The following is a 72,089-nucleotide window of genomic DNA, read 5'->3' as shown; positions in this document are numbered from 1 at the left end:
TGCGCCACAGTTTTTAAATTCGTAATAAAATTACCAACTCAACTTTTGTATATTTTTTATAAAAATACGGTTTTCTAAAAAATTAAGAGTCCCTTACTACAATACTTTAATAAAAATACTTTTCAATGCAGAGATAATAATTTATTTTAAACAAAAATGTTTAACAAAAAAATTTAGTTTGTGATTACACATCTCAACTATTATTCGCTAACTTTGTAGAATATCTTTTGCTAAAAAATTTAAAAATATTTTTAAAGTACAAATTGAAATCCGTTTTATTTTTATTTAATCACAAACTATTTTTTTAAAGTAGAAACCATTATACACTTTTTTTCATTTTTAGACGACTAGCTCGGCATATAAACGTACGGTTAAATCAATGGTAAGCGGTTATCGTAGCCTACGAACGCCTTGCAACACCAGAAGCATTGCAAGCATATTGTCAACCCTATTCCTGACCCTCCTTAGGAACTCTGGCTACCTTACTCACCACAGGAACAACTATGATCTTCTGTAAAGTTGAGGTACTTTCTCAGTGAGCTGCTCCAGATTTTGAACAAGATGTATCCAACCCAAATAAAACATATCCTATCATCATCTTCCTATGTTTTTTATTCTTTTGTCCCCTTTCAAGTACTCTTTGATCATTCTTCAATCATTCATTCATAATTTCTGTATATTTTATTAACTTTCTTATCTATGTCTATATTTACACTTATTTGATAGTTGTCATATATGTACATACACTTATGTTCTACTGACAATATACTGTTAGTAAGGGTTTTTTTTAAATATATTTAATTATATATAGTTATTATTAATATTTATCTATTTATTATTTATTTATTTCTGTTATTTACTTACATTCTACTACATTAAATAAACTTATATAATTATATGTCTATATCTACTTTATTTGTATATCAAATGTCGCACTGTGTCACTAATTCATAGGCCCGGACCCCACGCCCGAGCATCTTGAGCAGAGCCCTTGCCAGCGACATATCACGCTTCTAGATGGTTATTTCAAGGTTGTGTTCCAAGATGGTTTTCGTAAAGGCACCCAGCGCTCGGCTAACGAACCTGCCGATTGCGTTATCACCATCGTCAGTGTAGTCACTTTTCTATGCTAAACCAATTTAATTTATTTGTAACTTTACCTCATTTGGTGACAATCTAGAAAAAATCACAATAGAAAACTATAGTAAGAGTTTGAAAATTATAAAAAAGAAAAATATACAGTTATTTTTTGTTCAAATACTGTGTAACATTTATACACATTTAAAAGGTTTATAAATTATATTATTTTAATTACTTGCCTGATCGCTTGTTGAACAATACGACTTCGTTGTAAAATTAAAGTCATTATTTTTGACTTATATATAAAATTCTCTTGTCACAATGTTAGTTGCCATACTCCTCCGAAATAGCTGGACCGATTTTTATGAAATTTTGTGTGCATATCGGGTAGGTCTGAGAATAGGCCAACATCTATTTTTCATAGCTCTAAGCTTCATAGCTTTGGGATGGGGGGGGGGGGGGGATTAAGGAGGTTAATAACATATATGGCATAACAACGATTGATACAGCTAGTATTACATAATTTTTTTTTAAATGCTTGAAACTGAATACAAAGACAACAATCTGATCAAGTAAGATGAAATTCTTTGTAGTAGATATCTGTAGAAACAACTAAAAAAAATATTCACAAGCGAAGATTGAACTTACAACCATTAGTGTATCCGTCTACGTCCAACGTTTACTCATCGTTAAATTACTTTGTTTGCAAAAGGGTTTTAATTCATTAACTGTGATTAAGAAAATGTATTCCATTGCTTAACTAAAAGGTCGAATATCAGGACCTTAAGATGACACGATATCTTTTAGCGTGACCCTCCTTAAAGTTGTGCTGCAATATTTGTTATGCAAAGCTAGCTTACGCGCCAGTACACGGTCCCGGCTGCTTTATTCCGGGTAAGCCAGGATTAGCATGCGACCATTTGATTAACGCTGTAGAGCAAGTCGAGTGTACAAAGTGGTCTGTTTCCTACAATTGCAGATTAAGACGCTATAAATAAACTAGATTTTCATCTTTGCTTACTTAGAAATTAGTGTTCTCTGTGATTAATGCTATTGTTATGAAGCGGAAGATATATGTTTATTTCTTAATTATTTAATGAATTGTATTTATTTTAGAAAACTTTTTTACTACTGTTTAAGATTGTTATGAATTTTTTTTATTATGATCTGTGCAGAACGACGTCGACTATTTAACAAAGAAAAAATATTACTTTATCTTGTCCTATCAAAGTTGTATAGACCTATCTATTACAGAATTATCAAAGTTTTTAAATTTTCTTACAGCTGTAATATTAAAATACTAACGAAAATTTTTCGTTTAATTTATTACGAGAGTAAAGTATTAGTTTTGTTTATAAATATTGTTTTAGGTTCAGGGAAACAAAATTTTCAGTAGCTTTGTTTGTGTTATAAATCTCGCTTAGTATTATTATAATATGCTGTAGTTCAAATTCATATAACATTATTTTTATGTCTGTAACTAGTCGCCTATATGATATTAAAACGCATTTAAATAGCTAAAGTATATTATTCAATATTCTGGTCAAGATATAACTATTGATAATGATGTGCGAGTACTCGCTGTTCTACTATCTACATTCCGAGTCGGTAGTAGATTCTTATTAATTACAATTTTTAAAATGGTGCTTAAAAATCCCCCATTTTTCGAGGTCTTAACACCGATGGCGAAACTCATTTGATAGACCAACTTAATCGTGCCCGTCGCGGTCACTATGATTATTACTTTTACTTATACAGGACTTACCATAATTTGAAACTGCCGATAATTCGGCGACGTTGTAGACGAAATGACCACGTGCGACACAGAGCGAAGTCGGTGCGAAATGCTAGTACTAGATAAATTGTGTGTGGGATATAAGCTTTATAATAAAATCAGCGTAAACTACGTATTCATTTTAATTAGCATTCATTTCGCTTTTAAATTTAAATTATCACCAATTCATCGGCGCCAATTATTTTAAATTGTATATAATATTATTTGACACGGAGTTTATAAGCTTGTAATTTATCGTGTTGTATTTTGACGTAAAAGCTTCATTAATACCCTTTCATTAAACCTGATAATTATATCATTAGATCAATATTTCCTTTAAAACAATACGTTAACAGGTGTGCGGTTTGATTTTTGCAATGTATTGCGTTGTTTGCTGGATAATTGTTTTATAATTGCAAATTGATGGCTATTATATAGCTGGTCAATTTATTACTTTTAATTTGTCACCGTATACTTTTAAAACAGAACCTCATAATTAACAATGACATAACTTGTATTCTTAAAATAATTCAAGTGGTTTTTTTTAAGTAACGCATTCACATAAAAAGTGAATTATTTTAATTATAAATGTTTATGTCTTCGAGTTTCTTTCATAAAACAAAACTTCAATTGCTTAGAATGTATTAATATAATATTAAATTACTACATGAATTACTATATATATAAATACTTACCTATCATAACATCTTTTCTTGCGTATAATATTATTTCTTAGGAAAGTTTTGTCTTGGAAGTGGTGATATTACTCTTCTAAGGAAAAGTAGACGATTTTAGTATAATCTGCGGGGCGTTCAATCCGAGAGCACATTTATTTAGACCATCCATTCTGTTTAAGACGTGTGGAAAGCCGTCTTGGACACAATGTTAATAAAGGCGAATTACAACAAATCTTATACATTATTCAGGTTTAGTTGCACATATAGCTTCATCAATTAATATCAATGTTAATACTATTTAAATAATTTCAATCAATTTGTATACTTGTATTGTATATACATAAGCTTCAGTCTGTAATATCCCACTGCTGAAATAGGCCTCTTTACCCATGTAAGAGAAGGATCAGAGTTTAATCCATGACGCTGCTTTAAAATAAAACAACAAAAAACAAAAGAAAAATGATGAATAATAATAATCATAACATAATTACATAAAAACAACTACCATTTTATTTATTACTAGGAATGATCTCGGTTAGGACAGTCCAACTAACACTTTTCTCAAATTGTGTTATGTTCCTGTGGTAACGTAGACAATGCCCCTGAAGAGGGTCCTGGGGAGGCGGAAAAAAAAATAATAACTTCTATATACTCGTATTTTAAGTACATAGTATTAAGGGATAACTTGTGCCTAATCGAATAATTTATAATCAGTTAGTAAGGTAAATAACAAATTATAAGTTTGTTTAGATATAATCTACTTAACGTCAATGCTCGAAGCAAGAGTTGTAATCGGTTTTGATGACTATTACCGGAAATTCGTAGTCGATTAAGAAAATTATAAATTGGCTGATTTTAGAGACAAATAAAAAGTGGATATTCTATGTTCGTCTGTACGTAAATGTGTATTTTGTTTACGCAATGAATGGCGAATACGAGTATATAAAATATGTTTATGTCTATCACTGAATATTGCAAATATCCTCGCCGCGTCTGTCAGTCTATCAGTGTGTGATTTTTTTTAAGCGTAATTCATTTTTTTTATACAAAACTGTTACTAACAAGTTGTACCTGGTTTCGAGTTGCTAAAAAACAGATCCGTCTACTGAGAACTGTTCGATTTAAAAACAACTGACATTCGTAACAAAATTAAAATCTATCAAATGGACGCAATTTTAGAGTTGATGGAGCTGTCCTCTCTTCAAGTGATTAACCAGTCATGTTAAACATACTTATAAAGTATTTTGATTAGAAGAAATTTTATCAACTAACAATTTTAGTTTTAATTTTGAATTCACGATGCAGGTCAGGTCGCGCCGGCAGCCGCAGGTTAAGATCCTGCTTATGTCTAACATTTGTATACACCATACAAGTTTAGTATTTTTTATTATATGAGCGCGTATTATGAGCATTGTTATTGTTCCTGAACCTTGACGCAGGAGTAAAATTCCAGTGGAGAGATTGAGTGTTAGGCATTTCTTCAAAAGAAACTTCATGGCTAAAATTCAAATTATTATTATTTTAAATCATTATGAACATTTAATTATGTTTTAATATAAGTGATGTCTTCTTTTTTATGTTGACTGCATTATTTACCGCAATAGGTTTTGTATTTAGTTACTAGTAGCTTGTATGTAATGTGTATACCATTATATTCAGCGAATCTAAATAAAAAAGTAGCTAATCAGATAAAATATAAGAAATTGCAACAGAAATCATGAGTTAGTTTGAGATAAGATTTCTCCATCTACGTCCTTTAGGTACATTTTAGTGGATTACATTTAGGTAATTGGTTTTAAGATGTATCTTATTCTGCAGTTTATTTTAAAAATAATTTAATTATTTTAATAATATTTGTATGTTGAATTTTTAACGTTTTATTTTTATGAAGTTTTAAATATACTAAGGTTTCGTAGGTTTAGACGAGGATTTCGAATTATGTTTGAATAGTAGTCGCTGGACTTGACACGAATAGGTATTTGATTTAACCTAACCTAAATTTATTACTTACATGAATTTTAATTTACATTTACGTCAGTAACTTTGGTATAAATTTTTTAAACAGAAAATTGTATTTGATTCATGACTTCTACTTTAAAAATATTTATAAAGAAAAATAAATGTTATAATCGCATTTAGTGAAAGCTAAAATGATTCTTTCTTCTGTCTTATGTCAAAGGGAGCAATAAAAACAACAAATTATGCGATTCAAATTATATATAAAATAAAACGTTTAATTGATTGTTTGATGTAAATCCTTCCAAAGTGGTGTGAAAAAAACTATAATTATTATATTCTATTGAGTGAAAAGTCTAGTATGTTAAGGTGACCTTTTTATCCTGTTTTAATTGGCGATTCTTCCTCCACCTTTCTAATATCCGCGTCCCTTGTCACAATATAATATAACACATATGTTAATTATGTCGATATATTAATGGTAAAAAAATAGTGACTCTGTCGTTACTTTTTGTATATTTTCTGTTGTATCAGAATCACTGTCTGAAGGGCTTAATTCAACTTCGGTTTGAACGCGGTGGTTTTAATTGTAACGATTTCATTAATCAAGGAGCGTACCTAAGTGACAGCGCATAAACTATAATTGCATATTAAATACGTTTTCTGTTAAATGAATAAAAAAAAAACGTTCCCATTAATTGTTAAAACGAAATTTTGGTTTACTAAAAACTCCACAAAACTACCGTCAGCGCAGCACATGCGTTTTATTCCGTCGGCTTAAAATTTCTCCGAATGACGCTGTGAAAAAAAAAACAGTCTACGTTTCAGTTAGTGCTCGGCCTGAATGTGTTAAAAAAAGATTTTTACAATTTACGGAATATTTGTGTTCAAAGATAACTTTACATAAAAAAAAGAATTGATGTACTAATAATACTCTTTATTGTATACCTCTAATAAACCAGAATTTTTTATAAGGCGGATAGAAAAAGAGAAACTCAAAGGAAGTGTACAAAGAGTCGATCTCATTATTAGAGTGGTATTAGAATAAATGACAATATTAAAAGTATAACATTAAAAGTCTAAAACCACATACATACAGCTGCTATAACGGTGTCGAAGACAGCAACAAACAATTATCGACTTCATTATATATTACGTTACAATTATCAGGTTACCCAAAAAATAAAAATATTTTAGTAAACAAAAAGTTTGTATATTTTCGGAGTTTCTGTGAGAATTCATAAATTGTGTATGTCTAAATGAGCGTTAAAAGCTAATATAAGATAGGCCCAAATCCTCTTTAATATTATATTAAGCCTGATAGATGTCTCGGCGATTTATTAGGAATTTCATTAATGTATATGATATGGTATCGTATAAGATATCGTCTGTTTTTTTTATCTTTTTTTTTTGTTTTATTTTACTTTAATATTTCTTACGTTATGAAGATATATCTTTTGTGTTGATTATTTGCAATTGTTCCGCTACTGTGATTATGCCACGCTAATGAGTTACAATTATAGCAGATAATATTGGTAGTAACTCTAAGTACTCGTATCTTTCTAACGGAGAATGTATTATTAACAATAACATTTTTAATTATGTCAGAATTCAGATTCCAGACTGTATTACTTCAGTAACTATATAGTTAAAGTTATGCTAATGTTGAAATAGCTGAAAGATTTATTATTATGCTGATTACTATTAAATTATGTAAGCACTAAGTTATATCGCAAAAGAAAATATATTTGATAAAACATTTATGTTTCAAATTTATATTTAATACGAGAAAACAGAAATGCTAAATGTGTCTTCAAATCAGATTAAATTGCGGGACTTATTTGAAGTTTTCATTTTATATTAGCTCGCTTTCATATTTTATTTTTATAATCGTTATGAATTGTATAATCAATATTTTTTCTGAGTAACAAATACATAAATTGGTCGTATAAAAATGATTATATCTACAAAGAGGTGCTGAAGTTTCGTTTCAGCTTGTAATATCCCACTGCTGGGCGTAGACCTCTTTCCCCGTGTAAATAATAGATGAAACATCAGACTTAATCTACCATACTGCTCCAATGCGGGTTGCCGGATATATTATCTACTTAACGATATAAGTAACGATTGATATTAGGTGTATATAATAAAAACCGGGACCGACGGCTTAACGTGCGCTCCGAGGCACGGTGGGGGGACGCACGAGGACTGCACAATCATCTGTATGGCCAATTTTTTAATATGTAGGTACTTATTAAAATTTTATATTTATTTGATTCTACCCCACACTTTACAAAATTATGGCTACGCCCATTTATATACTGAATGTGGTTAAACTTATGCCTCACGCCTGTATTCAACATGTACATTAAATATAAGTACATAAATGCAGAAGTTTTGTAGGTTAACTGTCAAACTTTAATGAGCTAACTAACATGTAGTTGAATGAACTCTGTGATATTGTTTTGATATTGCCATGTGAGAATTTTCGTAATTAATTCAGGTTTAATATTGCTGTGTCAGAAATTAATAGTAGTGGGTATTAGAGGTTCACAAGTTTGAGTTGGCAATACTGCATTATTTGACAACCCATTTAACAGCTGATAGTTACTTCCACCCGAAACGTGACATTGGCGGAACCAATCTTGCTCCACTCTGGCACAACTGAAAGCCATTCAACCAATCAGTCAGTCAATCTTACTCGCAAATTGTTGAATTATTTTATTAAAATAAGGGTTCTTTTTAAAAAATTTTTTTTTTTTAATTCAATGAAATAAAGGAAAATAATTTTGTTGAACAGTAAGCTGCCATCTCCCAAATTAATAGCATTATTTTGCATAGATCAACTCAATAATCGGTGCTCGTCGAAAAATTTTCATCATTCGAGGAGCATATACTAGATAAAGTTACATTTTTATATAAACAGCGATATTTATGGATCATTTTCATATTTGGTTATTGAAACCTGACCTTACTTTCACCAATTTATTCGAAGCGGCTTAATTCAATATTCTCCGCGACAGATTTTTTTAACTGTCTTTTACCTTTTTCTTTTTAATTCTATTATAATGCCCCTTAATAAATAATAGACAAAGCCTGTAATAATGCAAAAATTAAGATAAAATGAAAAAATAATAATAAATTTTAAATCGTTTAATAGTCCGTTTGAAGGTTCGATTTCCACCCGGGATGGATATTCATGTATATGTATATATATATATATATATACAAATATTTCTTCCTGGTTTGGATGAGCTCGGTTGGAGAGCACGTTAAGCCGTTGGTTCCGGTTGTTATCATCAATACCTGATAGCGATTGTTACTCATAGTAAAGAACATATTCGCCAGCCCACAGTGGAGCAGCGTGAGGAAACAGAAAGAGGAATTTGCCCAGCAGTGAGTTGGTACAGGCTGATTGCGATATATATTATGAATATTTACCGTTAATCGTTGTTGGTTTGTTAACATTAGTAAAACCGCAACCCGCATCAAATTTATAGTGACTTTATAGTGATAGTGAATGCATTACGACTGCTACTGGGTGGTTATACCCTCCTATTCCCCTATTCCTATTTCCCTCCTATTCCCTTTAGACTTCATAATAAATGAATACAAACATTTCACTATTCTCAAGTATAGTATTCATACCGTTTAATATATAGACTAATATAGTAGTCTTCGTATTTTTATAATAAGTTGTTTTTTTTGTTAAAATATACTTTTATTAACTTTTTTTTATCAGTGTTTCGTATTAATTAAAATTTTAATTGCCTTAAGTCTGCAAGATTTTTTCAGCGGTAATACATTTTTTAAATGATTTCTCTCGTGGGTCCACATTTCAATCATTTATCATATAAATGCAGCGAACTTCATTTAATATTACAGGTGCAGTATATTCCAGAAGCTTAGTGCTTGTCTGGCACTAAGAACGTAAGTGCCTTATCAAAATTTCATATGAAAACGCTACGTGTTGACGTAATCTGCGTGCCAGCAATATGAGATTACTTAACTTACTATGAAATACATTTAAAATATAAAATTAATTAATATGGGAAGAAATTTCGTCGCTAAAAAAATAGTCATTAATTTAGGATATAAAACACATAATATAACACATTAAATACACAGGAGGGTATTTGATAAAAAAGAGAAACAAAATTGTAATCACATAATTGTAAGGGTAGTGATTTTATGATTGTGACTCGGTGTTGAGTCATATTAAAAGAAATTAGATCAAATTTGAAAGCTGTAGAATCGATAAAATTTCTTACCCCTTGGTTCTGCTCTAAATGAGATCGGAATCTTTTTTTTTTCATGTAATTTTCTTCCGTTATCTTTTGTCGTTAAACTTCTACAAGACTTTTTTAAAACCACTATGAAACAAGCCCTTGATTCAGCTGTTTTTTACAACATGGCTAACAAAATTTTTTCCGCTTACGCGAGAATAAAACTACTTAGCTATGATTTTCTGTAAAGTTAAGGTCCCCATTCAGGCTGTTCCATATTTTAAGTAAGACATTTCCTGTAATGCAGTATTATTTTATTAATTTCTAAGTAATTTGTACTCAATGTGCATTTTCAGTGATATTTTTGACGTGACAACGTCCAATAAATCGATGAACGCCGACTGCATGCACGAAAAAAGATGACTCATTGTAGCGTTACGCTCATTGTAAGCTAGCGTCGCATCTACCTCTCGTCTACTCGATTGGCCTATGCGTCCAAGATGTTTTGTTATGACGTTGTCACGTCAAACAATCTTCCGTAAACCAAGTTTACAGACAGCCAATTTTTTTGAGTTCAAATGGCTTCATATGTTGAGATTAAAATTGAAATGTAGGACTAATGAAAATATTACAACCAAATTAATTTTTTCCACCTTTAGATAATAAATGATGATGCCTGATTAATATTAAATTTACAAAAAAATCTTACTGCTTCATCAGTATTTATTTCTTTGCAAAAGAGATACAAAAGCCTAACAGCGCAGTTTTAAACGCAACAAATGTTAAATGTACAATAACGTTCGTCACGGTTAGTAGCGTATTGGCATTCAAGCTTGCAGGCAATGAAATGGTCGATAGCTCTCATCAACAAGTGGCTATACTTCTTGCGGATGTAAAAATAAACAGATCTGTCTAATTTTGCCAAGATGATGGATGTTGTTGTATACCTATATTGTTATAAATATGATGAACTTTTCTATATTATTTTGTCTAAAAAATATTTTTTGCAATAGATAACTTATTTACTGTAAAATATAATAGGTATTATGTGAGATAAATTAAAACTTATATTATTGATACGATAACCAATCTAACGAATATAGAAAAGAAAACATCGGATACATAACACGGTTGCGAGTTGGAGACTAGGAAATCGTAAGAAGACATGCGTGTTTTGAGAGAAATTCTGAGTAATGCATGTACAGCATTCCATTGTTCACCGCATCCCAGCCTGTCCTGATTGATACATTATTGTATTATAGTAAAATTTAAATAAATTATATCAGTTCGCTAATACTTACAATTGTGTTTGCTGGCAAACGAAAAAAACTGACTTCATTTACATCGACAAGTAATACAACATTGGTAGACGAAAAAATAGTCAAGTAAATACGCATTATCAAAGATTACTCCAAAAGTTGTAATCAAATCTCAACCAACATCGGCTTTCGATTAAATTCAAAATCATCAAAATCGGTACACCCAGTAAAAAGTTGAGCGGATTTTCAAGCGTTTCCCTCGATTTCTCTGAGATCACATCATCAGATCCTGGTTTCCTTATCATCGTACCACATCTGGGATATTTCCTTTCCAACAAAAAAAAAAAGAATTATCAAAATCGGTTCATAAAAGACGAAGTTATCCCCGAACATACATAACATATATATATTCGGTCGAATTGAGTAACCTCCTTGTTCCGTTACCAAAATAAATTACTAGCAGAAACGATGTTCACACAAGTACGTACATACGAACGTAGCAGTTAAAGTTCACAACTGTCATGTATGACGTATTTGTTATCTGTGGAGCAATGCATGAATCGGTGACAGCCGCCGGCAGTCAAACGCGCTCGACAGATTCTCTCTGCTTGTAAAACCGTTGCCTTTGAAAATTCGCTAATAACCGTTAATCGCTTATAATTCACCAACGTGCTTCAAGATTATTAGAATTGCTGCCCCCGAGAAAGGCTGGATCATCGTGCAGTTGCAGACCCAGGTACGTTATACATTGTACTTCGTTTGTGCTGCTTGTCGTGAACATCGTTAACACTTTATGTATGTGACTCCGCCACCGCTCAGGTGCAATTTCCATACATAAAATTTGGTGCCGAAACCCGGGACCCGGCCTATTTCACAATTCGAGCTAGGTATATATGGTATTTTCTGGTGAAATCGTATCAATAATCGTAATAACCTAACCTGAAACATAATTTAACATCGCAGTTTTGGTTACTCCGTCATCGCCAGGTTGTCCATTTTCGTGCCTAGTATCAAGTAATTTTAATAATTGTCACTATCGAAAAGGCGTTTTTTCAATTTCGTATCGCAAATAACGGAAATATTCAGTGTAAAATCGTAGGAACAAAGTTATGCAATCACAAAAGATCGGTGCTTAATTTCTTATCGGCTTACATTTTACACTAAATTCATAATACTTTCTTTAATTTGCATCATTATACATCAAATAATTATTATTTTGTTTTGAATATCACAGCGAATTCATCTAAATAACATTTAAATTAGAAACAAAGGAGTACACGCGGCGACACAGATTACAACATAATTTGTTCGATTTTCATACAATTCGCAAACGAACTTGTGCCGCTCGCTGTACGTATTTACGTTTTAGCATTCCACCTTGTATCCCAGTATATGTTATAGTAAATACAAAACAATACAATATATGTTAGTAGTAAATTGTTAGAACTTACTAATTGAAACGAACTAAAATTCTATTATCTATTTAAAATTATATTTCATTAGGAATTATTTTATATCTACCTACATAAGTAATTGTTATTTTATCGAACTTTTAATATGTCGTATTTATTAAGTAAACATTCTACACGTAAAATGAGTGCGTTTAAAAAAGGTAAACCGAAGTCTATCGATGTTGAATATACAACAAAAGATTTACCTATGTTACGTAGAAAACGAACTATTGCTCATAATCGCTTACAAAAGGCGTTGGAACTCGGAAATTTATCATTAACGGATCATTCTCAACGTGATATGTTTCTATCTTATTACCAAGAAATAAAAGATATTGCAGCAACTTTTGAACATGCGCATCTTAATATTTTACAAATTTTAGAACCTTCGGATTCTGATGACCTTGATGACACTTATGAACGATTCGACGAGATGTATTATAATGTATTAGCTATCCATCGGTCAATAACAAGGGGACAATCGGAAAGTTCATCACGCGTTTCTTCTAATTCGAATATTCGGTTACCAAAAATCGTACTTCCTCATTTTTCTGGTGACATAAAACGGTGGCCTGAGTATTTTGATACTTTTAATGAATTAATTCACAATTGCCCTTCCTTAAGCGATGTCGAAAAGTTTCATTATTTGACTTCATCTTTGAGCGGTGAAGCGTTATTCGTTGTCAAGGCGTTCCCTCTCTCACACGAACATTACGAACATGCGTATCAAGCGCTCATCGCTCGGTATAAGTGTAAACGCGCCTTAACATTTACATGTTGGAAGGATCTTTTAGCTATTGAGTTTAAATGTACTAACGGAATTGAATTTAGGAAATCGCTAGATTTATTTGAAGAAAATTTAAGTATTTTAAAAACTGCTGAGTTACCTATTCAACATTGGGATTTTATTTTGGTTTATCACATACTATCGAAACTTGATTCAACCTTACGTCGTGGTTTTGAGGAAAAATATTCAGATGTTGACCTCCCTACATATAAACAATTAATTGGTTTTCTTAGAACTAAATGTGAGGCTTTGTTGCGCGATACACATTTTACTGAAAATAAACTGAGTAAACAGGTCATCAAGCCTACTTCATCGACACCTTTTCAAAAACCTTTCAACAAAACGAATGCCTTGATAGCTTCAGCTGACGTACAACAAAATAGTAAAAATGTTGTCGTATCGAATAAATGTCCTTTTTGCGCGCAGACGCATACGATCTTATCTTGTTCTGAATTTCTTAAAAAACCCGTAGAAGAACGTATCAAAATAACCACCGAGAAGAATTGGTGTTACAACTGTCTTAAGTCGTCTCATCAATTAAAAAACTGCAATTCCGTTTTTTCGTGCCGTGTTTGCAAACGTAAGCATCACAGCCTACTCCACCGTGAGAAAGCTATCGAAAACAATAATACGTCGTCGTTAGTGACAAACACTAAATCTAATACTGCAGTTTTACTTGCAACTGCGATTGTGCAGGTCAAGGATGCGTCCGGATGTATGCAATCGTTTCGAGCCTTGTTCGACAGTGGAAGTCAAAATAACTTTATAACCACAGCAGCAGTAAATCGTTTGCAACTGCAAATATTTCCATCCTCTTCTCACATAAGCGGTATAGGTGAAACACAGACTTCAATCGTAGGGCATGTTCGTTGTCAGATCGGTCATCATGATAAAATTCTATTCAACTTAGATATGCATGTCATTGATTCAATTTGTGGGGACCAACCCATCGCTAAATTAAAAACAACCGAGTGGTCACATATCGAATCACTACCTTTGGCAGATGCAGGATTCGATATCCCTGGTCCGATTGATATTTTGTTTGCTGCGGATGTATTTACCGAATCGTTACTGAATAAAACAATTAAAGGTGGTCCTAATCAACCTACCGCATTTAATTCCGTCTTTGGCTGGCTACTGCTTGGCAAATCACAGCTAGCCTCCTATTCATTGTTAAATACATCATTGCAAGATGACAATGAATTAAATTCATTAGTTAAGCAGTTTTGGGAACTGGACTCATTACCACAAGCGTCATCCTTAACTCCAGAAGAATCATTGTGCGAGCATAAATTCAAAACAACTCATACACGAGATGAATCGGGCCGATATATCGTGACGTTACCGTTTAAACATGATTCGGAGCCAACCTTTGAGGGTTCTCGTGATGTTGCTTTACGACGATTCAGTGCGATCGAACGGAGGCTTTCTCGTGATCCAGAATTGCGTCGTCAATACTCCGAATTTATGGAAGAGTATCAACACAGTGGCCATATGTCGCTCGTTCCCATAGACGAAATGGGGAGAGGTAAATATTACATCCCTCATCATTGCGTTTTGCGTCCTGATTCTGTAACTACTCGTCTCCGTGTCGTTTTTGACGCTTCGGCTAGGGATCTCCGTTCTCGTTCTCTAAATGATTCACAGCTTATCGGTCCAAAATTACAACCAAATCTTTTGGAAATTCTATTGCGTTTTAGAGAACATGAAATCGTATTTATCGCTGATGTTCGCGCCATGTATCGTCAAATCCTAATATCACCTGAACACCGCGACTATCAGCGTATTCTTTGGAGATTTTCCCCTGCCGACCCACTTCGTGAGTATCGCCTAAATACAGTAACCTATGGAGTCTCTTCATCTCCTTTCCTTGCTTGTCGCACGGTCAGACAGCTTGCTGAGGATTCAGGTGATGGATTTCCTTTGGCAAAACAAATCGCGCTCTCTGATGTATATATTGATGACGTTATTAGTGGCCAATCTTCATTGGACGAAGCTCTAGAAGCTAAATCGCAAATTATTGCTCTTTTTGAGTTGGGGTGTTTTCATCTCCGCAAATGGATGAGTAACGACCCACAATTATTAGCTGATCTGCCTCCGAAGGATTGTTTAACTGAATCGGTTTCTTTTGATGATTCTGAAACTCTTGCTTTGAAAGTTCTTGGTTTGAAATGGGATCCTAAATCAGATGCATTTTTGTTTGAAGTTAAACCATCAAGCCAGTCGTGTACCAAACGATCAATTCTTAGTGAAATCGCGCGAATCTTTGATCCTCTGGGATTTTTATCTCCTATTACGATAAAGGCAAAATGTCTCATCCAAAGATTGTGGATACTTGGCGTCGGGTGGGATCAGACTCCCCCTGAAGAGATTGTTAAGATCTGGGACATTTATCGAGCTAACCTTTCTTGTCTAGCTGATGTCAAAATTCCTCGAAAAATCACTAGTTCGATTGCTACCTCATACGAACTTCACGGATTTTGTGATAGTTCCGAAATCGCGTATGGGGCCGTTATTTATTTACGTTTCACAGATCACAATGGAGAGATTCAAGTCCGTTTAATTTGTTCAAAGGCTCGTGTAGCACCTTTAAAGCGAATATCATTACCCCGCTTAGAACTTTGCGCTGCAGTCCTTCTGTCAGATCTATTCAGATTCGTACGGGATACTTATGTGGATCGAATCTCTTTGAACGCAGCTTATATGTGGTCCGATTCTACAATTGTATTATCGTGGGTAAGGTCTCATTCATCACGCTGGGTTACATTTGTAGCAAACCGGGTGAGCCACATTCATGATATAATACCGACTGAATGCTGGCATCACGTGCCCTCGGAGGAAAATCCAGCCGATGTTTGTTCAAGAGGACAGTTTCCGGATGAAATCGTTCACAATTCCCTTTGGTGGGCGGGGCCATCCTGGCTATCAAAGGATCGAACTACGTGGCCAAATTCATTTGAAAGTCTCTCTCCATCTGACGAGGCAGTCGTAAAATCCGAGTCTAAATTATCGTCAGCTCTTTTAATTGAAAAGAAATTAACCGAATCTCATCAAAGTACTTTCGAAATGCTATTATCTAAATTCTCAAGTTTACAAAAATTGTTGAACGTTCTGGCATACATAAATCGCTTTATCAGAAACGCAAAAAATTCTAATCGCCCTAATTGTAACCTATATATCACTAACGTCGAGCGACATAATGCGCTTATGCAGATCGTAAAACACGTCCAACAAATTGCATTCTCTCAAGAAATCTTAAATATTAAAGCTAAGAGACCGATTCTTAAACAGTTTAAAAAACTTAACCCTTTTTTGGACGATTACGGTATTCTTCGTGTTGGAGGTAGAATCTCGCGATCAGAGCTTGAATATGAACATAAGCATCCTGCATTGTTACCACCTGACCATCCACTAACCATTTTAATAATAGACTTTATTCATCGTAACTACTGCCATACGGGCATAAATACAACCCATTTTTTATTACTGCAGCAGTTTTGGATTATTTCAGCAAAACGTGTCGTTCGTAGTCGTTTATCGAAATGTGTCCAATGTTATCGAACAAATCCAAAACCGTTGCAGCCTTTTATGAGTGACCTACCATCCTGTCGCGTTAACCAAATAAAACCCTTCTCAGTAGTAGGTGTAGATTTCGGGGGACCCTTTCGCATTAAACTCGGTTCTCATCGTGGAGCAAAAATTGATAAGGCATATTTATGCTTGTTTGTCTGTCTTGCTACGAAGGCCGTTCATCTTGAAGTAGTGTCTACGTTATCTGCAGAAGGATTTATTGCCGCACTACGCCGTTTTATTGGAAGACGCGGTCGGTGTAATGTGATTCATGCTGATTGTGGCACCAATTTCGTTGGTGCTAGTAATCAACTGTCAGCTCTTATGGAGAGGGCTTCTGTTGCTGAGAAAATTGATTTTAAATTTAACCCGCCCTCGGCACCTCACTTCGGTGGCGTTTGGGAAATCCAGATTAAAGCTGCAAAATCACACTTATATCGAGTTGTAGGCGATCAAGTACTCACCTTTGAGGAATTGACCACACTCTTCGTTCAGATCGAGTCAATTCTGAATTCGCGTCCGTTATATCCCCTCAGTTCTGATCCTAACGATCTGACTGTGCTCACGCCCGGACATTTTCTCACCCTAGAACCTTTAACTGCTGTCCCCGATGAGGATCACACTAACACTAAACTTCATCGGCTTAATCGGTGGCAGCTGTTACAATCTTTTCATCAGAATTTCTGGTCTAGATGGAAACATGAGTACCTTAATTCATTGACCGAACGCGCTAAATGGACTAAAGAATCTAAACCGTTATCAGTGGGTTCAATGGTGATAATTAAAGATGATAATCGTATACCACTTCAATGGTCACTAGGTAGAGTGGTTGATCTACACTTCGGTGCTGATGGGATAGCTCGAAGTGCTGTTGTTAAAACTTCGCAAAATCATCTGACTCATCGTCCATTGGTTAAGTTATGCCCTCTTCCAATCGAACAATAAGTTAATTATATATATAATTTTTTTTGTTTCTTCTTCTTCATATTGGTTATGTCATAGGTTAAATTAATATTTTCATTCTATTCCAATGTTGTCTCTATTCAATTTACTCTTATCGTGATACATGTTTATTTCAACCTTGCTAACATCGTATCTTTCATTTTCATTTTGTTATCATCGTATCGTATTCGTTATTTTGTCTCTTTTAATTCAATCTTATTGTGCCAGAAAATACCATAGGTATTTTGGTGGGCGGGATGTTCCGTTACCAAAATAAATTACTAGCAGAAACGATGTTCACACAAGTACGTACATACGAACGTAGCAGTTAAAGTTCACAACTGTCATGTATGACGTATTTGTTATCTGTGGAGCAATGCATGAATCGGTGACAGCCGCCGGCAGTCAAACGCGCTCGACAGATTCTCTCTGCTTGTAAAACCGTTGCCTTTAAAATTCGCTAATAACCGTTAATCGCTTATAATTCACCAACGTGCTTCAAGATTATTAGAATTGCTGACCCCGAGAAAGGCTGGATCATCGTGCAGTTGCAGACCCAGGTACGTTATACATTGTACTTCGTTTGTGCTGCTTGTCGTGAACATCGTTAACACTTTATGTATGTGACTCCGCCACCGCTCAGGTGCAATTTCCATACACTCTTCCTTTTTTGAAGGTTAAAAACACAGGCATTGAGTTGCCTACTTAGGAACACAGGACCTTGAGTACATGTCAAATATATTTATTTAATTAATAAATAAACAATGCAATTTGAATTAAACATTCTCGGAAATCGCTTACAAATACGTTGATTAAATTTTAGTAGTTTACACTAAAGTTCCCAAAAACATTGAATTCACCTCATTTATATGCCGTGTTTATACGTCGCGAGTTTTGATAAATGTTTGTGAATGTTAGTGTTTATACAGTTTAGTAGTAACAAACTTTAAATGAGACATACATAAGTGTATATATTTTTAGATTTATGACGTCTATTATATATTTTATGGAATAAAATCTCTACCCAATTTTGTCCTTATATTCTGAGCACTAGATTTTGATAGGGTTTTTTTTTTTGAGAATATTTTGTGTGAACGATGAATTACATGAATCTTTGAATCAAGCACAGTTACTCGGGGTAACTTTGATTGACCAGGTAACTTTGACAGTCAAATCGCAAAAATATTTTTTAACTTTTACGTTGTCCAACTTTAGTGCATAACATTATATTTACAAATTTTTTTTACTTAACAAGCTGCTTAAACGAACTCTCTACAAAAAAAAAGGCTTTAAACGAAGTTTATGTCAAAAACTTTGCTAAAAGTTCGGCGCACAATTTTTGTATTTTTTTCAGTGGTAAACTTTTTTGATAACTCGACAGTTTTGCTACTTTCAAGATATGTAAAAATATAATACACCCGTTAATATGTTCTATGGCATACATTGGCGAAATCATCTGTACTCATTAGGCACTATTGAAAGCCATCAACCCACAAGAAGAAGAAGAAGAAACTTTAATATGTCTATTTTAAAATATCATCTGTTATTTTACTGTTAGCATTTAAATTTATAATTCTGGCAATTATTAAAATATTGGATTTTATGTCAGTAAAAAGATGGTCACGCCATCTACCGAATGGTTAATACCTATTAATTTATGATTAGTCAGTCACTATCTTATTTGTTTTGCAGGGTAATTAAACAGTAAATACTGTTATCATATTTTAAATGTTCTTATTCTGATTATTATTTGTTGAAGTACCGGAAGAGCATAAAGATGGAGACACCATTTTCCGAATAGTTAATACTAATTTTCTGATTAGTCAGTGGCCATCTTTGTCATGTATTGGCGGGATTTTTGTTCTATTAATATGATAAATTGTAAGTGAAGAAGCAGTTATTGTGCGACTAGCGTTGCTGCTCGATAAGTGGTTAGTGTGATAACGTATTCAATGTAGTTAAAAGTGTGTATTGTTAATGAATAACTATAGATTTGATGTAAGCAATAAATGTTTCGTTGAGTGTTCTCAGTCGTGTTCTACAATACGTATCTAGCCTATTACTTACTTAGACACAAATATAAATACAAATATTCTTTATTGTACAGTAACAGAGAAAATTTTTACATCGAAAGGAAAATATAAACATGTACAAAAGGCAGTCTTATCGCTAAAAGAGCGTTCAGATAGATATTGACGAAATCTTATTGAAATAATGTTATGATGATGATGTTAAAATATATTAGTTAGATGATTTTCTTAGGGAAGGTAGATGATAATTATTACTAACTGGAATTCGCATGTCTACAAACAAACACGCGTACCCTTGTTCAAATTTAACACTGTCACTTACATGATTATTTTCACATACATATGCTATAATACAAGAATTATTTAGTTTTAAGTATGTTATTTAATTAATTATCAATTATTATTTAATTTCGCTTGCCATGAAAAAAATAGGGATACATACTGATACGGATTTTTTTAAACAAAGCCTTATTTGATTATATATATATATATAACAGTATAGGTTAAAATTTTTCGTAACATAAAAAATAATTCATATATTTATATTCAATAATTAATATATTGTTTTTTTTTGTTCTAGTGATAGCAACGGCACACAACATTACCTATTTAGAGGTACCACAGTATGGAGACCCGCGTCGGGACGCTGACCTCATATGCCACTACGTCAGCGAGAGAGGTGACCCGCCCCTACACTCCGTTAAATGGTACCGCGACAACAATGAAATATTTCGATACACGCCAGGACAACAGGTTAGTCAGTAAAGCGAACGAAAAATGGTCAATAATCATTCATACGCAAAATGAATCGTTTTATTATGAATATAGGAAACAGACTTATCATATCATATATCATAGTTTAGTAAACGTTCATCAAATGAGTCGTTCTAATATCTGATGTATTACGTTAGACAATAATTCTGATGTCAGAGAATTTTCTGATAATTTATTCACTTCAGCCTAATACAGTCCACTGCTGCACATAGGCTTCCACAAGTTCGCGCCATTGTTGGCACGAACTTATGTGTTTTGCCCATAGTCACCACCCTGGGCAGGCGGGTTGGTAACCGGAGGGCTGGCTTTGTCGCACCGAAGACGCTGCTGCCCGTCTTCGGCCTGTGTATTTCAAAGCCAGCAGTTGGATGGTTACCCACCATCAATCGGCTTTTTAAGTTCCAAGATGATAGGATGATAGGAACTGTGTTATCCCTTAGTCTATATTCTTACTGCCGTAACTTCACAGCAAATCTATTTGCCTAAATCAATTTTATAGTTATTGCTCTGAATTTATCCCCTAACATTTGTATAAGTTATGGAAATTAATTTATTCCAAAGTATGAAAACTGTATTTGTTCAAAAGTAACAAGTTATACTTTAATCATAAATTAACATTAAGTAACAAAAAAGAACCATCAAAAGTAGTTCTCAGGATTTCACTTGAAATTACTTTATTATACTCCACCAGAAGGATTTTGAAGAAATTTTTTTTCAAATTCAACGGCATTGCGCTGAAAATCTGTCAGTTTGATTAAACATAAAAGTTTATGTTCGTTGTTTTAGTGTCTCATAAAATATAAACTATTTGATAGTATTATTAGCAAAAAACATTACCGATCCTTTATAATAAGACGCTACAGATTCACTTTTATGAATAGTATTATCTATTTTTTAACTAATGTACCCAACAACGATCATATTTCTAAATCAAGCCTTACAAAATCAGACCTGAAACTCCCAAGAAAATTATTCCAACTTGATTTTAGATATTTTCCGTTTTAAGGAAAAATAAACGATGAAATTTTCCTGTTACTGTTACATTATAAATTTAAGTCAACTAAAGTTAAGTTTTATAACTTAAGTCAGTTTTCTAATGACGTGTATATTTTTTTTTATATTCTTAGCCACCAACTAGAACGTTCAATACGACAGCCGGTGGCGTTACCCGCGGCTCTTGCAACATGAATAGCTGTTCCATCAGCGTGGTTCTTCCAAGAAGGTACAACACTAGAGTCTCCTTCACCTGCGAGGTTTCCACCGAAGGCCCGAGATTTGCAGTCGTCAACCAGACGAAATATTTGACGGTTGCTGGTAAGTATTAATCAAATGTATTAAAATATTGAAATATATAAATGAAATATAGGATATGTAACAGTGGAATTTAGGTTATTCACGCAAATTATTATAGCTTGAGACTTTACAAACTTTGACTTTTACAAATACCTTAATGTAAAAAAACCGACTTCATTTTAAATCGAAAAGTAATAAAATGTGAAGTTAAATAAAAGGCGTATTACGGTATTAATAAGATATATTAACGATAACTCAAAAACCACTCGTTAGATTTCGATTGACTACATGACAAATACAAGGTTTGTATTAAAAAAAAAAAAAAAAAAAACTAAAACATAATAAAATATAGAGTGGAATTGAAAACCTCCTACTTTTTTAATTTAAGAAACTCACAACTATAACTTGTTTCAACATCATTCATGACCTTTTTTTATAATATGGTGCAGCTGTTTGCATAAATCTACAATTGAATTAAACACGTTTGCTAATTTTATCGATGTGCGTAGCGTCGTTTGGTAATGAAAGATACTACGTTATCAAGCAGAAACTTTACTCCAGAAATGCGTCACTTTTAGATGTGATACAGCGTTTAGCAGGTATTCTGCTCGATAAAGACCAGTAATAGTCGTTATGGCCATGCCGTGTAATATTGATGATTGATTAAATCTAATTTTAAATTCTTTTTAAAATATGAACTGAAATCAATCTTAAGGTACTCAAAAATATTTAATAACGTAGTCATAACAAATATATAACATACGAGCATTGTTAAAAATATAAATAAATATTATTAGTACTTATGCGTTATCTGAAAAATATAAATTTAATTTAAAACGAAAAATATATAAGTAGTCATTATACAACAAAATTTAAAATACTTTATAAAATAACGTTTTGCAAATGGCTCTACTTGTACTGCAGCAATAATAGTTCTCCACGGCTTACCCTTATAAATCTGTAGTATAAAAGGATTATATGCAAACTAAAGTAATTAATAAGATGACCTGATTATTTAATCTGATATGATATCCTGATATTCATTTTAAAGAATATCCTTTCAATCCGTCGCAATGTAATATTATTGTTTTTAATGTATTTTCATCTTTATTTAGTAACACTGAAGGAAGACCCGGTGATAACTGGTGCATCTGGTAACGTCCAGTTGGGGGAAGATGTCCTGCTTAATTGTTCGACAAAACCAGCGATGCCAACAGCAAATATTGTGTGGTACGTGGACGGAAGACCAGAAAAGGTATTATGCAATTCTCGACTCAATTATACATACTAGAGATTGTGCTAAGTACTTGATGACATTTATTGTATATAGTAATAAATAATGAATTTGACGTGTCTTTTTAAGTTAACCATTCTAAACAATTCCTGAATAAATTTCCTTATTGAGGAGCAGATTATTAGTGTTCGCCGTAGAATTATTAGTGTAGTTAAAAGCAAATACTTGTAAATACATGTAATAAATATTATTATTATTATTCAATATTCACTATTAGTTGACACTCAAATTACGTCTGCAACAATCAGTAGGTTGAAAAAAAAACGAATAATTATTAATTATTTATTAATATAAATACAATAATTATTTTATAACTAAAGACTAATCTAGTCGAAGTGGGACTAAAGAGTGATCAAAATTATATTACTATTAATAAAGTTAGAAATTAAAACAATGGGACATTGAAAGGCTTATACGGGGAACTAGTGAGACGGTCGCCTGGGAAGCTTCTATCAGTCTGGAACGTCAGCATATTCGTGGGATTAGGGTTCCGTAACTCTCACGTACATGTATTCATTTATATAAGTATCTTAATTAAATGGCAATCGTAAATACAATACTATCTGATCATTTACTCAAGTTTAGATACAGTTTTTTTTTATATAAATTAGAATAAATATAAATTAAAATGGATGACACTTGACGGTTAATACATGTGTTAATTTAAATCAAAATAAAATTTAACTCTGTTGACCTAAGGAGGAATAGGCATTAGTTTTATTTTTTATTTCTTTATGAAGTAGTATATTTTTTAAATAAATTCTTTTCAAAATCAGTTTTGCATAATTTTAACCATAATGTTAACTGAAGATTCTTTATGCAATTATATTTAACACTCATAAATTCAAAAATGAGGAATTGCACAACACTTGTTTGTTGTAAATTTTTTTTTTTTTTTAATTAAGTACTGTATTGACTTGACGCAGAGGACCGCAAAATATTGCTACAAACTTATTAGCCAGACATTATTATACTAAAAATGGAGGCTCATGTGATTGTAACAAAAGGAGAATTTCACAATTTTAATCGTGGTCGTAAAACTAAACGATAATGAACGAAAAAATTAAAAAGGCAAAACCTTCAGGTTCCACTTATCTCTTTAACGAAAGGTTTCCTAAAAGAACAAACTAATTACGAAGCTAATTAGTTTAAAAAAGTTAAATTTACGTTTTTATGTATTTTTATTTTTCTATTTTTGGTGAAGGCTTTCTAGATATTAATTTTATGTTCCACTAGCTTATGTCTTCCGAAATGTCAAACGCGTGAAATAATAATCTTTTCGATTTCTTCAATAACAATAGTTGACAATGTCAAGAAAACTTAAAAATATATAGTTCAAATAATAGTTAGCGATACATTTCTTATATAAATTTATTTGATTTATGCAGTTATTTTAAATTTTAAGTGAAATATAAAAATTAATATCTATTTTTTAACTATGAAACAATAAAAAGCAGGAGCTAATAATTAAAATATTGAAATGTTAACGAATATAAAAAAATAAAAATACTGAGAGAACAAATATAATTTTATAACATGATAAATCAAATAGTTTGTCCGATTTTAATAAAATACGTGCTGTATTGCAGTTGATTTTTATTTTCCTAAAAATCAGTCGCTAGACAAATCTTAGAATTTAGAACAATTAACTTCTTCTTTTTTCGCTCTCGCAGTCGATCGCTGGTTATAGACTTTGCACGTATATTCAATCTTTGCAGCATTTTATTTTCAACGTTTTAAATTTATTGTGAAACAATTTATTAAAAATGATACTAAGACTCCTGGCTAGATTGAGAAAAACAACGCATTAACAGATACTAATAGGTGTTAATTGTCTTGTATAAGCTTAAGTAAATCATCCTCTTTCTCTAGACGGAACCCTGGATGAGTGACAACACAGAAGTATCATCTGCTGACGATTTCGGTCTGCGATCGAGCTGGCGCCCTCTCCGCGTCAGAGTGGCAACGGCGAGAGGATTCATCGTTGTTCGTTGCGAAGCCAATCAGCCCACGAGACCTCCTTACATTAGGTCCTCGAATGCAACGTTAACCGTGGCGCGATCGCCACACCTGTCTATGTATACCGCATCCGGTGAGAATTTTGGATTTAAATAGATTTTTAGACGGATTTTTTTTTAAATATGATACAGTGAGATCAAATAGTAATTGTGTTTTATTCGGTCATTTCAGAATTGTTTGTTTATCTTTTTTAGTCGAAGTATTAAGCATTGAGAGAGAAAATTGTAAAACCATTATACTTGGGTCATTATTATTCAGTCTATAATGTCACAAGTATAATGGTTGCAATCACCTTTTTTGCTTAAGTGATTAAAGACATTAATGTAAATGTCGACTTCTTGATGACATGATTTGAGATTTTTTTTTTTTTTGTTATGCGTAAGTTTATTGCTCGTCGCTGCAAACTCGTCTGATTATTTCTTTTAGTTTTTCCTGTTACTATTTTAATATTAATAAAACTTACTGTCCTCAGGTTCGAGTTCCGCGGAAGTTATTATGGTGTTGGCGACGTGCATCTCCATACATATATTTTCTAAATACAGTGCCTTGAGTGAAGTCTAACGAAGTTGGATAGAAAATTGGTATTTGTATAAACAAAGATAGTATTTAGGTAGTTAATTTTTCCATCCGCTCTTATCAAACAAGGTTCGAAAAATACTTGGTCTGCAAGACTTTTATCGAACGTGTCGTCGAAATGTTATTGCTGTTCTTTTTTAAAGTGACTTCGTAAAATATCGTCTTAATGAGTAATTATTATTTATCGTCTTATGAGAAGGTTTAATTTTTAAAACTATACTTTTTTATAAGAATATTAAAAAAACCTACATAAGTCTAAGAAATTTTAGTCGAGAGGCTTTAAATATTCACGAAAAGAATCATGTTTAACCAGCTTTTTCACGTGAAATATTAAAGCATCAGAATGTATTGCTTAATATTATCTTCATATCAAAAGTGATTCGACGTCACTCCCTACGTGATGCGTGACGTTTCTGAGTTTTTTAGACGCATTTTTGTTTTCTTTTATTACGATCACACACAGCTTTGTTCTGTCTCTTCTGTTAAAGACAAAAGCCTTTATCAAACACGAACTCGATGTGACTGATGTCAAATTTGAGGATAAATCTCTTTTCGAATTTGTTACTTTGCGTTTTTTTTTTTATATTCAGTAATTGAGTATGTTTTTGTATTATTATTTTTTTCATTAGGGTTTGCAGAGTGGATGGAAATATATACGTATGTCATCAGAAGAAGTATATGAAAAAAAAATTAAATTTAATCTATTAATATAGCAAGCACTGAATTTCGATGTTTTATTACACGTAAAATTTGTAATTATATTTACATATGTTGCGACGGGAGCCGGATAAAATAAATAAATTTAAATCTGTAAATTGAAATTAAAAAATATAAATGTTATTAAAGAATGGTAAGGTTTTGCTTTGCAACGAAACTTAAAGTATCTTCTCTAAGGCCTATGTTTTAGCATTTGTAATAGTTTCTTCATAATTCCCATTTTTTGTTTGTGTATGTTGAATACTTTTATGTATAAGATTATTATTTTAAGATGTGATTTTGTACTAAGTGTTAATTACTTAGGGGTCTCCATATTGCGTTATTATAGTGCAATCTAAACATTTAATTAAATAACTTCCGCTAAATTCTTCATCTTAGGATAAATTATCAAACTTGACTCAAGTTTCAGGTTCGGCATAAGATAAAATACTCAATAATAGCCATATACAAAATAATATTCGAAAATGTTAGTCCGTCCGTTATTCGTTTTATGAAATTTAATTTTTTATCAATGACTAAAAATTTATGTATTGTTTAAAAAAAAGTCATGAACCGACGCTAAATAATACATATTTGTATTTTAAATTTGATTAAATAGATTTTATAGATTAGATTTATATATACTAACAATTTTTAATACTCATATTGATATACATTATATTTTTTTTTAATATTGTCAAATAACGGAACCCCCATCAATTCCAGTATTTCCATAAAACCCAACCCTTTTTTAATATGGAAACCTTTGTTCGACAGTTGGACTTATATCGTTTACTGTTTAATCGTTACATATTTCAAAAATCAAATTTTAATTCCATCTATTAAGCAAATATATATCGACCGTAAGCTGCCAATACCTCCTAAGTGCTTTGAGGTCAACTTTACAGGAGACTATAAAAACTAAATATTAACAAAATTACGGATGGTATTTGCAAACCCTTAATCCAAGTTTATTATTTTTACAGTAGTTTTATATTGCTAATAAGAAAATATTCAAATCATGTTTCTTTAGGGCTGTAAGTAAGTTAGAAGGTTCCATAAAAAAATATTGACAAAATAATCAGTTAGATGTTATTTCTTCTTGGTGTAAGTTGTTAAAAATAAAACAAATTACATTTTTAAATTATATATTATTAGAAAACTGCAAATAAAAACTTCACATATTCTCATTACTCACTAACAAACATTTTGGTCTCAATAAGAACATTATTTATTTAAAAGTTAATATCAAATTCAACTTTAAAAGTAAAAAAATAAAATACTTTTGTTATACCTATTATTGTAAGATTATTATTATTATTTTTTTGTTAAGGATATTCAGTCTTAATCAGCTACACAAATAAACTATTAAACTCTTTATAATCATTGTATTCTTATCTTCTAAAAACATGAAACCTTTACTTATTTTAAAACAAAAAATTAGAGCTAAACGTGCGGCAAGTTATCGTATAAGGCGTGACAATCTACTGGGATCACGCTTTTCAATTCTTGCAAATGCTTGAATTTAGTATCCGTAATCGGTATTTTATTTTGACGTAGTTGTGTGTAACTCTGTATAATGTCTATATTATTGGTCCTTTGTGGCAAATCTTGCCAAAGCTCATCAAAATCCATCTTAAATTTGATGAACCTGGCTGGATCATACAAGATTGCCTTGATGTCGGTTACCTTAGGATCTCCAGGTTTACGGCCTGGTCTGATAGAATTATAACGCCAAGTTGACGGATTGGCAAAATCCTGTACATAGTCATGTTCAATCAGAACGGCCTCGTAAGGAAAGGGCTTTTGTCTTGCTTCAATAGTGGCTGATATGTAGTCACTGGGGAGATGTATCAAACGGTTCCTTAATTTACGCTCAATGGCACTGTGGACAGAGTCTCCTTCCATTTGCGTATGTCCGACTTCTAAGTACTTCTGCATTATGAGGACATTATGTTGCGCTGCAAGATTTAGGAGTGCATTGCTCAAAACATTATTACGATTTTGGCCCGTGCATCCGTCTGTGTATATAATAATAGGTAAGTTTTTCTCCAAGCAGTGCTTCATAATGTAGTCCATCAATAAAGTAGCGTAGGTTGATGCTGTAAGGTCAGCATCAACTTCGGAAAACCAGTAGCATGTGACATGGTGACTGGCCAAATTGTACACAGAATAATTATGTAGTGCCAGCTTTGTTTTGTAGTAAATCGCACTCGCTGTTACATAAGGACACACTTTGACCGCTTGTAGATCTGCGTTCAAAACTATACATTTCCCATTTTCTGCATCTTTTTTGTCTTTAGCCTTTTCTTTTCTAGCTCTCTCCTTTCTTCTCATATGTTCAGTATACGTTATTTCACTGATGTTACCCGTTTTATAGCCCACACATATATCACACATGTCTTTTTTTAATTTATGTATAGACAGATTTTTTTCTTTAAACATAGTTGTAAATACCTTAAGAGAAAATGGAGGTGCATCATGTTCGCAGCAATATTTTTTATAAACTCGATACAAATCTGATAATGAACTGAATACTGGCTCTAAGAACACTTTACTGGTATTCATTCTATTATAATGCGAAGGCATCTTGGGCAATAAATCCAAAAATTCGTGCATCTTTGCTATTCTTTCAATTTTCGTAGTGTCAATATGCCGAGTTCGAGATAATATTGCATTATCCCCCGATTCTTGCATTCCATACTTGCTACATTTTACCCACGATCTAACAGAAAATGATCCGATACATAAAGTATTTAAAAACATATTTTTACATACAATTTTTACATTAGAGTTTCCATCATCATCAGTTATAGTCAGCGAATACTGAAATGTTCCTGTCCGTCTAGAATCATTTTGAACAGTCACTCTTTTTTTTTGTATGTAAGACACATGATTGGCCACAAACACCTTTCGCTGATCCCAATTCATCGAACCACAAAACTTGTCGAAAATAGAATTTCGTTGCTCTTCAGTTATGTCGTTGCATTGTCTAACTTTAACTTTTCTACAAAATTCAGACTCGCATCGTGATCCTAGTTTTCTTTCTTCTCTATTTTTGTTCTGCAGCATTTTTTCACCCTTTTGGCGCGTATATCCTAAATAAGCCTTTCCCTCCATCCGTAAACGTTTATTTAAAATTTTTTTCCATAATTTTTTATTTGCTTTGCGACGCCGTCTTACGCCTTCATTAATATTACCATAAAAAACCTTCTGACTAGTAGAGGGTACTGACAATTCAGATAGATCAATTTTAGCATCTGATCTTCTTGGTGAAATACTCTGAACTACTCCCGGGCGAGTCGAAGATTCTGGTAAGTCGCTTACCTCAGGTTCCATTTCAGTACATAATATTCCTGATGTAATTATCTTATCCGTGTCAGATGAATCCGTAACAGCTGAAGACAAGCCAATTGAATCTGAACTGTCCGATGGGGATGAAGATTTGGCCGATGTCGATTGTGCCGTTTCGTACTGCGATGTTGTTAAAAAAACATTCGACGTCGTGGACATCCCTCCTGGTACAGTTTCACAATTATTTTGATTTTGACTAGGTTCAGTATCAACTCGGCACAATTGCATTATCCTGTCTATTCGATTTCTACGCATTTTGCTAAAAAAAAAAACAGTAAAAAATAAAGTTCAGTAGTCACAATAACACCTACATCATCTAAACCAATAACTCGCATCTCCTATATTGGCAAAATAAAATTAATGGAAATAACTCCTAAGTGAAATGACAATATTTCAGTCAAGTTTTTATAGTGAATTAAAGTATTTAGTACAAGTAAATATAAAATAATTAAAGTGTTATACCTAATAATTAGTTACAATAATAGATTTTAACACAATATGCATAAAAAAATAACAAAATACTCACTTTTATTGAGAAGGCCACAAAAAAACACGTTACTCGATTCAAAATCACTCGTCAAACTGTAGATAGGAGGTATTGCCGCCCAAACACTATTTCGCTGTAGATAGTAGGTATTTGTGTAACGACTTTTTGGATACTTAGTGCATTTTGACGGTTAAAATAAGTTGCCAGTTCTATCATTACGATATAAGCTAACACATGGCGCAAAAAAACAATTTCAGTAAAAATGTGAGTTATTGGCAGCATACGGTCGATATACGTTTTTAACATATATTAGTTTCTGATAAATAAAACTTGCTTTCAAAATAGTCTAACAACTTTGTATTTTATATAGCTGGTAATTCATATGACACTTGAGGAAAATTTGTGTACATATAGTACGTACATGTGTGTCTTTGAACGCTTCCAACTGTTCCAAGTAATTGCTTACTGAAAAGGAAATACGAAAAGTCATGTTTAGAAAATAGTTCAAATATTTGAACCTTATCGAATCTTAATCGAAGAGTTTTCTTATATAACTAGGTCGGCAAACAAGCGTACAGCTCACCTGATGTAAGCGATTACCGTAGCTTTTATAGTCTGTAACACCAGAAGCATTGCAAGCGTGTTGTCGACCCTATCTCCAATCCCCCCCCCCCCCCTCCCCCGAACTCTGATCACCTTACTCCCCAACAGGAACACAACACTGCTTGAAAGCAGTATTATTTAGCTGTGATCTTCTGTAAGGTCGAGTTACTGCCCCAGTCGGGCTGCTCGATATTTTGAGCAGGAAATTTCTTGTTGTGCCCTACCTCAGTTAAAGAGTTCTGTAAGTAGATTGATTGAATTAAGTCAAATTAGTGAATAACAAACCAAAATTTTCATAATTACTCTTACACACTATATTTGCTATTAAACATGCTATTAAAAATTTTTTTTTTAACTTACTATGGATGATTCTTTTAATTGTTGATGTACCCATACATCGATTGCATTAAAATGTCGAAAATAATAATTTTTGTTAATTCCATAACTTAAATAAAATTTTCATAGACCTTTCATAGTCATTGTTCTTTACAATGCTTACTTTAAAAAATAAAATCATTTTCGTTGTTAATTGGAAATAAACCAAGATAACACATATACGTTAAAGATATTTGTTTTAGGAACATAATATGGTGTAATGTTCGTGAAACTTGGGCCAAGTTATGCGTTTTTGTGCCAAAATCTATAATAACGCTAATATAATTTATCAAATGTGTATATATATGTATGTAAACTTGATAAATTTAGGTACAAATGTGTCTAAACTAAATTAAGGATAAAGTGTTTTATTGTTAATGAGTTTTATTTGTTGGTGTTTGAGGATGAATTACTAGAAACTGCTCTTCTTAGTGAAAATGTTATCTGTAAAATATGTATTGGTTTTATTTATGTTTTTCTTCTTACTAGTTAAAATCTAAAAAAAATATAGTTGTAAATAAAATTAAACAAATAATCAAAATATCATAAAGGACTTGAATGGCAAATAACTTAATGTATTAATTTCAGTCTATATTTTATCAACTGACTATATATATATATATATATATATATATATATATATATATATATATATATATATATTATGTATGTTCGGGGATAACTTCGTCGTTTATGAACCGATTTTGATAATTCTTTTTTTTTTTGTTGTTAAAAAGAAGATAACCCAAGGGTGGTATCATGATAAGGAAACCAGGATCTGATGATGGGATCCCAGAGAAATCGAGGGAAACCCTCGAAAATCGTAGTGTTTGTTAATTTTTTTCGTCAACTTATGTTGCATTCACTTTTTTACTTGTCTATGTAATTGAAGTTGGTTTTATTTCGTTTGCGAGCAAACACAATTATTATTTATTTATAGAAAAAAATACAAATAACGTAATAAACAGTGCAGAAGAAACAACTAACAGTTAAACAGTGTACACCATTTCAGCCTATATTTCAGTCCACTGCTGGACATAGGCATCTACGGACAAGTTCGCGCCAAAAATGACGTGAATTCACGTGTGTTGCCCATAGTCACCACGCTGGGCAGGCGGGTTGGTGACCGCAGGGCTAGCTTTGTCGCACCGAAGACGCTGCTGCCCGTCTTCAGTTTAACAGTGTACTATGTATTATTATAAATCTAAATTATAGACTATTTTTCTGAAATGTGGCAGTATTAGGTCACAGCTTTGATTCTAAAAATTCACTTTACGCCTATGTTCTACTTACTATGTAAACTATGTTGCATACGCTTTGTATAAACGTAAAATTCGTGAGAGCTATGACGTAAGAATACTAATTATGAAATCATCACATCACATCACAGCAGCCTTTCGTAGTCCACTATTGGAAGCCTCCACAAGTTCACGCCAAAAATGGCGTGAACTCATGTGTTTTGCCCATAGTCACCACGCTGGGCAGGCGGGTTAGTGACCGCAGGGCTGGCTTTGTCGCACCGAAGACGCTGCTGCTCGTCTTCGGCCTATGTATCTCAAGGCCAGCAGTTGGATGATTATCCTGCTATCGGTCGGCTTTTTAAGTTCCAAGGTAGTAGTAGAACTGTGTTATCCCTTAGTCGCCTCTTACGACACTCACGGGAAGAGAGAGGGTGGGTATATTCTTAATACTAATTATACGCTGATAAAATTCAAAAAACATTTAATATTTATAATCAATTAAGTTTGATGTACGAAGTGATCAAGAACGCACAAGAGCTTACGCCATAGATAATAGATATAGTTTCGAATATCGCTGGCAGACTTTATCACACAGAATGTTGTGACAATATTGACCATCTTACCTCCTAGGTCTTGACCTCTGTGACTAAATATTTGCAAGGCAAACATTAGTTTTGGAATAGCCCTCACAAAGCTCATAGGAGTTGTAATTTACGTCAGCGACTTTGCAATGATAATCGATGAATTAGGCCATTTGGCGAAACGACGTTAGCTTGTCAATTTATAGACTCGATATTAAATTTGTTGTGTATTAAAATTTATTTTTATTTTCAGATTTATTATCACAGATATATAATTTTACTTTTTCCGCATTTTTTTTTAAATTTTCTTATAAAACTTTATTCGCTTTCTTATTGTTAATAAGCCCGAATAAAAAAAACCAACAAAAGTTAAAGTAATAATTAAATATTATTTTAACAGTAATAACGTAAGAGAGTGGATTAATTGATTTTTTTTTCTAAAATAAAGTCTGTAACAGCATACACTAAGATGCTAGTAAAAGAACCATTCCAAATAATAACACATTGAAATTGTAGTTAAACATTGATATACTTAAATGCATTTATATATATAAGATAGAGGTAATATTAAATATATACATACTAATTTATGTGTTCTTGTGTGCTATGTATGTGAATGTGTATTTGTGTGGTTTACATGTGGATATATTCGTAAACTTATTTATAGTTTCACTATGACTGTAAAGCTACGAGATCCCGATTTAAAAATTTTGCGTGGAATATTCGAAATACTTTCGTTCCTGTCCTTTCTTCAAGATGATACTTAGTTACATTGTAGAGAAAGGAAGATAGAGTAGGGGTGATTAAGAGAAGAGTATGAGATACAGTGAAATATTTTGTAAAAGTTTATGCCTGTAATGTTAAAACCTCTTGTACCACTGCACGTTTGTATTGCAACGTTTAAAACTTACACCATTTGTAGTATATATGTATATATATTATATACTCGTATAATGTCAAACTATCTAAGAAAGGAGAAATAAAACAAGTCTAAATCACTTGAAACTGTGAAGGAAGATTGGTTGCTTTGCAAATTTATGTTGGTAGATAGTAATCAATATATTTATAAAGGAGATTTTGTAAATATTATCAAAAGCACTTAGTAATTCATCTTCATGATTAAATGTAATTCTTTCTTTTCGTGTGTCCCGTCATTTGATTCTTTGAAAATTGTGATCGTCCACCTTTTAAAGTATGGTCAATTTCTAGCACTATCAAATTATTCTGTGATACATGTGTTTATTAGTTCTTATTATTAATAATTATTGTAATAAAAATCGAACGATATATTCAGACGTCGTACGAGTGTGTCTGATTTCTCGTTTGATTGATATTATGTATTGTCATTGGGTGTCGAGTTCTTAATGGCGGAAAATAAACGTAAATTAAACATGTTGTTTTATTTATACCCATATGTATAATGTATACTTGGTTTATAATTTTATGATTCAAATTCGTATGAATATTTTAAATATATTTATTCCTTGTAAAAATGGTTGAAAACATCGTATATTTTGACGATATTTCTAAAAGTTGTCCAGACCCAATCATCTCTCTTACGAATGTACTGTTTTAAAATTCGAATAATTTAATAACGCTGGTGACTAATAATAATAAAAAAATAAAATTAAAAGAGAGATGTAGAAAAATGTGCTTAGTAATAATAGAAATAATAATAAAATCAACTAAAAGATTATTCGTTTTACAGTTTTTTTTTTGTATTAGTTTAAATGTTAATGTTGATTGATAATTTTAAATACAATTAATAGACCAGCATAAACCGAAAATTCTTAAAATATTTCCTTATACTTACTATATACATGACAAACGAATTTATTGTATATTTTTAACTAAATTCTACTGAAAAAAAATATTATATATCACTAGACGTCATAATTATATCTAACGACTTTGTAAATAATAGAGTAGTTTGTATGACATAATTACTATGGTTCCCAAGTAAATTGAAGGTAAAAAATATTACTGTTATTAAAAAATTACAATTATTATAGAATGCTTAAAATTACAAGACTACAGCTTTACTCGGACTGTCCGATTTTCTATAGTGCTACATTTATTCAAACCTAGAATAAAGATAACAATGGCAGCCTCGACGAATTCTCTTGGGTTTGGTTATTGCGTCTTTGTTGAGAGGTTGTTACGAATAAGTTATTAAACCATTTTTTCAAAGTTTTAAATTATGATCGAAGCCACTTACTCGTATATTCAACTAATTAAGTATTTAAATAAGTATAATTATATAATTTTATAACAAAAACTCATTATTATGTCGCACGTCATTATACGATAGTTTTAATGACGCTGTAATGAAAGGGCTCGCCTTTCAGTCGAACGGCTATTTCAATCTGTTGGCTGCAACATACCCATAAAATGAGTAGCACACGATAATAAGAGTTTAATGGAGTCCATTAGTTACTCTGATCACAATAATTTATAACTATAAAAAAAACGTCGCATTTTGCTAATAAAAAAAGAATTGAGAAAAATTCGAGTAATTGAAATGGAAAAAAAACTCGCTATGAAATGTTTTATCAAAGGCAATGTAAAATTTTTTTAATAAATTATGAACATGAAAGATTAATTTTTTTTTTTTTTTTTTTTTTTAGTTATGTGATATATCCACAGGCTTATTATGCCCGTGCTTTTGTTATTCCATAAATTGTTATTATTATTATTTTTTTTTTTTAACATGCATCGGTACTTCACCGCAACTTAGAATCTAGAAGCCTTAATAACTAGCCTTAAAATTTCAAATTTCTAAAAGTCGACGCGAGTCCACTGACCAAGACTATTCTACATATTGCTTATTTTATATTCTTATATACTAATTATTTTTATTATATTTACACTTATTTGCTAACTACAATATATGTACACTTATTTTCTAACTACAATATATGTACACTTATTTGCTACTTACAATGTACACTTAACCTATGTTATTGTTAGTAGTTAGGTACTTTTTTTTTTTTTTTTTTTGTGGTTAGGAATCGTTTTGTCCATTTAAATTTAATTTTTTTTTTTTTTTTTTTAATTTTTATTAATATATTATATGACTAATCCTATCTTATTAAGTAAATATATAAAGCCTTATCATTACATTACGGAGATGACGGACAAGAAAATCCTTGAGCATAGTCTCAAGATGGCCATTCACCATAGAGATGCTGCCGTCATTGAGAATGTGCTCAAAATGTTGAAAAATGTAGAGGTGTGAAGACATTATTGTATTGTAAGTATAAATTATGCGTAGATAAAAGTGTAAAGTAAGTAATATAAATAATAAAATTGAATGTAATAGTATAGGAATAGGAAAGATTAATTTAGAAAGTTTATAATACTTCATTTTCGTATTAAATATTTAGAACTTGTCAAATTAAGTTATTTACAATAATAATAATAAAAAAATAGAATTGATAATCTTTTTTTGTAAGTTGATTAGAAAGAACGAATTATCTCATTTTATGTGTTAAAAAATATATATTAAATGTAACTTCTGCATGAAAACGTAGTTCCAGATTTTATCGCTCCTCCTCTAAAAGGCAAAAGTTATACAGTACTGCCAGATAGGTAGAGTGTTGTTAGTGAGGTTAAGCCTATCGCACATTAAATTACATTTCTATTAGAAATTTTTAACGAGGAAAATAATATTTGGAGGATATTATTTGGATTTGGATTTTTAACAGTAAATAATATTTGGAGTTTCTGTGATCTTCTGTAAGGTCGAGCTACAACCCCAGTCGGGCTGCTCCATGTTTTGAGCGGGAAATTTCCTGCTGTACCTCAGTTAAATTATAATAATTATAATATTATTTAAATAAAAAGATATAATAATAATAAGATAAATTACATTAAATTAAAACACCTTAACTATATATATATATATATATATATATATATATATATATATATATATATATATATATACATTATATAATAACTAAAAAATATTACAAAAAGGAGCCCCTTTAGGTAAGGTTCCGAAGATACTGGCAGCGTTCCCCCTTTGAATAGCTAGACTAATTCTTTGTCCGAAGGTAGCTGGCATCTGGCAGCTATGCCAGCTCTTCGGTCTCCTGTGACGTCGAATAACCTTTTTGCTATTTCCTTAAAAAGTGTTATAGCTCTAGGACCCCACGGACCAAGGGTCTCGACACCGAATGGGACAAAAAAAAATAATTGTTATAATAACAATATGATGATATAATGGTTAATAGTTTAAATAAAACACAAAAATACTTTTGTAACACTTTTATTCGTAGCCTATACATACCTCCTTATACAATTTTTACACAATAATTCTAAATGAATATATGTGCTTGTTTACCTTCTGCTGATTAAGATAGTGTACTTGTGATTATATAATCGATTACTGTATTTAATTTAGTGTAATGAAAGTTCTTTAATATTGTCTTTTATAGTGTGAATTCAAGGACAAAAACTATAATGATATGTACGAAGAATTTATATTGCGTTGTAAATTATGTAAAAAAAATAGTTTTTTTTTTACATATATAAAACAATACAAATAAGGATTGATGTGAGCACAGTAAAAAAATTATATATTTGTATGCCACAACAGTTTATCAGTAACTAACAGATATGTGTAAGATCTGAAGTTTATAAGCACCGTTACTTTTGAACCTAAGACGTATGGATAATACCCGTAGCGTGCATTTCATATAGGCAGAAAGGCATTGCCTACATTGGCATGTTATTAAAAATGATATATACATATAACATGAACATTATAATTATTTTTGGATGCATATTTTTGAAAAAGACATAAATCATAATTCAATTTAAATCCGCTTCAAAAAAACCCGCCGTCATGTATGCGATATCAGCGCTTCGTGCGCATCAACGACGGGCCTTTTATGAAACTTCTGCCTATAATCGCATAACAAATGTTAGCAATGACAGTAAGACATGATATAATCCTACAATTTTATAATGTCGCGCGCGTCATATGGAAACGAACAAAGTATTGTGTTTTTTAAATTGATCGGTTAACAACGAAATTTGGCACAGCCTAAGAATAATCTGTACTGTGTGGCTACGGTACTAAAGAATATGGCCACCCCCTCTCTTCCCGTGGGTGTCGTAAGAGGCGACTGAGGGATAACACGGTTCCGCTACCATCTTGGAACTTAAAAAGCCGACCGGTGGCGGGATAACCATCCAACTGCTGGCTTTGAAATACACAGGCCGAAGACGGGCAGCAGCGTCTTCGATGCGACAAAGCCAGTACTGCGGTCACCAACCCGCCCAGCGTGGTGACTATGGGCAACACACATGAGTTCACGTTATTTTTGGCGTAAACTTGTGGAGGTCTATGTCCAGCAGTGGACTGTATAGGTTGTAATGATGAAGAATAACCTGTCAAATTAAATTGTCTTGAATTCGATACCGTTTGTACTAATAATCATGATTTTTGACACGGTCGCGTAGCCGCAACATTCCACAGAGTAATATTATGATTTATGACAATTCAATTTTAATTTTTCATTTGTGCGTTCTTGTTATTAGTGAAAATATTAATATATTAGTGATGAATAAGTTTACTTGTGAAATATGTAACGGATACGTGTGTTTGATGAAAGTAAATAGTGCATCGAAATTCAACACGTTCGATTTTACGGATAAATTAAAAATTGTTCAGACGTATCGATTTAACACATAAATAACAATGACGTTATAATTTTTCATTTATTAACGAATAAACAAGTACTTTCATTAAGCATACAATTTCGTTATCAATGATTTTCATTATCAATGATTTCCTATGTTTGACACAAACGAAATTATCATAGTGCCGGCCTTATGAGGTCACTATGTCTAACCAGTAACTGATTTGTTTGATAGGTATCAGTTGGTTGCTGTACGTGTATTTGTACGCCTGCATTATTAGTTTAAATGGACTTTACGTGTCCAATAATTTACTTGTCTGTTCTTGAAATTATCTAAAAGCCTCTATTACCAACAAAATTGAAATAAATTAAGAAAAAATTGCAAGAAAGTAAGTGCAGTGTGACTGTTCATATTTTTTTTGACTGCCTACCATGTCTAAAAACTTTATTAACGCCACTGGATAATACTTATAACTAACAATTTTAACCGACTTCAAAAAAAGGAGGAGGCTTTCTATTCGACTGTATTTTTTTATGTTGCCACAAAACTTTTTACTGATTGTACCAATTTTGATGTTATTTTTTTATCAAAAGCTAGTATTTGTCATGTGGTCTCATTTAAATTTCATTGAGATTTAATTAGTACTTTTTGTGTTATCTCTGATAATGCGTATTTACTTGATTATTTATTCATCTAACTACGTAGTATTACTTTTAGATGTAATTGTAGTCGTTCATTTTTCATTTGCGAGAAAATACAATAATGACATGTATGATCTACAATCGAGACAGAATTTGTGTATGTAACTGTAGCTATTCGCCCGAGTAAAGATATGTATATTTTGATGTCCTTATTGCAGTTCCAATTTGAAATTCTATCCACTAGATTGTCTTGGCTAATACAGCTATCAGTAAATCAATCGAGTTTCTCGTAGCCGCGGGCTTAAACGAATTTCTCACTGATCCGAATCGTGATCTAATCTCAAAGAGGATCTGCATAAAAATGTTAACAAAAGTACGCGCAAGATTGTCTGCAATAAAACTCTATGTACCACGTTTCCGTATATATTTTTAAATTTATGGCTAACGGCTAAGACACATCTTATGCGTACCTTCATGGGTGATGGTTGAGTCTATTCTCGAAGAGAGCTGTGATATTGTTTTGATATTGTTGTGATAACGATTTTAGTAGGAAATAGTTATTTCATTTTATAATACGAAAATAAATTACTATAAAAGGAAAAATGAAAAAAAAATATCTTAGAAATTTAGACAGGTACCAATTAATATTCCTAAAGTATTTGCATTTTTAATTGAAGCATTTGAAGTTCTAAAAATAAATTATAAGGTACGAATTTAAACAAACTTTCCATCGCGTTATTGGCCCAGAATAAGACCGCTACATTAATACTATATGACATCTCACAAGACCTCGCAGACCGGCTACGGGTAAGTTGGCACGTTTTCGATTCTATTTAAAATCGCTGAATTGTTAATAAATAGATCCTTTAACGTACATAGAAAGATATCGGTTGAATTTTCTCGCGTTGAATTATACGCGCTTTTGAGTCGTTTAACAGTTCCTGCGAGCTTTTTATTTCAACGGTATTAGAATTACATTGTTCCGGGGGCGTAATGTAGTTTGGAATATTTAAGACCTGAATAAGTACTCTTCTTTGAAACGTAATATTATACACACACTTCACGTACACTTTCTAGGGTGCAAGCCTATTAAAACTGTATAAACATTATTTTTGACTAGTAAGTTTGCGCAGGTTGCAGTGACTCTGTTTTCTGTTCCGGAGGTTGTGGGTTAAATTTTGGCCCCGAGTCTAGAGAGAGATATCTAGATATAAAATGTACTTATATATGTATCATTTATAATATTGATTACATTTTTATAACGACAAAATGATGTTTTAAATACAGCTGTTACTCAAACATGGAATCAAGTTACCTACCTTAGGAACAGTAACCGTGAGTGCTGCTGCTTAGTATATTATGCTTTACATAATTATTTATTTATTTGGTTTTATTGTCTTTTTTATATTTCGACTAGTAATCTAAGAGTGACGTCACACCGGTTAATTTTGACAGTTTAATTATTCCATTAAAGGCTGGTCAGCCAGTAAACTATGATTATATTAGATTTTTAAAAATTATTAAAGTAGAAAAGATTGTTAATTGACTAATTTAACACGATGTTGTCAATAATTAGTACTAATGTTTTTGATTTGCTTTACTTGATAGGCTTTGAAAGACAACTAAAATATTAAAAAAAAAAAAAAAAAAAACTATCCACATAAATTACAAACAGGAAAGTATTTAATAATTTTACCGAAGGTAATACTGAAAAAATTCCGTCAGAAAAGTTTATTGTATACAAAGATGAATATTTCCCGAAGTTTGAAGATAATGGGCACAAACAAACATTATTATATCGATCTAAAACTTTTCAACCCGAATCATTAGTATTCAGCGTTGCTTCGAAACTCCCATTGTTAGAAGTTTTGAGATCTCTGTAATCGTACATTTAAAGGAGTCCTTTATGGAAACGCGTCGAGGCACCGATTCCAAGTTATTTGAACTAACAAACAAATACCGACAAAATTGGTAGGTATAGAGATATTTTCGTCGGCTCAGTTCCTTAATGAGACAAGGTCTTGTTTCTAAATTATTTAGTTCAAAGGAAATAAATAATGGAGCAGCATAATATAAGCAGAAAAGTATTTAAGTTACGAAATATCTTGCTCAAAATCTGGATCCTGATTTGGGAAAGTAGATGCCTCAAACTTACAGATGATCACAACCTAGCACTGGTCACGTGCATGTTGTTTCTGTGATGAGTAAGGTAGCCAGCCAGAATTCCCATGAGGACTGTGAAGTGGAGTAATGTGCTATGTTGACAACGAACAATTAAAATAATCATAAAATATACAATAAATAATTTATATTATACTAAAAATCATTCGAAACTTATCTCTCACTTCATCGAATTACTGTCTCATACAAATATTATAAATCGTAAAGTTTGTAAGAATTAATGCATATTTGGCGTTCTTTTAGGCAAAAATCAATTTCTGTGGAACCTAGTTTGAAGATTTTTTTTTAAAATCGGATACAAGACATTTACAATTTTTACAACTAGCGGTCGCCCAGTGATCGAAATTCGACCATAATTTAACCACAGACTTTCACAATAAACAATAGAGTATATATGCATGTGTGTGTCAAATACATAGTATTGTGTGTAATGCTTTTTTTTTGATTTATTTAATATATTTTTTAAGTATAATTAAAAAATATATTATCATTCTGCACTCCTTTTCTATATAAACTATAAGTGTGCGAAACTTCCTACTCCTCCATCCACGCAATTTTCGTAAAAAGGGGCACAGAGTTTTTGCTTCCCGTTTTAATAATACATACGGAGGCCCCACACTAGGCAAGCCTGTCTTATGGGTACAAGCTACAATTACAATTCACTATTATAAACGAACACGAATAATTTTATTTTAATAATATTTTATGATTATAATACTTATTTTTCTACTGAAACTAAATCCTCTTACAACGACGAAATAAATTAATAATTATTTGTGCCTCATATTGAAGGTTATTATCACTTCAATTGAGTTAATACGAGATTAGCAGTTTGACGTCGTTCAAAGAGCTCCACTTCCTATAGCCCTCTTGATCAAAGGGCTCGCTTGTCCGAATTGAAAGGGCATTCATCGAAAATAACCGGTGCAGTCAAGCCTTCTTTATCCTTATTTGGAAACAGGATATATTGATTGCTATGATATTCAATTTCCGTGTAGCAATTTATACTACACTATAGGTATATGATTATATACAATATACATTAAGTGTTATATTTTTATTTTTATTTTTATACGAAGTTTTGATTTGTCAGTAGACGTAATTATTCTCGATGAGATTTTATTCCAAGTTAGCTAAGGTTTTTTCTACACTGTAAACGAAATAAATACATGATAACAATCAATCTTAATTCACCTGTGTCGCAAGACCGATGGCCGTTATAGCAGACGTGTCCTGTAGTGGAAAACTCTAGCCGCTAGTGATAGATAGAAGTCGTTATCAAATGACACCGTCGTTAACGGATATCATTTAATGATTGAAAAAACAAGACCCAATAGACTCTTTATCAGAAAAGAAATCTTAAATTATATTACAGTGCCACTTACTAAGTCCAAATGTAAATCTAGTGTTGCAGTCATTTAAGTAATTTATATAAATAAATAAATCTAATAATTTCAAAATTTCTAAACGTATTAATGAATTAAATAAACATAAAAAAAGTTACAAAATTTTTAGTTTCTGACGCACAATCAGTTATAGTGGCTTGTGTTATTAGAATTTAACGGTGTAGAGTTCTCTATTGATTTTTTATAATCTTATAAATAAAATTCTCGTGTCACAATGTCAGTTATCATACTCCTCGGAAACGGCTGGACTGATTTTTATGAACTTTTGTGCGCATATCAGTTAGGTTTGAGAATCGGCTAACATCTACTTTTTATACCCCTAAGTTACAAGGGGGGATTAAGAGACATATTATATGGCAAAACAACGTTTGCTGGTAAGGTAACTTTTATATTACTAATTTCAGGAAATTGCGATAGAGACAAAACATAGCTATATTTATTAAGAACATAATGAATTTGCTACTTTGAAGACAGTCACTAATTAAATTTACCTAATATAGGTTTTTTTATCTTTAATATACACTCATAACCGACAGCTGACTAATATATCATTTTTTTTAATAAATATGCATATAAATAATGCATAATATATACATAAACATACCCAGACTCTGAGCGCAAATCGAACCGACAACTCATGGAGCAGCAGTCTAAGTGCAAACTGCACAAAGAGGCTTGTAATAGACTGGTTCACAACATTATTCATTTTATTTTAAAATGAAGAATGAAACGCAATTAATGACCAAAGTTTATTTTTTTAATAAGCACAAAAACAAGTAAAAATATACATAGTCTTGAGTTTTGACATAATTATATGTTCGTTAATATGCAAACGAGATGAATTGTAAACGTTACCGTAAACTGAAAATCAGAGCAGTCAAAGCTAATGAAAATCGTATCGGATAAAAAAAACCTGAAATTGGAACATACGCCTTAATTAAACACTCCTTTTGGAAACAGGACAAACTAATTGGGCTCTAACTCTAACGTTGAAAAATTTGCAATGATTTACAAGATAAACAAAAATCTTCATTATTCCCGGGGCAGTAATGCCCAATTTTCTATTTAGGTTTATGCGGTAAATGCAGAAACAATAAAACGTCGGATAAATATTTGAATTAGTATGAAACCTCAAAAATTTTACTGATGATAAATAAAAAGCAAACACAATTTTGGCAGATGTACGTTTTCAGTCCAATCACATTAATGTTTTATAAGTAGTTTGATCTTTACGTGGAGAGGATTATACTTGTCCTATGGATTCTGGGGGTTTCTATTGTACCCTTCACTACACCTCTTGGTCCTAGTTATTATTATAAGCTACTGATAAGCATCGTTTCCCTCGGAATGGAATGTATTTGTCAATATGACGTATGAATTTCTTTTTTCTGGAACCCTTAAAATGGGCCTCTCTTTAGCCGAGCGATATTTACAGTTGTCCTTGTATAATTTCATTATACACAAGTGTTACAGATTATACGAAGATAAAATTGTTGCCAGTGTTTAGTTACGTTTTCATAATCTGATATTCCGTGAAAAGTCAGCGTCCAATGGTCTTAAGAAAGCATTTTAATGTGTTCTATACATACAATGACATTGTGAAACTTGATATTTTTTAATTAACCTTTACAAGTATTGCTTTAATATCCTTTAAAAATTTAAAATAATTTAGCACAAAATGAAATAAGAGCAACGGATTTAAGTAAACGCCTGTACAATACCTCCTACAATATTAATTTTAAACGATGTCGCCATCGATAATCTCTCGCTAATACCGTTTCTAATTGAATCAACTCGCAATAATGGTCACAGAGTAAAGGTATAATTAATAGTTTGTGAAAGTTTACTGAAGGGTTTACTTTCATTAGACAATTTTAAATTGTTTGTCATGAAAATACATATATTCTAATATATAAAATTTTCGCGTCGCGGTGTTTGTAGTTAAACTCCTCCGAAGCGGCTTAACCGATTCTCATGAAATTTTGTGTGCACATCGGCTAGGTCTGAGAATCGAACAACATCTATTTTTTACCCCACTAAATGTTAAGGGTAGTCCCCCCTAATTTTTTTTATTTACTTTTTAGATAAATTATTTATTTTTTATTTTATTATGATTTGGAATTGAAAAATACATACAACCCTAAATTTTCACCATTCTACCACCAACCCCTATTTTTAAGTAGCGTTTAGCGGCAAAACAACGTTTGCCGAGTCAGCTAGTTTTTTGATATTATTTTAATTATTTAATAATGATGCATCGTTAAGTTCAACGGACAGATGTATTTGTATTAATTTGATTTGGTGCATACTAAAATTTTAATCATCGATCATTTAATAATAGATTTTAATTTTGTATATTTATAGATAAAATATAGATACAAAGCAATTTACATGTAATAAAAATTACACTATAAGTGACAACGCATGAGCACCGACACGGTCAGTCGGAGATGCAGGTTCGATCCCCGCTGGAACGGTCGATTTTTGATAGGATATTAAAAAATGTTTAGAATTTCCTGATGTGTGGGTAACACAAAAATATAATCGTACAAATTAAAATTAACATTGTGTGGTCTCCTATCAAAAATTTTCATTGTAATATGAAATTTTGAATAATTAGGGGTTTCTGTAAAGAACTCACTATAGACGGCGCCACGGTCGCTAGGACCGAATATAAAATCATCATATCAAAAATTTCGATCTAGCGGGTACATCGTTCCATTGCTTAATTGGCTAGAGCACTGACATGGTCATTCGGAGATGCAGGTTTGATTCCCGCTGGAACGGTCGACTTTTGATATGATATTAAAAAATGTTTAGAACTTTTACTGTGTGAGAATTTATATGATATACCTAATAGTTCGGCATATTTAGGCTGTCAGGCTTTTTTCTTCTTTCTTACATTATAATTTACACCAACACGTGAAAACTTGAGAACCGACATCTTGTATTTTATATAAACTTTTAGTACAGAGTAGGATATTCAGAGTAATAGCATAGACAAAAAAAAACTAGTTACATAGATTAATAACTACATATTATTATTCTAACATACTGATATTTAAAACTTGTGTAACTTAATTGCTTCAGCATTTAATATCCCATTACTGTGCATAGGACTCTTTCCCCATGTAGAAGAAGAATCAATGCTTAATCCATCACGCTGCTCCAATGCGGGTTGGCAAATATATTCCCTACTATAAGTAACGATCGCTATCAGGTGTACATGATAATAACCGGGACCGACGGCTTAACGTGCTCTCCGAGGCACGGTGGGGAGACCCACTAGGACTGCACAAACACCCAGACTACGGCAAACACCTGTATGGCCAATACAAATGTTTGTCATGTGCGGGGATCGAACCCGCAACCGCCAGCGTAACCGGCACAATCCATGGTTGTGACCGTTGCGCCAACGCGGCGTGTAACCTAATAATTATAACTAAATAGAAGATTTTCTAATCGTTAATTAATATTTTGTTTGTCGTATTGTTGTAAACACACTACGCGAATAACCACAAATCCAAAATATAGTATTCGATCAGTGTCACTCAGAACCCATAGCATTAATTTCCAAACATTTAACTACATGCATATTAAACAGACTTCTTTGTAAACGATATGTTTCGTTTCATATACAAGAAATAGTATAAACACAACACTTCCTCTCTCTTGATTTAGTCAGTGATAAAGTGCCCCAGCATTATCTGGTTAAGAGTATCGAGTGTAAAAATAGAAATCAAAGTATTAATTTATAATTATACTTGTTGGTTTGATAAATAATCATTTAATCATTTGGTTAATTTCGTTCAGTAATATACACCACACTGCGCCAATGCGGGTTGGCGGATGGTAAAATTAATGATAATCAAATTTTGCCGTTATTTTTTTCAAAAATTTAAAAAAGGATTTTGTCATAATTTCCATTTCTAAGAAAAAATATTATTGGGGGGGGGGGACACGTATCCAAGTAATTTCAACATGATTTTATATTTTTTACATAAACAAATCATATAAATATAATAAATTCGAACAGTTTTTTATTTGTTAATTTGAACTCGCAAATCGTACCAGAAACAATGTTTTTGCATCGATAATTGGACTATTTATTAAGTTGGATCAAGCTATATCGTTTAATACAACGGTTTCTTTGAGGTATTAAAGTGCTGTAACTGGCGTGATTACTTTGACAAATTTTTAAACTAATCACCTAAATGTTTAGTAGTATACTTAACTGAAAAACCTTACAAATGTCCCTTTCCTTTAAAAATAACTTATAAGTATATTTAAATATGATAAGGGTTGGGTCTTAATTTTCTACGGCACCTACTGCTAATTCTATTCACTAAGAATAACTTCTATTAACAGTAATAATTGTAGTCAGGTTTTACATATTCTCCAAATGTAGGGTGGACATAAATAGAAAACAAGCTGGCCAGAAACAAAAAAACTTATTTATCCAAACACAAATACGCGACCCAAGTCAGGCATAGTCTTGCGACAATTACGTTAGACATATTCGCGATCTCAACGCCAGAAATAAATAAAGTCGAGTAAACAAATTCAATTTATTGTTTATTGTTCAATCACAATTTCAGCTGCTTTTATCTCTACTCACAAATCTTGAAGATCTCTATGCTGTCGCTTTATAGCACTGTGCGGCGACGTATTTGGATCGCCGCCAGTGGAAACTCGCCTTTACTACAGATTGATGAAGATAAATAAGATTCCTGGAAATGTTTATTTTAAAAGTAATATTTGCAATAAGTAGATTAGAGATTTAATATCACTCAAAACATTTTAATAAATATTTGTAATTGAAATATATCATTTTGAAGAGTAGTTTTAACTACCTTGCTTACTTACCAAAATAGAGATAGATAAACAATATAGATTAATTAATAGTAATAGATTATTTTTGCTTCAATTTACTTGAAATTTGAAGAATGTAGATTACACGTGGCCTAATTATAATTATCTTGTTAATTGTAGACTGAGAGGCATGAGGCATCGCTTCGTAACTTAAAAAAAAGTAATAATTTAAATCAGTAGACGTTATAGTTGTAGATGATTAATCCAAAGTTATTATTGATTGAGTAGCTATTCAAATCAATTTCAAAAGTTCCACTTGTCACATCAAGCTGTAATATTATACTCCAAAGCTTCAAAGCTAAGCTAAATACGTGATGGCTTATTATAATTATTCATAGAAGGGAATTAAATGGCACATCTTTCGCTGAGTAATGCTAATTATTTCAGGAGCTATATTGGATATCCACATGCTTTCAGGTAAAGTGCTGATTCATTTAATATTGATGATATAACAATCGGAATAGTTCATTAAAGACAATTTAAATGAAACGAACGTGTATAGGATAATCTATACTATAGTAAAATAAGGACCATGAAAACCAGTGACATGTCCATGTCAGCCATATTAAAAGTTTTTCGAGTACTGATTGATATCTTGTAAAACAAATTATTTGGTAGTAATTTTATATTTGTTATATCTGTAATTATGATATCACTAGAATAATAAAGGATATGTGTACTTAGCTTAATTTTTAACCTCTGTTTTTGTGTTTTGTTAATATTTTTCATTAATATAAAACTAATTTTATGTAATTTCAAAAATAGAATAATATTTATTATTAGATGATAATTTATTATTATATATTTTTATATTAGTTTCAAACCATTTGATAAGAACCAGATTACCACAATATACCTAACAACTTTTAGTAGAAAAGTAGAAATTGCAGATTTTTTTTTTGACGTTCGTTAATTGTGTGTTGCCTTGTGGTGAAATAAATATTTTTATTTCTATTTTTAAACTTAATTTTTATGAATATAAATATCACAGTCCCACGAGTGCATAATTTTTTTTTATTTGTCTACAGTTCAGACCAGTAATGACTATTTTATCTTTTAAACATTATAAATTTTTGAACTCCGCTCTCTATATATTGTCAACCGTAAGCAAAAGTTCTCTAATAAATCGACAACATGTTTCCTTCAACAAAACAAAGCATTTGTTTGAAATGAAACTTTAAACGTACATAAACTCGCATACCCTGAAACTTGCGTCTTCCATTACGTTGGAAACAAATTTCTTTTCGAAGATGGCGGGAAGCCTATTTAGGTAACATAAATACCTATTATACCTATATAGTGCGACACTGCGATAACTTTATACTTCATGAAGCATAAAATGTTAATATTTAAGCGTGATTTGATAAAATATTTATTGCGTAAATACACCATTAAAATGCATGGTATAGAAAATTGTAACATAACTTGTGCGCCAAATATATGACTTGTAAAGTAATATATACTACCTGAAGATCATGTCTGTGCCTGCCGAAGATAAAAAGTATTGACTTTTCTAATTTCGTCAACTCTATTATACAATACCAATTTTATAAGTCAAGTTTTTCATCAAATTAATTCACTTTTACCGGGAAGTAGTTTTAGAAAACACTAAACCTTGAATTGTTGGCAGAGGATATTTTCTTTATCCAACTGCTAGGTCAAAAGAGGGTAATGTTTTTGTCTTATTTCGCCAAGGGCTAATTTTTCAAAGCTGTCAACTCCACGTTTATAATTTGGGCCATATGAAAAAATAAATTCCAACCCACACCCATTATGTGTGAGAAGTTTTTTTTGTTTAAATTTTTTTTCCGTTATACCAAGTCTAACAGAAAAATTGCCTCTTTAGGACTTTTGCCAGCCTTTGTCGAGCTATTTAATATTACAACAGGGGAAATTAAATCTGATGCTGCAATATGTACATTCCTCGCGAGCACTGGAGTATGACTGAAAGGCGTAGACTTTAATTTAAGTTAAGCTATATTTTGTTTTAATTGCATATAAACTTTTGTATCTTTGTACGTCTTTGGATGCGTGTTATTACTAAAGTTAGGTACTGCCATGTCGTTCCTTTTTGCAATTGTATAATATAATATAATAGTATACATAAAAAATATCATTTGTGCAGTTTAAACTCTTACATCTCTCAGGTTTCGTACCAAGATATCAATCAAGCTTTATATAAAATTACAGTGCACTATTAAGACGAATAAACAAATAGTGTTTGTGACCTGTTAGGAGCGAGAAGTGAGAAAATTCATTTTTTGCATGGAATAAAACAACAGATTTCAATGGAAATTGACAAGTGAGATGCAAATGAAGATTTTGTTGCTGAGTTTAAAATTATGCATACTTTCCTATCATGACATCCTATCATATAAATAATCCTATACATAGATATAGAATATTTATTTTAATTTCCACTTAAAGGGTCTTGATAAAGACGGAAATGCAGATGGAAAAAGAACTGAGCGAGTCCTTTTTGTATATTTTGTTTATCGATATGTGAATTATTTTTTCTTGCAAACGACATCAAAAGCAACACAACGTAGCAAGTAATACAACGTATGTAGTCATCGAAATAATCAAGTAAATATGCATATTATTAATCAATTATTTGAGAATCAACTATAATAAAAAATATTAATATTTATATACTTTTAAATCACAGGAATTGTCTAAAATACATAACTGTGTTGTCGCAAACGAAAAAAAAACAAATGCAATTACATCCACAAGTAATACAACGTAGACAAAAAAATGTAAATATGCATTACTAGAGTTATTTCAAAAAGTACTCGTCAGATCTTGATTTAAATGGGACATGACAAGTAGCAGCTTTCAATTTAAAAATAGAATTATCAATTCAGCACATTCAATAAAAAATTACAAGTTAACAGACATAAAAATTACATAGTCCAAGTTAACAAAAATGTTCATAAAATAAAAATTAATGGGCCAAACTGAAAAAGAATCAAGTAAATTGAATCAGAAATCTTGGCGTAATCAGTAAGCATATAGAAGAAAAAAATTCCAACCAAATTGAGAACCTCATACTTTATGAAGTCAGTCAATTAAATACAAATTTTATTGACGAAAATAAGCATATAAGTATACGAAAAAAATTAACAAAAGTTTTTAAAAACGAACTCTCAATAAAAAATAAGTAATAAGCTTATTTTTTTTTTAAATTGTTATCGTAGGTAATTAAAACATTCATCTCGCAAACGAAAAGTACAACTTGATCAGACTTTTAATCATCTATATTTCGTGAAGCAAAAACTTTGAACCCCTTTTTACGAAAATAGCGTGGAGGAGTATGAAATTTTGCACACTTATAGTTTACATAGAGAAGAAGTGCAGAATGCTAATATTTTTTTAATCATGGATAAAATATACATTAAATCGATAAAAAAAACACTACACACACTACCATGTATTTGACACACACACGCATATATACTCTTTTGTTTATTAATATAGAAGTATAGTCTTTTACAACAGACCCTTAATAATGTTGAAACTTATAGTTTCAATTAATTATGGTCGGATTTCGACCACTGGGCGACCACTAGTTCTTATAATTTGTCGTTCGTTTAGTGTGTATAATCCCCGTATGGCGAAATAAACCTTTACTTTTTTTAAACGTATAAATAGACAACCATAATACCAGAATTATCTTCAGCACCTCAAAAAGATAGGGATTCATGCTTTTTTTTAAATTTCGATACCTTGTATATACATATATCGAGATATAATTACCATCAAAATGTTAAAACATGCAAAAGTATTGAATCTTTTAAAACCACTCATAGTAAACTACCCTCGCAAAATAAAGTCTGAGCTATAAACGATGAGATATGGATTATACATTTAATTACAACATCCTCCAGTTGTATCTTAACAAAGTTCTGCAATGTAAGCAGCTGCAAAACCGAACTGTGCAAACTTGTGTTCCGTACAATTTAGAGTTTTAAACTTAAATTATATTGCGATTGTCGCTTGTTTCGCTTAAGCTTAAAAACGGCTAGGCTAAACATGTTGACCTATTTGTGGAACGGCATTCCGATTGGACTCGGTAGAGATAAAGAGGCGAATTTATTTTGCCTTTCCGGATACGTTTTTGTTATTTACTTAGATATCGCATTGCATATATTTTCAAATGTTTCTATATCATAAAATTTAAAACAAAAAGTTAATTATTTTATCTATTAAAACAGGTAATCTTTTATCTGTGTCCAATTTTAAAGAAATTTTAATAACAAAAGGAATCCTAATCTACTGCTATATGATATATACATTAGCAAAGTTATAATATAATATTTACTTCAACAATAAGCGGGTCGGCGGTTTTCCAATCATCAGATTTCTGATTAAACATGATCATAAACAATTATAATCAGTCCAATAGACGATGAGGTTAGCGTATTCGGAGAAAATTTTCGAGTCCATAATTTTACTTGTAAGTATTAATTATTTACTCTACATTATATTTATTACGCAATCAATATATTAAAATATGTTGAGAATTTATTAATGGTTTCAGATTAAGTATATTTCGCTAATAAGTTATTTGTTTTATCAACAAGAGAGATCACAAATTGGGAATACAAATTTAACGTAAAAAATATCTGTCTAATATTGACACGGAGAACAGGTATTACTCAAAGTATACTCGAGGCAGTGAAGAATCCTTGAGAGCATTAGTTCTAAGTCCTGGAATGCTTAATATTTTAATGATACAATGTTACGGGTATATGCGGGGGAGGCTCAACTTTATGTGAATGAGTAAATCAATGCAATCTAAATACCCTAACAAAATATTTTTAAGGAAGAAAATGAGACAAAATCCTAGTTAAAAGTACTGGAAAATTCCATGAAAATCAAAATTTTGTTAACGCTGCACACCATACAGCCCAGGCAGTACAGTTACATAAGGACCCTATGTTGCGGGCTCGAAAATAAGCACAATACAAACAGCAACAGTTAAACTATGACAAATAATTGTATGGCATATAAAAATATGTAGAGATTTAATACTGTAAGACAAAGAAAACTTATTTCATAATTGCTAAAGATACGATAATAATGACATAACAGTTGACATTCTATGGCGCACTGAGTAAAATGTGCTATAAAGATCATCATAAACACTAACTGCTATTTTTGTTTAAATCTGAAACATTGTTGTATTGTTAGAGTTCTTAAATTAACAACATTGTAAAGAATAAAATGTAATTTTATTTTACTGATATTTGTTCATTAAAGTGTATTTTATTTATAGCATACTGGTAAGTCCGCTGATTAAATGAGTACTAAATGTTATGTAGTCATAATCGCATAATATTACTGTATTATATAAAAGAACGTACGAATAAACACTGATTTATATAAACTTTAATATTTTTTTTTTAAATTAAATCTGACATTATTTAAAAAATCCCAATTATTCGCAAATTTTTATATTTATTTCACGCAGTAATGTATTGCTACAAATCAGTGTATTTTTTTTAGTAGGTATAGTTATAGCCGTAGTTTGTTTTAAAACAATTTTTGGAGTGAAGCATTATAATGGTAGAAAATCCGAACCTAAGTCGATCTACACCGAGCTGATTATTAGAATGAAACATACTCGCATGGGTTTCCTAAAAAATCCTGGACTGGACCCATTTTTAATATATTATCTAACATACAAAATTTATTATAAAGTATGTTTCACTATTATCAGTTTGGTGAAGATTGACTAAGGTTCGGATCATAGACCATAAATCTTATTACATTTTTTAAATATCGTAACTGACTTTTGTGAATGTACCACACACGTAATTATACGGCTGGACTTAATTTTAATAGATTTTATGTTTGCTTTTGAAACTATAGATATAGATTTAGTTCAAGCATGATTATATCTGTCTGGGTGGTGCTAAAATAAAATTAAAAATACAAAATAATTTACTAAATCACGTCAATTGTTATAACGATACATCGAAATTTTACTGTCTGTCAAACTTCAAAACTAAACATACAGCTTATTTGTGGTTAAGCTGGATGATTGAATGGTTCTTTTTTAGTTTTAATGAAGAGTACTTAGTATTGATAGTAATGCAAACTATGGGATTAATTAATCATGATTTGTTTACGTACAGCATTTTTAAAATAAAATGTTTATCTGAAAAACGAATACAATGTTATACAGATATTAATGATTGTTTCGGACCTACGTACTATTTGTACAGACTCGTTGTATTATAGCATATAATATTTCTGAATACCGTTTCTTTTTTACATTTCATATCTACAGAAAGTGTAGTAACCGAGGGAGACTGTGTTTTGTAAAATTGACCTACAATATTTGTGTTTGCAGGCAAATGAAAAAAAAACCGACTTCAATTATATCGACAAGTAATATAACATAGGTAGACGAAAAAATAGTCAAGTAAATACGCATTATCAAAGATTACTCCGAAAGTTGTAATCAGATCTCGATGAAATTTAAATGTGACCACATGGTAAACATCAGCTTTCGATAAAATTAAAAATCATCAAAATCGGTACATCCAATAAAAAGTTAAGCGGATTTTTGAGTTTCCCTCGATTTTTCTAAGATCCATTCAGGTTTTCTTATCATGGTACCACACCAGGGATATCTCCTTTCCAACAAAAAAAGGATTATCAAAATCGGTTCATAAGCGACGAAGTATCCCCGAACATACATAAAAATATCGGTCGAATTGAGCAAACTCCTCCTTTTTTGAAGTCGTTTAAAAAAGTGCTTATTTTCAGCCTGCTTTGAATAAATGACTTTATGGTGATTCTGGTGAATTAAGTAATAAGTTGTGACTAAAACAGATGGAGCAAATAATGAATATAAATGGCTAAAAAAAAAATAGATGCTTTAAAATTGTCTTGATACTACTTATATTCATTATCGTTTATCGTTATCGTTCATATTCGTAGTGTTTATCGGTCTAAGTTACTTATATTGTGTGATTTTTATAGTGTAAAGCTAGCTTATAGCATGGTTATTAACATAATAATAACAACATTCAAATATGCGTCGTTAGATTACACGTTGTTACAGAATGCGTTGAAGAAATAAAGGTGCACTGCTCGTTCCCCGTAGGTGATAACAGATAATATGTGTTGACCTGACTTCTTAATAATATTCGTGCCAAATTTGAAGTAAATCCATGCAGTAATTTTTGAGTTTATCCCTGACATGCATACAGACAAACTGAAAAACAGACAAACAGGCAAAAATTCTAAAATTTATATTTTTGACTTCGGTATCGATTGTAGATCACACCCCAAGTATTCTTTAAAAAAAGACATATAAGTATAAGTATACTAGCTGACTCCGCAAACGTTGTCTTGCCACTAAACGCTATTTAAAAATAGTGGTTGGTGGTAGAAGGGTGAAAATTTAGGGTTGTATGTATTTTTCAACGCCAAATCATAATAAAACTAAAAATAAATAATTTATCTAAAAATTAAAAATATATATTTAGTGGTGGATTACCCTTAACATTTACGGGGATGACAAATAGATGTTGTTCGATTCTCAGACCTACCCAATATGCACACATAATTTCATGAGAATCTGTCAAGCCGTTTCGGAGGCGTTTAACTACAAACACCGTGACACGAGAATTTTATATATTAGATTATGATATTAATGTTTATAATTAAGCAAACGAGTGCATCATTTAACACGGTTATAATTCGTAACTATTGTGCGTCGTCATTTATCACAGAAACCAACTACCAGCTTAAGTGGGGAACTAATCCAGCACCGGGATTCACTGAACTTCGTTAAATTTAAACGATACATACATTTCAAGCGATTATGACTCTTATCACATTAGTTTTAAACTTTAAAATACAATCTCATTCGAAATGTTTATTGCAGATGGCTCAGTTGGCAGATACAAAAGAAAATTATGAGTGAACAAATGAAAGACAACAATGTCAACAACCTATTTTGCATCTGCATTCGTTATTTTGCCTTTTTACATCTTGTAATAAATAAACTATATACATAAATGTTTTGTTTTACATCTTTTTAAAACAACTTACGTAGGAATTTGTATGTTTTTATATATTTTTAGAAAAGGTTTTTTGTAACGTGTTAAAATTCTAAAAAAAATTTAACAAATATTAAATAAAATAAAAATCAAACTCAAAAGTAATTATACCTTTAAACTTTATTTACTTATGTATACTTTTAAAAGCGCTTTAATGAGAAGCTACCTCTCGATTTTGTTATATTTTATTATTTATTAACAGTATCATACTTTTGTCGAGATTTTAATCTTTGTAATATGTTTTTTTACCTACGTTTTATTTAATAATTGTTGTAAATATAAGTATTATTCTTTAAACGTGCTAGAACGTGTATTAAATATTCAAACATTATAGTCCAGTAGCATGCTTTATATCTAACCCATTTATATTCAGCTGTCTGAAAACAATGATTTATATGCAATGTTTGCAGCTTAAGTTATTTGCACTAGATTGTTGTTTATCACATGTATTGTTGTTTGTGGTAATAAAGAAAAAATAGGAAACATATTTTGACATCGAAATAAGTAGTTAATCAATAAGTGATAACGACAATGAGAAGAAAAAAACTATTTAGAAATGAAAAAGAAAATGTAAAGTTTTTTTTATTTATTTAATGAAACACAAGCTTTGCCTGCAACGAGTTCGCAGAGTCATAAAATAAAAAAAATCTTATTAAAAGTAGCCTAAGTTACTCCTAATTACATCAGCTATCCGCGTGGTCCGACGCTGACGGTTTTTTTTCCTAACAAATACTCTGAGATCACTCATTATTCATTCATTCATAATTTCTGAACATCAGCCGTTTCAGAGATTAGGAACAAACATACAGATAGACAGGCAGAACAAACAGATAGGCAGGCAGACAAAAACTGTAAAAAATGTTATTTCGGTATATGTACCGTGTATACATGCAGTCAGTGAAAAACGGTTATTTTAATATTACAAACACCTCCGATTTTATTTATTTGTATAGATGACTTGTTTTATGGTCATCGTAATAACCTTAAATTCTGGACCGTGAATATCGATATTCATTTCCAATGTCTATTGTCTAGTGCTGCTAAAAATTAACGGTGATCTCCATAACTCCTTTCGAGAGATATGTACTTACTCGTATGATCTGTCTGAGTTAAATACCTTACCTTAATGAATAATAAATAGTTCAGCAAACTAAGTGAATGCACTAGCTTTTGACAGCGGCGTCATTCGCATTGAGATTTTGATATTATCATAAATAAATAAATAAATATATAATGTATATAAAATTAACGGATAGAGTGGATTGGAGAATAACCCCCGATAGTCAATTTCTACTAAAAGAGTTTAACTAAGCCAACTCAAGTAATTAAGAGTCCCAACTAATGAGTTAACTCAGTCGACAAATAATTATACAGCAGCATTTATTAAGTTCAATAATTTGTAAGCGATTTCATCAAACCAATAAGTTTTATTTATATATGCGTATGCAAGCGTTCACAAAATTCTCCACTTCATTAGATCACATTACTGTGATATAATAATTTGAACACCGTTTAATAATAAAGCTGATATTATTGAGTGTTAATTAGATAGGACAAATGGTTGAGTAATTTCGGTAATTATCTTGATGACACTCGATTAATTGTAGATAAAGTTATTGTTAATATAATAACGAATTGTATTATTGATCAAAGCGATTCACTTTTATTATTCTCATTCGTTTGAAGTGTTTAATTCTACAATATTGAATTTGTATTAAATTTATCTTTAGTTGTGTTTGTGTGTGTGTGTGTGTGTGTGTGTGTGTGTGTGTGTGTGTGTGTGTGTGTGTGTGTGTGTATGTGTGTGTGTGTGTTATCGTGTGTGTGATTTTTAAAAATAGATAATTTAGTTAGACATTAACTAACTACAGACTATGTAAGGCGGGATCAGGTTTTTTTAACAATAAGCTATTTTTTAACACCCTCGTTTAATTTAAAAAAAAAGACATAACCAACGTTTAGCTTTAATAAATTAAAAGTATTTCGTGGGTGAATACATTTTTCCATAACTTCATTCCATAGCTTTACTCCATTAAACCTAATAATATAATTAAATTTTTCTCTTTCACAATTTATACGATTTTGTTAAAGGTTACTCTAATTTTAAGACAAGAAAATTGAGTAGTTCTGCATACAAATATAGTACCACATAGTTACTTGAAAAATATATTGAATATAGAACACTAGGCAATTTTTACTGACTATTCTGCAATTTAAAAATGATATTCCATCAATAAACAACAGGTAAGTATTCTTAGGGTTAAAATAAAATTTGAAAAAAATATGCAAGAGTAACACAGTTCTACATATTCCCCAAACCGTCAAACTTAATATTTCCTTGGTGTTTCCAGACTCATATTTTAGTCAAGTAGCAACACTTGACGAAGACAGATAAATAATAAGCGCACATAAGCAAGATTTCCCAAGCGGCACTGAACGTGTGACCTCGTCTAAATTGCCAGACTATATCTCACTCTAAGCGATTTATCGCGTTGATTTTTTAATAATTAGTATAAACAAAAACATTTTCTATACATATTATGTTATTTTTACATTCTCTATTATTATTCATTCATTTTATATTATTTAATATTATATGATATTGAATAGCATAAAATATATTTATAACATAAATAATATTTTCATAATTAAATAATTTCTTAATTAATATTTTTATGCCTGTGGTATCTCAGACAAGAGATATGAGTCTGGAAGCAATTGGGCGACAATTGTTGCCGCATTTGTTATAGTCCAAGATACGAATTAGATGTGGTCTTTACTTACTCCCATATGCTTAAGGAAATTTTACTTTTGTAAAATAATTATTTTCTTTATTATGTTATACATAAATCGCGAAAAAGTAAGTAAAGCAATATTATGTCCACAAATCACCATTCAACCCAGACTTTTACTAAGCAAACCGACATACGATGACATCATCGTATTCGCAATTAAACAGCGCTCATTTTAAAATAAGATTTATTCATTAAGCATGTAAACTAGAACAATATATATTAATATGCCTATTTATACCCACCGACCCAGTAATTACGCCAGAAAAATGATAAACAACCCAACGTTTGCATTTTCTACAGGCTTCATACTGTCGGTATGTATTAAATGTATTCTTTAAAATACGTTAAAAGTAGGTGCGGTCAGGCAACCTAAAATAAATATACTTAAGACTGTCAATCATATATTATTGTGGTTTGTTATAATATAATTAATACAAAATAAATATCAAGTTCACTATTTCATTAAGATAACACAAAAACATAATTATAACGACGTAAATCTTGTCACAATGTTAATACATAACAATATTCTCTCATCAATCTCTACTACAATAACAATACTCCTCCAAAACGGCTAGACCGATTTTTATGAAATTTTCGATTCTCAGGCCTAATAATAACTTGGTAATATATATAGTAAAATAACGTTTGCGGGGTCAGCTAGTGTTATATAACTACTAACTCTCACTGAATTGACAGAATAATCTGGAATGATTCAGCGAGACCAATCGATTTTAATTTTTTTTATTAAGTAATTTGTTAATTAGTCGTTTGCTGTATATTTAAGTAGCTTGATAAAGTTTCCTGTTTACACAAAATAAATTTTTGAACGCACGCATAAACACTTGACAATCAACATAAAAGTAAATCCTGTTACATTTCCGACATTTTTCTACATTTTTAAAATCTCATCCGAATATTGTGGATATATCTTGTCGATTCAAAGCTTTTACTTAAATACGTTCTTTTATTTCAGGGGAGAGTTTACCGTATCAACGAGATTAACATAAAATGTTTAACAGTCACGAAATAAAAGAACATTTTGTATTGTAAAGTTTTTATGACATAAAACTTCGTTATGGACGCTTGACTTGGGGAATACGCTGATGAACGCGCGACGAGAACGTTACAAAAAGTGTGATCGGGCGATGTGAACGAAAGTTGAAAGGGAGATATAAGTTAGTGAAGATAGAAAGATAGAAGATGTTTTACTTCAGTCGTGTGGTCTAAAGCACACTCGTTATTTTTTTGTTCTAATTAATTTTTTCTTTAATTTTCTAATGTTTTAAATTATTCTGCTATTCGGGACGGTCACATAATACATATAAATTTTCTCGCTCACTTATAAGTGTTTGGACAAACCTAATTTGGTTATATACACACATATATATATATAAATATATATATATATATATATATATATATATATATATATAGTATATATATATATATATATATATATATATATATATATATATATACTAGCTGACCCGGCGAACTTCGTATCGCCTAACACAAACTTTATCGTATGGTATTAAAGTTCAAATTGACTTTTAAGTATTATCACAAATCTTTTGTATGGGAGTATAGAAAAGTGTTGTTTTTAGACTTTTTCAGGAAATTTAAATTTTTTTTTTTTTTAGAATTTTTCTCTCCGTAAGAACCATCCTCGTACTTCAAGGAATATTTTAAAAAAAGAATTAGCGAAATCGGTCCAACCGTTCTCGAGTTTTGCGCTTAGCAACACATTCAGCGATTCATTTTTATATTATATATATATATCATTTTATTTGTGTCATAAATCAGTGCTAGACCAAATATTCCATAAAAAAAAGTTCACCATATGAGAAATCCTCCGCGGTAATGACATCGAGTATTATAATTGGTAAGCGTCGTATTCAATTCTGAAGCTGAACTTTTAAGTCTGCTGACATTTTATCAGCAATTGATAAGCAACCACAACTGGCTACCAAATAGCTTCTAGCATCGGACTTGTGTCGACCTACTTCAGCAGTGCCATTACTAACGCTATGTAGACCTACATAAATCTAGACGTAGGTAAATATTTTTTTTTGCGACAGACTGTTCTTTTCTGTGTAAACTTATCATGTACTTCTCAAATTAATGTTAATTGAATATTGATAAATAGCAAAGACGAAAAATTTATCTAGATATTTCTTTATACAAAATTTTTGACGGATTATTTTCTTTTTCTTTGATGTTACTAATTGGCTATCATTACTGTCTAATTAATAAAGTTATAAGTATTTTACGCCAAAAATAATATTGTTTTTTAATATTTAGCTATTATTTTTGTCTGGAAAATAAAAAATAAAGACAATAAGTATTAGTATAAGGTAAGGGTTTTAATATCTTTAAGGCCATGACTAGATAGAAACAGACAAATAAAAAAATTTAAAGTCGTATTTTTTTCTCTTGTAATTTTGCTTACCTTGATGTACAACAAAGAGAAAAATATGTTTATTACATGGATATATCGATCGTGTACTAAATAATGTAACAATCGTAATACAATATGTGCTTTGTTCAACCGCCGTGTCCGTCCATAACTGTCTTTAAACTTGGAACTTGCAAAGTGCATCAGAGTATCTAAGACGCTAGAATAGGTAGAATCCATTAAAGGTCTTGTTTCTCAAATTGTATTTATTATAACACAAGCAATGTGTAGTGTTTCTCGCCCTGATAAAGTATACGAATGTTTTATGTTAGTTTAAAATAATATTTGTTTCGAATGGTTAAACAATCGTACCTACCTAAAAATATTTCATAATGTTATAAAGTAACACTTTAATCATAGGATCAAAAATACAAAGTCAAAAATACTGACATCGACAGTATGGGTATGACCGAACAAATTATCATGAGTTACATACAAAATAATGTTTAAAATTGCTTCTAAAGCTTAATATAATAATTAAAATAAATCAATTTTTATTTCAAGTTATTTCAGTACCAAATCCGTATTAAGCGAGCGTAATTAAAATCCTCACAATCGCAAAATTCAAAAATCAATACCCTCCTGGGGTTCAAAGTGATAATACTAGGACAAAATCAGTTTGCAGGGAAGGCCCAAGTATGAAAACAGAGACTTGGAGTAATGACCCACTGTGATAATACTAGAACAAAATATTTACCGACACCTGGCATGTTTAAATTACGCGCCATGTCATGTTTTCGTTGTCGGTTAGTTTGTGGATGTATTTGGCATCATGGCAGCACAGCATAAAGGGACCGGGAAGGAGTATCTTCGGTCTTCTGTCACCAAACGTCGTGGCAATGACGCGTGTAACGAGAAGAGGTTACTTTAACTTGTAAATATCTTTACAATCTTTATCTAATACTTACTATATTTTTATTGTTTTAGAGATAAAGAATTAAATTATGCGTAACAATTGTTAGTTTACCGTAATGACGACATTTTCGACATGTGTTTTTGATGATAATTTTTTTGTACTAATACTAGTACATCTCATAGTTGCATCTCGTTCATACTAAAAAGGTTTAAAATCGCGTGATATAGAAAAAAAGAACGGGATAATTATTTTTGTAGCTAATAGTTTAATTTGTCATAGTATTAGGTCATAAGGCACATAGATTTTCTTTTTTACAGCGGTAAAAGCTTGTCAAGTATTATAGTTATATATTTTTAGACAAATAGTTTTTTATGTGATTTTTGAGTTCCTATTATAAAAATAGACTAATTATGTTAAATAGCAGTATTGTTATTGTGCATTTTTTTTATTTTTTGTTTTGATTCCTATTCGCTGTGGGGTTTTTGATAATTTTTTTTTGCAAAAAAAGGCTTATAATTAATCGTAAATGGTCTAAATAGCATTGTTAAGTTAATGTAAATTACATTTTTTTCTTTTTTTAAATGTCATTATTGAGTTATTTTTGTGAAAGTAAAATAATTATTGCAACTTCTATGCAGCTAAGGTTTATTTTGTTGATCTGTACTAGTTTAAGTGTTTAAATACTAAGTTTTCATAAGATTTCTAAGACTGTTCAGTTGGCTTTAAAGTTAATGTAACAACCCAATGTGATAAATAAAGAACAAATGATTTTGGTATTTTTTCTTTTTGTCTAACAAGCTTAAATCAATACTATAATAGCCCTAAAATATGACACCTATAAATATTGGGATTAACCAGATACAAACAATTTTTGGTCTGGGCGTTCAGAACTTTATTAATTAGTTCTAATATTAGGACATTGGATCATCCTCGGAAGTCCCCTCCATTAAACTGGGCCGCAGGAGGATACGACAGTAATAACTAACAAAATCTAAAGCGAATATTTAGAAACAAAATGTTGAGAGCCACTGCCTGGTTAACAAGAAAACTAGCAGCTGCCACTCAAACTTGTAAACTACCGTGGTCTCAAACGATGTGGAGTTTAATATATAAACATCACAAAGAAGAGAAGTTTTACAGACACAAACATTGATAAATATTTGTATATACTAGTTAAATTTCAAATGTCTACATAAATTAATTTTGTTTTATTGATAGACGTATAATAAGTAAAATCGTGATAGCACAGGTTATTTTATTTGTAGCTTAATAGCTATTATCCTGTATTTTAATACGTGAAGTCAAAAATTTGTACCCATTTTAACGAAAATTGCGCGGATAGAGGAGTGTGAAATTTTGCACACCTATAGTTTACATAGAGAAAGAGTGACGAATGGGTAGTAAAATTATACATAAAACATTTCATAAAATCAATAAAAAAACATTACACATACTACCATGTATTTGATACACACACGCATAATATATACTCTTTTGTTTATTATTCCAGAAGTATAGTCTATGACAACAGAACCTAAATAATGTTCAAACTTATAACTTAAATTGATCGAATTTCGAGCACTAGGCGACCATTAGTCATCATCATCATTACAGCCTATACAGTCCACTGCTGGACATAGGCCTCCATAAGTTTACGCCAAAAATAACGTGAACTCATGTGTTTTGCCCATAGTCACCACGCTGGGCAGGCGGGTTGGTGACCGCAGTACTGGCTTTGTCGCACCGAAGACGCTGCTGCCCGTCTTCGGCCTGTGTATTTCAAAGCCAGCAGTTGGATGGTTATCCCGCCATCGGTCGGCTTCTTAAGTTCCAAGGTGGTTGTGGAACCTTGTTATCCCTTAGTCGCCTCTTACGACACCCACGGGAAGAGAGGGGGTGGCTAAATTTTTTAGTGCCGTAGCCACACAGCACATTAGTAATATGTAAAAATGTATATATCGTCTTTGCGGAAACTTTAAATACATAAATATCACAAGTTAACTATGCTGTGTTTATTTTAATTGTTTTTCTCTCGTTTTTATCCAACTGTATATTTTTTTTTTGTACAAGAAGGTCGATAAACAAGCGTACAGCTCACTTGTCGATACGCAATTACCGTAGGTCATTAACGCCTGCAACGCCTGAATCATTGCAAGTGCGTTACCGACGAAAGTTAAGAGAAGTAAAGTTTATTACATATCAGTCGTTCTTTTAATACAAATCAGAACTTTTGAGTCTATTCATTTCTTTTGCAATACTACTTACTTTTGTTATTGGTGAATAGGTGAACAAAAAAAAGTTAAGTGTCAAACTCAAAAGCTTTGATGGTGCCAGATTTGTTTTAATTCTGCTCACATCCGGGAAGTTTTATTTTGTCTATTGGGACTGAACTAAACTTAGATACTATGTAAGATGATTTCTTTTTAGTTACAAAGATGATAAACAAGCCCACGGTCTGCTTGATGGAAATGAACAGTATTTAAAAGCAGTGCTATTTAGCTATACCACTTCTCCATATAGAAAGAGGGCTGTAGGGGTAGGGCGAGTCGCTCCCACACTAGAATGGTTATCATTTATACATAAGGACATCTAGGATCTATTGTTATATTAGAACTCTAAAGAGCAGGATGACAGAAAAACTACGACTATTTAGCAGTCCATTTACTGAACTGAAAACTTTTGTTACTTAAACGTTAATCTAACTTTTGTTATTTAATATTTTAAGGTGACACTTGTTGTCGAATGTTCGTTATTTTAGTTCGCTTAACCAAAGCTCGTGAGTTTTTGATAAATGACTAAAATACGGAAATTCAACTATTTCCTTGCAAAGGTATTCAACTAAGGTTGAATAATACGGTTTGTTTATATATTTTATATAAAAGGAATTGATATAAAGGAATTTTATATAAAAGGAATTTTATTTTATGTTAAAACGAATTTTAAAAACTTTTTCCCTTATCATAATTGTTATAATGTCGCTGAAGCACCTTTCAGTAGTAAAATTAGCTTAATCGTTTCCAAATTATACTAAAAATTAACAATATATATTATTAACTAGTTCTTGTATAGCGGTTAGATATATTGCCTGAACTAACAGTCGGGGGTGTAACTCAGTGGTAGAGTGTCTGCTTCGCATGCTGAAAGTTCTGGGTTCAAATCCCAGCACCTCCACAGTGACTTAATCTTTTCTTTATTTTTTTTTATAAACCCAAATGATTATATTTTTACAATGATTATTAAGATATTTAAACTAAGTAAAAAAATCATTGTAGCGGAGTATTATGTGCGATTGAATTACGATATTGCTGTTTTATATTACGATGCTGCAAAAAAAATGTATATATTTATGATTCGTGTAATAATTTTTTAAATAATATATAATATTGTATGTTACTATGAATAAAATATATTATTTTATTTTAATTTTACGTTTTATTACTTTCTTCCCGTGGGTATCGTAAGAGGCGACTAAGGGATAACACAGTTCCACTACTACCTTGGAACTTAAGAAGCCGACCGATGGCGGGATCACCATCTAACCGCTGGCTTTGAAACACACAGGCCGAAGACGGGCAGCAGCGTCTTCGGTGCAACAAAGCCAGCCGCGGCCACCAACCCGCCATTTTATGTTGTGAACTTGTGGAGGCATATGTCCAGCAGTGGATTGTGATAGGCTGAAATGATGATGATAATGATGATGATGATGATGATGATGACGATGTTGAATAAAAATGTACTCGACATATTTTTTTTCTTAAATTTATTAAGCTTTACGACAGATGTCGGATGTAAAACCTTTCTTTCGTTGGTTTACCAGCGATCCACTATTGTTACATTAAATAAAACAACATTATATACATTGACAAGCGGATATACTGTCAGTTTTTCCTCGAAATCTTCATTTACCAAAAGAACTTCGTATAAGGTTCCAAGATGTTGTTAGTGGATTCTCCAAGATCACGACTACTCACATCATCTGGTAAAAAGTAAACATACATGTAGAGAGATGTGAATTATACCCAACAAAAAAGGACCGTTAAACTTAAGACGTTGTTACCAAAGCAGTCTTTATTTATATAACATATATGGAATGTATGGAACATACTACTTTCGTGTGTGATACCATATATAGTTCAAAATAGAAGTACATATCAATATAAAATTAATTAAGTTATGAAAATAATACTGTATTAAAACCAAACGATTACTATCGGGATGTTCTACACCCTCTTGGAGTTCCATGTTACACATTCTAATTTTACGCTCGAAGGATTAACACCATCACCCACTAGGGTACCACGCCGGAGGTGTTGTGATCCAGGAGTGTTTTGGTGCGACAGTGTCGACAGGCGACAAGTCACTCTTAAAGAATTACAGATCGATGTCACTTTTGAGCAACGTCTATAAACTGGTTTCGAGGGTCGTTACGAATCGTCGCGCCACAAGACTCAACGAATTGGATGGTTGGCCACTAGCGTGGGCTATACTTCAAAATGGCTACAGTACTGTAGACCACAACCATGCTATTAGGCAGATTATACAAAACAATTCGAATGGCGATATATCGAGGACCAACGAACAAAACCCATTTATTTTCGTCGTGTGATAAGATAGTAGGATATAATGTCACAGAAACTTTTCACTATTGCCCTCGAGGATATCTCTAAGACCTTTGATTGGGGGAACGAGATATGAACTTCAATGGTGAATACACTTTTGTTTCGCCGATGAAATCGTCATCTTTGCGGAAACGTTGAAGGGGCTAGGCTAAATGCTAGGCAGCCTAAGTCATTCTGACGAGTCGGTCTCGGTATGAATTTGGACAAAACAAATGTTATATTTAACAACTACTTACTTTACTTTCTCGAAGTTGTTCAAGGTTATGTCTACTTAGGCCATACCATTCAACTAGGCCGAAACAACTTCGAGAAGAAAACCGATACGAGGTTTCGGTTGGGCTAGGCGACATTTGTCAGGCTTTGTCGAGTGTTACTTTGATGATTCCACAATGCTTAAAGACAAAAGTCTTCGATAAATGCGTCCTGCCTATTTTATTATACGGCGCCGAAGCGTAGACATTGACGAAGGGATTCACAAGGGGTCCACAAGTTTGAAGTAGCTCAAAGCGCAATGGAACGGGCTATGCTTGGGAGTCTAGATGAGGATTGCAGAAAACTCATTATTATTTAACTCATTACTTATTTAAATCAGTATTGTTTTGTACATGTGTTTTCAGTGAAAATCAGTAAAAACTGTAATTTTTACTATCATCGTACATTTCTGTAATACTTGTCATGAATTTGTTACATACAGTACCATAATCAAACTGAGTGCCTATAAAGTGCACTTTCAGATTAGCACAGTGTGTGTTAGTGGTTATTGGGTCTCAGTATACACATCTATACGCTGTTTGATATTTAATACTCATGAGCGCGATTCTATGTAATCGAAATTATATTAAGTGGTAAAAATATGTTTGTCCACACACCCGCAGTGGACCTTCGTAAAAGATTACGCTTCCAACCCTTTCCTTATACCCACCGGTGGGGCTTTAAGGATGATTTTTTTTTTTATTAAAATATATATTGTGCCGATAAATTTATTAAAATATTTCGTGTACCTTATACAAACTTTCTGATTTCATTCTGAAAAATCAATACAACAACTTTATGGAAATTCTACCACATATTGCGTTCTAGGCCTATGCGATATTATTCTGTTACGGACAAAAACCGTACTACATACCATCCGTATACCAGTTCACGATAGCTCTAAAGAACAAGGTTGACATTTTTACGGTTTTTACCTCGACTGAGCATTTTGTAATATGGATGTCGTTCAGCCGGCGACGAGGATCCTTTTTCGTATATATCCCGTATGCTCGTCTGTTGTGCTTATTGAAGCGTAGATGTTGAACGATTTTACTTGAAATCGCAGTTGAATTAAGAGTATGAGAGTTAATAACGAGAGTTTTACCGTGAGCAAAGTAAATATACTCCTACCTATAAAGCCTTATTTGATTTAAATAAAATTCTATACTAGTATTTTATACTTCGGAGATAATTATTTACCTCCTACAATTTTTTTAATTTTTTAATTTCATTAAGTAATTTGTCTAAAGAAAATAGCGGGTAAGTATAAAAGATAAAAAAAAATGTGTTTAACAATCATAACTGTTTTATTTTTAATGATCTATCTATTATATATATTTTATTTTTAACCAACTTAAAAAAAGAGTTTGTCAATTTGACCTGTATATATTGTGATATTGTTGGGAATAGGGTGTTATGAGCATGTATTAGCACGGCTAATTTTGATACTAAATTTTATAGATAGATGATCTTTTCTGATTCAGATCAGTATATTTACACTTTTTTTTATTAATAAATAACAACATAGACGGAATCTAAACAAGTTTCACCAAAATCGGTCTTTTTGAGATATTTCGCATTTCTGGAGAGGACATGTACATATAAATACCTAGGCAAAATTTCTTTTAAGTTGATAGGTATTATAAATCGCTTTAAATTTTAAAATTTTTTATTATTAGATTCCGTAACTTCATCGTCACTATTGATTGTTTCAATTTTATTTATTGTGTTTGTGTGTATATTTTGTATGTTTTTAAAAAATAGCTGTGGCATACAAACTATTTATCTGAATTATTTATGATGGATTTTAGACAACCCTGTTTATTTTGTTGCTACAAATTCGATAACATTATAAAAATATGAACCGGCAAACTTCAAACATGATAATTACAATGAGACAAAATAGTCAAGTATGTGAGTTTTAAGCTTGCAATCCTGCGGGCGTTTTAACGAAGACACAATACGAAAGACAAATTGAAGTTGATTTTAATATTAATTGGATAAGCTGTCGGCGTAGTTTGTGGAACATAATTACAATTACTAGTAGAATTTATTTAGCAAGAATAGCTGTGATAACGAATTTGCACAGAATCGCGACTAGTGAGTTACTTTCCGACTGACAAGTCATAAGCGACAAGCGATATATTGTACTGATAAAATAAGAATGGATTTATAGATATCATAGAGTTGTCTCTGAAATGTTCAATTTGAGATTAAATTTTGGTGTATCGCAAGCGTTGCACTTGTTGCTATTCATATAAGTATAACATCAAATAGTATAAATGTACCCTACGTAAAATATACGATTTCCCGCTACTAAATAATCAGGGTATTTTTAATTAAAAGTCTGCACAGACAGTCTACACAGCACACACAATTTTGTAGGCTGTGCAAAAAAAAGTTTAATAAAAAAAGATAAAATGTGATATTATCCAAATTGTAATAAAAATATTAATAAAGATAATAATATAACAATATATATAAATATATACACACTACCATTAACATATGTATTTACATCAACAAAAATTTATTAACTATATATGTATAATATTTACGTAAGTTTATGATATAAGAAATATTGTTTTTACTAAGCTTTCTCATATTGGTACCATTTTTTGTCGCGTCTATTCAAATCGGTTGCACGGTCAAATTAATAGTTTCTTAGCCGCTCACGCTACCTCTTACGACTCACATCACACCTCAAGCCCGCTAGTAGTGCTGACTGTTTAGCAAGTCTGGGAGAGTTCGTTACTCGATTAGGTGCCGGTTAATCAGCGCCTAGCAGCAAACAGAATGTATTCGGAATGAATAATTCCCTAACGTCGCCAGTCATTTACATTTCCTTCTATTCTGATTATGATGAGAACATTCTTTTCAATGTTGTTAATTAAGAATTTTGTATGTGTCTTCAAATGTTTATTTATTTTTATTTATTTTGTTGTGAATTCTAAGACAAAGAGGTCTTGCGTCGTTTTCTAATAGTGTTTGTTGGTTTGCTTTTTCTTTAAAAAAAAAGTAATTTTAAACTAAAAAAAAACTTCTGAATGATAAGAGGAGATATTTAAATACGAATCTACAAAAGAAATAAAGTTTATCGTTAGAGATATTTATCAAAATACTGTGTAACGAAATAAATAAATTATATACAAAATTGCAACATTACATACACACTACCCATACACACTACCCATACACACTAACACGCAGAATAAATATATCTGAATCAAGCAAAAATATCAAAAAAAAAAGTATTGAGCTTATAAAGCCTCTTTTTACGTCTAGCCTTAAAAATACATTAATGGTGAAAGCAAATGTATTTGTCGTGTTGCAAAAACATAAACAATGTTTGTTTAGTCGTAAAACATTTACCGAAAAGCTGTTCAGTACACTGCAGGTTTGGTGTCAGCGATTAGTTGAATACGAAATGGCTTCAATCGTCCATCAAAATTGAAACAGTTTAATCGGCCCGGTCCTGCCCGAGTCTCGGGCAAATGCTAGCGATTACAGATTAACATAACAATGGAACAGTTTAGTGGAAACATACGGATCTGATTCAATGTTTAAAACGTTTTAATAAAAAAAAAAAGTGTGTGTATCGTGGAGATGGACGTGTGTTGTACGTAAACACGTCTCGTAACGACTAATATCTATATAGTTTCTTAACTTGGTCATAAGGTTGTTGTTTTCGCTTTCTCTTGAATAACTCTTTCCAGCCTTATATGTCGATAATATAAATATTTGATGTACTTTTTTATTACCCGACTGCCAAGGAAGGGTTATGTTTTTCGCGCGTATCGTATGTATGTATGTATGTTTGTATGTAATATTCTTTACTACCTCATATTTCCAGAACCACTGAACGGATTTACATAATTGAGGTATCGTTAGGTTCGTCTTAGCTGCCCAAGTGTTCTTAGATAGGTGACATTAAAAAAAAATCAAACATGGCGGCTGCGCGAAGCCATTGTAGTTATTTCCATTTTAACACATTCTTATATTCACAGTCCCAATTTTATAATAATAATAATATAAAATTACTAATTTTACATTATTATTAACATAATTAATTAAATTTAACATAATAAATTAAATTTTACATTATTATTAACTAATATTTTGTAAATCGTTAAATTTTGACGAGAGCTGAGGATTGAAACTTGAACAAAAGCCGTAGCCGCCGCTTCTCCCTCCACCTTAATGTGTCACAGTCCTTACTTAGCGTAATATACACTTTGATCTTTTAGTCATACAATGGTCTAATTGAATTTTGGATGGATATGATAGCTATGTAGCTACAACATCAAACTGTATCCCACGATTTTGTTGTCATTGGTTTTTCCTCCATATGGAAGTAATTTCAAAGATGGCAAAAAATTGAAATTTTATTTATGATATTAAATATATCATCATCACCATTCCAGCCTATTGCAGTTCACTGCTGGACATAGGCCTCCACAAGTTCGCGCCAAAAATGCGTGACTCATGTGTGTTGCCCATAGTCACCACGCTGGGCAGGCGGGTTGGTGACCGCAGGGCTGGCTTTTTCGCACCTAAGACGCTGCTGCCCGTCTTCGGCCTGTTTGTTTCAAAGCTAGCGGTTAGATGGTTATCGCGCCATCGGTCGGCTTCTTAAGTTCCAAGGTGGTAGTGGAACCTTGTTATCCCTATAAAATATATTAAATATATAAATAAATAAATATCTTATAAATTATGTAAACGATGTGGTAGTTTCTTAAATTTAATAAAATAGTCGTAGTCGTGGTAAAATACCATCGGTAACGATTTACTATTAAATCAGAATCCTTGTAAACGGCATGTTAGTCTGAAATTTGACATTTGTCATAAAATACATAATAAAAGGCAATAAAGTAAAAGAAATTCATCAATGTAGTCTAAGGGATCTCAGTAGATGGTGCTAAAAATAGTTATTTCTGCGTCAAAATTTCAACAGGATTAAGCTACGATTATATATTTTCAAAGAAAATATACAATTTTGTTAGGCATAAAATACACAACAATGCGTATGAAAGTAGTTAAATAATAGATGTATTTTTTTATAATGCATGTATTTTTTTTTTCAAATAGTGTTTGATTTTTTATCTTATGCGAACGGTTTAAATAATCTGTGCTAAGAATGATAAATTAGGTTACTCTCTCCAAAAACTCTAAAAAAAAAACCAATTGTAAGTCCTACGTCGATGCTAGCAGAGTATTGTACAATTAGTACT

At 31.6% G+C, this 72,089-nt stretch overlaps 1 protein-coding gene, 1 long non-coding RNA gene and 1 other non-coding gene across 3 annotated transcripts in view; 2 read left to right on the top strand and 1 right to left on the bottom strand.

Annotated features, from left to right (window-relative positions):
- Positions 1-12,565: 12,565 nt before the first annotated feature.
- On the top strand, positions 12,566-25,734 carry LOC123657211. The gene is made up of 7 exons (XM_045592789.1): positions 12,566-17,692; positions 18,226-18,282; positions 20,311-20,505; positions 21,654-21,840; positions 22,935-23,074; positions 24,986-25,205; positions 25,605-25,734. Exons 1-7 carry the CDS (start codon positions 12,566-12,568, stop codon positions 25,691-25,693), a joined length of 6,015 nt encoding a protein of 2,004 aa, XP_045448745.1. The 3' UTR covers positions 25,694-25,734.
- Positions 25,735-65,086: 39,352 nt separating this feature from the next.
- On the top strand, positions 65,087-65,158 carry Trnaa-cgc. The gene has a single exon. It is a non-coding gene; the product is annotated as a tRNA-Ala (tRNA).
- Positions 65,159-66,042: 884 nt separating this feature from the next.
- Positions 66,043-72,089, bottom strand: part of LOC123657390 — a 10,897-nt gene continuing 4,850 nt past the window's right edge. The window contains exons 2-3 of the long non-coding RNA XR_006743705.1: positions 68,209-68,211; positions 66,043-66,053 (exon numbers count right to left, since the gene is read on the bottom strand). This is a non-coding gene — a long non-coding RNA (uncharacterized LOC123657390). The remainder of the gene's footprint in view (positions 66,054-68,208; positions 68,212-72,089) is intronic.

This window comes from Melitaea cinxia, chromosome 10 (genome assembly GCF_905220565.1).
Source record: "Melitaea cinxia chromosome 10, ilMelCinx1.1, whole genome shotgun sequence".
NCBI classification, from domain to species: Eukaryota; Metazoa; Arthropoda; class Insecta; order Lepidoptera; family Nymphalidae; genus Melitaea; species Melitaea cinxia.
This window is presented reverse-complemented; position numbering and strand designations above follow the sequence as displayed.

Bases quoted from the DNA above. Each gene is read 5' to 3' on its own strand.
- LOC123657211 (XM_045592789.1), top strand. From the start codon at position 12,566: ATGAGTGCGTTTAAAAAAGGTAAACCGAAGTCTATCGATGTTGAATAT. The intron at 17,693-18,225 runs GTTAAGTTATGC...ACGTGCTTCAAG, and splicing joins ATCTGACTCATCGTCCATTG to ATTATTAGAATTGCTGACCC. The intron at 25,206-25,604 runs GTGAGAATTTTG...TACTGTCCTCAG, and splicing joins GTCTATGTATACCGCATCCG to GTTCGAGTTCCGCGGAAGTT.